This window comes from Ochotona curzoniae, unplaced genomic scaffold (assembly GCF_017591425.1).
Source record: "Ochotona curzoniae isolate NIBS_2020 unplaced genomic scaffold, NIBS_Ocur_1.0 contig_4792, whole genome shotgun sequence".
Lineage (NCBI taxonomy): Eukaryota > Metazoa > Chordata > Mammalia > Lagomorpha > Ochotonidae > Ochotona > Ochotona curzoniae.
The window spans coordinates 1-69,443 of NW_024466389.1; the positions used below are offsets into that span (position 1 = coordinate 1).

General features: G+C 45.9%; 2 protein-coding genes and 1 long non-coding RNA gene across 3 annotated transcripts; all 3 read right to left on the reverse strand.

Moving 5' to 3' along the window:
- Positions 1-4,769: 4,769 nt before the first annotated feature.
- Positions 4,770-11,801, reverse strand: LOC121161334. Its single transcript, XR_005884674.1, has 4 exons — positions 11,288-11,801; positions 8,119-8,228; positions 7,158-7,344; positions 4,770-5,257 (listed from the first exon to the last, which is right to left on the reverse strand). It is a non-coding gene; the product is annotated as an uncharacterized LOC121161334 (long non-coding RNA).
- A 743-nt stretch (positions 11,802-12,544) lies between these two features.
- LOC121161573 (rho GTPase-activating protein 20-like) lies at positions 12,545-20,183 on the reverse strand. The gene is made up of 6 exons (XM_040988051.1): positions 20,081-20,183; positions 18,579-18,740; positions 15,462-15,571; positions 14,585-14,774; positions 13,861-13,972; positions 12,545-12,900 (listed from the first exon to the last, which is right to left on the reverse strand). The coding sequence occupies exons 2-6, from the start codon at positions 18,735-18,737 to the stop codon at positions 12,545-12,547; spliced, it is 927 nt and encodes a 308-aa protein (XP_040843985.1). The 5' UTR covers positions 18,738-18,740; positions 20,081-20,183.
- Positions 20,184-20,215: 32 nt separating this feature from the next.
- Positions 20,216-44,602, reverse strand: LOC121161401. Its single transcript, XM_040987731.1, has 12 exons — positions 44,560-44,602; positions 42,207-42,535; positions 36,747-36,850; positions 35,207-35,291; positions 31,726-31,823; positions 30,912-31,101; positions 29,660-29,822; positions 26,087-26,271; positions 25,717-25,878; positions 24,009-24,118; positions 21,539-21,650; positions 20,216-20,337 (listed from the first exon to the last, which is right to left on the reverse strand). Exons 3-11 carry the CDS (start codon positions 36,848-36,850, stop codon positions 21,593-21,595), a joined length of 1,155 nt encoding a protein of 384 aa, XP_040843665.1. The 5' UTR covers positions 42,207-42,535; positions 44,560-44,602; the 3' UTR covers positions 20,216-20,337; positions 21,539-21,592.
- Positions 44,603-69,443: the final 24,841 nt, after the last annotated feature.

The following is a 69,443-nucleotide window of genomic DNA, read 5'->3' on the forward strand; positions in this document are numbered from 1 at the left end:
GGACTCTCTTTGTAGAGGTTGCACAGGAGTCCCATGACGCAAGCCCTACACATACCTTGGGGTCTGCATTGCCAGACAAAAGCAGTCTAGAGCCAGCGCATAGCACACAGCACACAGCACGCTCCCTCCCAGGAGGCAGGCAGCTTTCTGTCTTTTCCTTCTTGCTTGCCCTGTTGTTGCTTTCAAAGCAAGGCATGCTTTGTGATGACTCTGTATCAGACCAGCTGGCATTGTTGGAGCTGCTCCCTAGTTTCTCTCTGGTGATTTGTGGGACATGTTAGGGTTTTTGTTTACTTTTTTCCCCCTCTTTTTTGAGGGGACAGAGTGTGTGTGGGGGGGGGGTTAGTCTTGTTTTTTTTTTAATTCTTAACCAGCGGACAGCCCTTAAGGGAGAAGGATAGATTGATTCCACATTCCACTTCTAGACCTAGTGTAGAAGACACATTCCCCAGCTGGTGCTCTTTGGAGGAGTTCAGTAAACGCCTCACTAATAAAAGTGGCTGGAACCTGCCTTGCCCCTCCTCTGTTCTACGATGCACTGTATATGTGACTGTGACTTTCAAAGAAACTTGTTTGCCATTTCCTGATTTTTTTTTTTTGGAAGTTAATTGCTAACTTCTTTCACTGTTAAGTATTGCACATTTTGAAATATATCGAATGGATTGAGTTCATAATTTTAAAAATTCTTTCCATGTCAGTGTCTTACATGCTTAGCATTGATTTTCGACTCATGGTGTGTTAGGGTGTTCCTGGCACCCAGTGGAAGACCTGGTGTGAGGAACATGAGGGGTGGTGCTAGCAGACACATCCCTGGGGACTGATACACATCCTCTTTCAGGTTAAGAGGGTGCAGACCTGCTCCATTAAGAAGCAGAGGGTGGGACTGGGTGGGGAGACACTTAACAGCAAGGGGACCAGTCAGGAGAATCCCCTTATTTTTGTTTTGCTTAAGAGAATGGAAGAGAAGCCACTTGAGGCTCTCTAGTTTAATAAAAATCATGGAAAGAGTCTGAAGAAGACTTCCTAAGTGTTAATAGCAATTTTATCAGCTAGTTTCAGTTTCAGTCTCAAAATTTTAAAAATGTTTACATAATCTTTTCCACCTTTCTTCCCCAAATCCTAATTCTTACAGATTCATTAGTGTGGAACCAATGCTTTCTCATGTCTCAATTCTTTGTATATGCTTCTTTTCACATGCATTAAACAAACAAGACCCTTCACAAAAAAAAAAAAAAAAAAACCAAGCAAACAAACAAAAACAAAAGGAATGCTAGCACCTTCCAAGATGTTCTTCCTGTTCTCTGGCCCTGGGGAATGGGCCTGCACAGCTGCTGTCTAAGCATGGGAAAGTATAGGGTTCCATCTGTCTCACCCTTCATGGGGAAAGGTAAACCTCTTAAGAGTTATTGGAAGTGAGTCGTGTTTACTGTGTGGAATCCACAAGGAAGCATGAAAACATCTGAGAAATTGTGAAATAATGTTATGCACATAATAACAATGTGTTTATGATTATTCCTGCAGTATCCTTAGAAAACGCTGGCCTATAGAATGGAGAGTTGGGTGGGTACTTGTCACAACAATTCAGTCTCAGCTTGGATACCCACATCCCATACTAGAATATCAAGTACTACACTTCCAAAACAGTGGCTACCGTGCACCCTCAGAGGCCCCTGGGACACCGTCATCCATGCTGGAGCTGTGGACTCACTGCTCAACTTCAGAAAAGTGCAGTGTTGAGGCTGATGGATACGAAGCTCTGTGTGCTGGTCCTGCTGCCTGCAGACAGTGGTACTATCACTCGGTGACAATAATGACTGCTTAGAACATTCTGGTATGTGTCGTAGATCCTAATGAAGTTCCATCCTCCACTGATATGAGCCTGATCTTGCCCATTGTACCTCTAGACTTTGTCCAATTGATCTTTAGCAAACGTGTAGCAAGCAGTGCTTTGGATGGTGTGACACACCCTTGTTGTGGGAACTCTTTGTCCTCCATATAGGAGAGGTAGTGCCCACCTGTCGATGCCAGGGAGACCAAGACAAAGCCCACGTGACATGAAAGCCCTAAGTGTCTCTGTAGTGCTGTCAGTTCAATGAAGGCCCTTGAATGGCCCAGGTAAGAAAGGACTGCCCAGATAAGCCTCCAGTAACCCACTAGCCATAAGAAGTAAAGGGATTAGCAGAACCAGTAAGTTGTTGGGGATTTTATTTCATCAAGAAAAGACACATACAATGGAATAAATACAGATGATCAAAGGACAATTAGAAACTTGAGCTAATGCAATACTGTATTTTTGTTATCAAATACTAGACTTGTGAAATATCAATAGGTAGTCATTCAATCAATTTAGTGTGCTTAAGAATATACTGTTTGTTGTCACAAATTTTATTTGTATATATTTGTTACAATTGTCATTTACTATGTACATATGGTTTAGGATTTTGAAAGTCATCATAAGAACGTCCAGGACACTGAGAATACTTGTACCAATGTCTGGCCTTGCGTGCCTTACTGTATTTACTCTCTGAGATTTGGGGATGGTATTTCTATAATGCATACATTTAGATACATTAAAATTTACATTTTCAGAATAATTCAATGTTTTGGTTATTTCAACATGTGTTCTTTAAATACTCTTTAAACAAGAAAAATAGGCATTTTAGAAAAATATTAATAGGAAAAGTCAAATAGGTATTTCTGGAAAGTCAAATATATAGTGAACAAATCGATATTAAGAATCAAACAGGTATTTCTGAACAGTCAGATCGAAACTGATGAACAAATAGGTATTTAGGGTCAAATAGGTGTTCATGAATAATCAAATAGACACTTGAATCAACAAGGTACTGATGAATAAAGAGATCTTAAGGAAAAGTCAAGTAGATATTAATAAAAAAAGGCAAAACAGGTAGTAATGAACATTTATGTATATATGGCACCATTGATTTTTAAGCTTAGACACTTGTAATGTCGCTTTATGGTTTATAATTGTGCCATATCTTGAGTCTTGAAACAGTTCTAAATTATTTGAGAGTCATGAATTTGACTAGGTAGGTTATTTATTCAGGAAGATTATTTTGGTTTGGGAGTATCATTTGCATATTCAAAAATGTATAGATATAACACAACAATGTATGAGCTGATCGTAAATGGATTTTTAGTTGGTAAAAACAAAGTAGGATTGGACACATTAAAAGCACATTTTGTATAAAAATGTTCTTAAATTTGTCTGGGGTATATCAAATAGCACACAAAGAAAGGTATAACAAGATAATAAAGAAAGGATAAAATGGAATTAACAATTTGAGATGATAGTGGTTCAAAAATTTTAAATTTATGCAAATATTTCCAATAAGAAGTATTTTCATAAATTTTTTCAGACTTTGTGAAAAAGCTTATGAAAATACAAATTATTTTTTTAAATGCATGAATTTAATTTTTTGACCAAAAATCTCATCTGTTAAATTCCATTTTATCCTTTCCACGTTTGTCTTTTTATACCATTTTTGTAGGAGCCGTTTGATGTTCCCTTGTGCGGGAGTGACAACACTCTGAGCTCCTGTGTTGGAGGATGCTCACTGAGCACTCCACGAAGAACAGATCATGTAAGACGGGAAGCAGAAAGGTGGTCTGAATTTAAGGTGCTTCATGACCAATCCTTGTCAAGAAAATCCATTTTGTCTTGAAAAAAGGGAAAGATGTTAGTCACCCTTAGGAAAATCCGGTAAATAGTTTTAAAGAAGTTTCAATGTGAAAAGAAGTATAGGTGTGCAAAGTCATATGTAAATGTGTAGGTGTTAATACGCAATGTCTCAGTAGAATTTAGAGTTAGATGGGCCCAGTGTAGGTATGGGCTTTCCATCTTCCATATCTGGGTCTTTTAGTCAAATCCGGTAAATAGTTTTAAAGAAGTTTCAATGTGAAAAGAAGTATAGGTGTGCAAAGCCATATGTAAATGTGTAGGTGTTAATACGCAATGTCTCAGTAGAATTTAGAGTTAAATGGGCCCAGTCTAGATGTGGGCTTTCCATCTTTCATATCTGGGTCTTTTAGTCAATTAATGTGATGTCCACACGCTCAAAGTCAACAGATTGCTCCATTTTCTCTGGTGAAGGAAAAACAAAAGATTATTTTGGTATCAATGGTCTCAATTTTCCAGTCATCTTACTTACTAATTAATTACATTTTCCTAACAATTTCTCCTAAACAATTGGTAAATGTCATAAAACCATGAGAAGGCACAAATCTGAAAGAATCAATCACGTATATTTTCAGGACAGGCATGGAGTTTACATTGTGAAAAGCATTTATTACATGAAAACAAGGCCGTTTTTCTCAATGATTCTAGTTCTGTTAAAACTTTTTCCATGCACACTGAAGGCCTGCAGCCCCAAGGGTCACTGAATGGAGCAGCAGAGGGGAGTGGAGAAGGAATAAAAAAGGAATATTGGAAGCTATTTTAGGGCATATTGATTATCTGTATAGTGAAGTTCAGGGCGTGTGTGATAAGGAGAATCCAAAGTATGATTATATTGTCATTGACAAAGCTTGTGTTGCTCAAAACAGTCTTCCCCCAAATATGAAAACTGTATACAAAAAAAAAGGTCTGAAATTCAAAATATTTCCATGAAAATAAGCTGAAATAGTATTGTTGGTCCAATTACCTGGACTCCTGAAACCCATGCAGAATAGTTAGGTTAAGTTCCTGATTTTGGCACAACCCAACCCCACACAATGTTTTCAACAGTGAAGGAAGTAAGTGGGAAGTATCTCTCTCTTGAGCAATCTGTCTCTTAATAAATAATGTGTTACCTCATGCTTAAATTTCATTAATCTGTGTACTTTGTGAGGAACCCTTAAAAAGAAGGGTTCCACAAAACCTGTTGTAAAAATCGTAGGTCCTGTGTTGTACAATAGGATGCATCTTGAAGCAGTTAGAATTAGCATTTGCTTTCTGAAACCAGATGGCTCAGCTTCTCTTTTGTTTCACATCCATATGACACCATCCTGGGCCTGTGAGTGAGCTTGTGGACAAGGGCCTCAGCCTCAGTGCCCTTTGAACATGCCCTGGGCTCCAAGATAGCCCGAAGACCTGTCAGGGCACAGCAGCGTCATCAAGGGCAGTTCAATGGGTCATTATGATACCTGAGGTGTCCTGGACGTTGTCCTGATTTTCTATGTCTTCTCCCATGGGGGAACTCAGTTTGTGTCCAAAAATCCTTGTGTAGTTTTCAATTAAATATTGTACAAGTGTAACCTGTTACATGAAAGACAACAACAAAACATTTATCATTTTAAAATCATAATCTACATATAAATTGTGTAGCCCACAAAAGCATAACATTTAGAATTCCAAGAAAGATTGAAATTGACACAAAGATGTGAATTCATTTTCTGTATGGAATTTCCGTATGGAATGATGAGAAAATGTAGAAATTTGGGGCACAGACCTTTTCAAAAGACTAAAATCTTGACTTTTGCAACAAAACGGATACACAGAAATCACTGTTAGTAAAATAATCCAGATTTTTAAAAAGGCAAAAAACTCCATTTCCTCTAATCTCTGATACTTAACCTACATATACATATTTTTGCTTGTATGAGTAAACTTGACATCTTTTAATTTTTGCTTATAGCACTTTTCCATATTCCTGCTGAACAGTGATTCCTTTCTGTTTTTACTTGCTGAACTCTAATGGCACATTAAACCTTTCACTACAAAGTAATAAAAATGTTATCACAAAATTTCAAGATACAGGAAAGAAGACAAGGGAGGGAAAGATAAATTGAAGCATCTAATTTCTAACATTTTATCTGTGAACTATGCTAAATCTGTGTTTACTTCTAATCAATGCAATCACATCATCTGTGGATTAAGTTAGTTATTTTGACTTCAATGAATACACACTGATAGATCATTTTCAATGGATCTTCCTAAGTGAAGCCGCATATCCACATTATAAATTGTGAAGGATCCAGCAGAAACACACTCAGGATATTCACTTCTTAAGTAAAGTGGTGTCAGCCTGGCACGCAGGCAGGGCCTCAATGAACGCTTTCCATAAGAAAGGAGGCTGCTGGAGAGGAAATGTCTGCTTGGACTGCAGTCCCTCCTGTGTACTGCTCTGCCTAAGCCCTGCTTTGCTCAGAGCAGAGCAGAAGTCACAATTGGCCTGTTGGGATCCCATTAGCATGTTCTGGAATCTTTGCTTAATTAACCTTAACCTTGTTTTTCCAATCCCAATGCCTTTGTTCATGTCTATCACATCACGGTGCATATCTCTACCCAAGTATCACTCGAGGGAATTTCTTGTGCATGAGAAAGGCCGAGTGATGCCATGTATTCAGCACCCCACTGAGTCTTCCCCTGCTCTGAACTAGTACCCGCTGACTCCACCTGCTCTGAACTAGTACCCGCTGAGTCTTCACCTGCTCTTAACTAGTACCCACTGAGTCTTCCCCTGCTCTGAACTAGTACCCACTGAGTCTTCTCTTAACTAGTACCTGCTGAGTCTTCACCTGCTTGGAACTAGTACCCACTGAGTCCACTGCTCTTAACTAGTATCTGCTGTGTCCACCTGCTCTGAACTAGTACCCACTGAGTCCACTGCTCTTAACTAGTATCTGCTGTGTCCACCTGCTCTGAACTAGTACCCACTGAGTCTTCTCTTAACTAGTACCCACTGAGTCTTCACCTGCTCGGAACTAGTAGCCACTGAGTCGTCACCTGCTCTTAACTAGTACCTGCTGAGTCCACTCCTCTTTACTAGTACCCGCAGAGTCCACTCCTTTTAACTAGTACCCACTGAGTCTTCACTTGCTCTTTACTAGTACCCACTGAGTCTTCACTTGCTCTTTACTAGTACCCACTGAGTCTTCACTTGCTCTTTACTAGTACCCACTGAGTCCACTGCTATTAACTAGTACCAGCTGAGTCCTGCCTTAACTAGTACCCACTGAGTCTTCACCTGCTATTAACCAGTACCCGCTGAGTCTTCACCTGCTCTTAACTGGTTGGATGATGGATGGTTGTATTCCTCTCTAGCAGTACTTCAAGTGTGCAACCATAAACTGGCTAGTAAGAATTAATGCACAAGATTTAAGATTCAAAGTAGAGACAGTGCTCCCCTTGGCATAAAAATGAGACACCTCATTACCTTCCTCTGCCATTCCATTCCTCTTCCTGAGCTACCTGAAATGGGTAGCCAAAGAAGGCTTGGAGTCAGGCACAGTGCCAAATCGAATGATGTCATCTTACTTAACGGTGAGTATGCAATCTTGTGTAAACATAAGAATAAGGATTCTAAGAGATGAAAATTCAGTTTGGGAAGCTGGTCTAAAAGCCTAAACACAGAAAAAGACACTCTTAGAACAAGAATTTTACTTAGGATATTGTACTCACATACAGCATGGAGCAGAATGCTTTGTGCATCATTGAAAAATCACAATGAAAATAATGAAGTATACCACTATGTCTTTAAAATATCCCCTGCAATATTTCTTTAATCCATTAAACCATGTGTTAAATTGAGCAAATATTAATAGATAATACAAGTATATTTAAAACATCCTGCATTTCAGAATTGCCAAACTGAGAGGTTGTTGATAATAACCCAAATTACATAGAATAGTCTCCTTTAGGTTTTTACCTAGTAGCATAACAGCACTGCCTTGAGGCAAACACTGCAAGGGTTAGGGTTAGGATTAGTTATCTTAGAGGCCCACTCAAGGTATGCGGTTGTATGAAAATGTGTCATTGAATTCAATTTCTGGCCACCAATAGACTAGTGTTCAGCAGTCTTTGACAATGCTACACAAAGAACACTGGCTAATCCTCCTGGATGCACATGGAATCAGGATTTCCTCTTTTGCCAGTACCCTATATTAAGGATGTGTACACAGATAAGGCCTCCATGTTCATAATGTTAACGGCGCAGCATGAACTCAACGGCAGTAGCAAGGCCTCCCCCACATTGTAAACTCCTTGTATTTCTCTCAATGTAGTCCTTTGTCTGGGTCATGAGCTCAGTACTTAAAATGGAAAACATAGAAGCTTTTTAAAAAGAATGTTGGCTGCATTGTTGAGACTTGCCCAAGAGAATAGTTGTTAGGCATCACCTGCAAATGGTGGCAGTTCTGGCCTCGTTGTTCCCTTCATCCAAAGCATCAATGAATTCTTCATACAGGCTGGTTGTAAACAGGCTTCCAGGTATACTTTGAAGAAAATCCTTACAAAGATGGAAAAATATTGTTATTTGGCTAACCTAATGAGAAAAACTAATTGAAACACTCTATTATTTCACCATTTCTTCACAGTAAGCCAAATTCTGAGAACTTAGCTACTGCTGTCTTGATTCATAAATCAGAAGCATAGATGGATTTGATCAGATCAATGGTACTGTCATACGGTTGGGATCCGGAGTGCGCTGAGAATGAACGCGAAACCTCTTCCTATCACCTGGCACTTTTTATTTTAGTAAACTTATACAAACTGACAAGATCTGGGCGTGAATAATTCTTATTGTATTTATTCTCTGGACAAGTAATAAGCACATATGTTTTCCCTTATGTGCTTATCTGAAACATTGTTTCAGATTCTGGGAATTCAAGTCTTAGCTGCCAAGCTTTGGAATCAAAGGAACTGCCTATTCACACTCATGTGTACACTCACATAACACATGAAAACTGAATGAGTTTTTGAGTTGTGCATGCCCCTTTTGACAAAATTTTCATAATATCCTTATGATTCTTGTCTTCATATATAATTCTGTACTACTGCTAAGCAGAAGTTTCTTCCAAGTGTTATAAAAATGATATATTTAGTTATTCTCATTGGCTGCTACAGATACAATACCCATGAGAAAAAAATTTAATACTAATTGAGATATATCACAACTCTTATCATTATGTTTTGGTATATCGTGGCTGTTAAGCTTTCTGAGTAGTTTAAGGAAAATTAGCCTATATATATGACTGATGTACACCGATAATGCCAGGTATATGAGTGACGCACACTGATTATACCAGGTGTATGAGTGACAGACACTGTTACTACCAGGTGTATGAGTGATGCACACTGATTATAACAGGTATATGAGTGACACACACCGATAATACCAGGTATATGAGTGACGCACACTGATTATACCAGGTGTATGAGTGACGTACACTGATTATACCAGGTGTATGAGTGACAGACACTGTTACTACCAGGTATATGAGTGACGCACACCGATAATACCAGGTATATGAGTGACGTACACTGATACTACCAGGTGTATGAGTGACGCACACTGATTATAACAGGTATATGAGTGACACACACCGATAATACCAGGTATATGAGTGACGCACACTGATTATAACAGGTATACGAGTGACGGACACTGTTACTACCAGGTATATGAGTGACATACACCGATAATACCAGGTATATGAGTGACGGACACTGTTACTACCAGGTATATGACTGACATACACTGTTAATAACAGGCATGACTGACACACCTGATATATCAGGTGTATGACTGACATACACTGTTATTACCAAGTATATGAGTGACACACACTGTTAATACCAGGCATATGACTGACATACACTGTTAATAACAGGCATGACTGACACACCCCGATATACCAGGTGTATGACTGACACACACTGATAATACCAGGTATATGAGTGACGTACGTTGATAATACCATGAAATTCAACTCAAGTTTGAAAAAGGAAAACAAGGGTGTTTTCTTTTCTTTGTATAAGCACAAAGAGACGTCATATGTCATTGTTAATGTTATTTGTAATTGTCTCAACATAGAATTCTTATAACAGTATTTACAGCAGTAAATGTATCCAAGGAACTATTATGATTATAAACCTGTGACAGTTCACTCTAACATTTATTGAATTAGGCTTTGTCAAAGATGCAGTTAGGAGTAATGAGAATAGAGCAGTGAGCAACGTCACTGGAACAACAGCCAGGAGCCCTGAGCAGTCTGCAGAAACAGAAGAACAATAAATTCCCTTCGGGACTAGGGAGAGCAGCTTTCTCTGGTCCTTGCTTAGTTCCAACTTTCGATCCCCACCATCTCCTGCAATGACTATCGCCCCAGAGCGCACCCCCCCCCACGTGCCAAAAAAAAAAAGCAAAACAAAACAAACAAACAAAAAATTAGAATAGACAGAGACCAACAAGGAAAGCTTAGAACCATTCAGGAAATGGTTAGCAGGGACTCACACATACCTTACTAGGTAGGACACGAAAATAAGTTACTACTAACTAGAGTACTGCATACCCCTCCTAAAATTGTTCTGTGCCTCAACTGGTGACATATGCCCTGTTAAAGCTATAAGCCAGTTTGGACTAGCCTAAAATCTGCCAAGTTCAGTAAAAATTATGCTTCAATACAATAAACTGCTAAATACTAAAATGAAAATAGACACAAGACAGCTGAATAGTATCCTATAGCCATTTTAAGGTGGATAGAAGCCGGTTGTATATAAACTAAAATGGAAATGTTAATGAAGTAGTCACAGGATGTGGTTAAGAACCTGCATTTTCTAACATATCAGTCACTCAATACCATGTCAATTAACCCCATAATGTGGTAAACTGTTGTTGATGTTATGTTACGGCTTTTAATTGGTCGGAACGAGATTCTGCCAACTCTGCCTTTAGACCAGAGATAGTCTCCCCAAGAAACTGTTGAATTCATCTGGACAATAAGATGCTGGACTCTATGCATGGTACATGGTTGCAATGAAAGAAACAAGACTGGATTTGAACTGTGACACTGCAATAAGGTGGAGTAATCCACTATGGGCGGGGCGGGGGGAGGGCAAAGGGAGGGGTTGGGGGAACCTCAGAGCCTATGAAACGATGTCATAAAATGAAATGCAATAATAAAAAAAAGACCACTTGGGAAGTGAACCAGCAGACAGAAAAAAAAAAAACCCATGGGGACAAGAAATTCAGTTTCTCATCCTAATGCCATCTTCAAAACCTGTTTTTGGTTGCGACGGTGGCACCCTCTATTTGTACACTACTGTCAAGTACCAAGATGGATTAATTCAGTTCTTTCTCATTTCTACCATTTCCTCTCACAGAAATATACCTGCATATTTGTGCTTTAACTTGATAATTTCCAAGTGAGTGGCTATCTGTAGTTTGTAACATGTTTTACAGAATCAATATTTTGGCCCCCTGCAGTTCTTGAGCAATCACAATTGAAGGAGACACATCATACTGACTTCAAAACTGTACCCAGATGACAATGGAATATTTCTTACCTTTAAAACAGTTGCCACCACATAGGGGGACTCACTTGTCCAGTCCACGCGTTCTCTAGAATTCAGTTTTTCTTTCAGGGCTCTATAGGCTTGGCCATTGACACGTGTTTTGAATATGCCCTCTGTATATTGGCCCTTTGAATCAATACAGGAAAACATATCCTGTATGTAAAATAAATGAAATAAATTTGTAGCATCTCATATTATCAGGAACATAGGGCAAGCACATCCCTATTACAACAAGGGAGCTAGACTACGCAGGGTTACAGATCTGGAAGGAATAAAAGGAAAACAAGCTTGAAATGTTCATTTTGGCATCTCTGAGTACATCTTGTATCCTTTACTCATACCTATTTACATTCCATATCCACACAATAAAATATCTCTGATGCTCGATTTTATAACATGTTCCCTTCCAGGGAATTTATACTTTTAAACCCAACTTCTCTGCTCTGAGTCCTCCATGGCGTCACCTCTCATCAGTTACCACCTTTGCTCATTCATTCTGAATATCCCTGATGGTCTCCAAGTGTAGACATTTTTTTTGCTAAAACAATTTCCTCCTTGTACCCCACAAGAAGACTATATACCTTATTCCTGCACCTCTATAGTGTCAATTCTTTCTTGTAACAAATCTGAAGCCTGACTCCTTCTCCAAAGCCTTTTCTTATTATATTACCTTCTCACTGTGACAGAGGCAAGGACTATGATGATATTTACAAAGTACCTAACATGAGGAATTTTTACACATGGAGACTAAATTTCTGCATGTCAAGTGGTAAAAATGGAGAAACCATGGGAACTCCATAGATGCTACAACTGAATTCTAGTATTCTACTTTTCAGTATTAAATACCCACATATGTAGCTTTCCCTTGACAGGTTCTGTTAGAATGGAAGGATAGATATTCCATCAGATGAATTTTTATGTTGAAACACTTGAGAGAAAAGTGAGATCAGACTGAGGGGTGTTGAGTTGTGAGACAAAGTAGTCCAGCAGAGAACATGAAAGAAAATGTGAGATTCGCAGAGTTCTGCACAAGCCAAGAGGGGAAAGCGAGATGAAGTGGGCTCATTGATACTCAGACATTCAGATCCAATTAGTGTGTGAGGGGGTATGGGAGTCTTTCCTGAAATCAGCAACACAGTTTCTGTGGTTCTGTATTTCTATGCATTTTCCCTTACCACAGGGCAATAGATAAATCAGATTATTTTGCATTGAAAAGAGTGAAGAAAGTTTTTTAGCCACAGAAGGAGGTCATCCAGTGACTTTTTCATTTTTGAGACAAACATGGATAAATCTGTAGCTCAGAAATGCCAGGGTATAGAAGAGTACACTGAAACTTACTAAAATTGACTTTGGCAGCTGGCCGTTGGGACATATATCACGCAGGGGTGACCCAAACAGCGGTGCTTGTTTAGAAGTGGGCAAAGTAGGTGTTGGTGCCACCTTGTTGTGCTTGTTGCCAAAGACACGCTGAGCTAACCACTTTTTAATGGAATGTTTCTTTCGAGCAGGCTTCAGATGAGAATGTGAGGAAGAAGTGAGATGGTTAGATGTAGTGTTCAACTCATGGAATCCCATTCCCACGTTTTCTGGATGACTGCATGCTTCTGGAAATGGACAGGAAAAAATATCAATGAATCAGTCAATGTGAAGAAAGCTCTACAGACTAAAATCAGTTCAAAGTCCTGGGTGGAGTGAATGTGCTCTTCTCCCTGCCTTTCAGGAATTGGTATTGAAACCAGGAGTTGAACAGCCACGGTTTGTTGCACTGCATTAACAGGTGCTTAGTATGCCAATGTGCAGCCATCCTTATTATAACTGCAATCAGTAGGTTCATGGGTAAGTTTCCTAATCACATGCATTCATATTCCATCTCCTTCAAATCTTCCATCAAAATGAATTGAAATACCAGTTACGACTCAAAGACCTGGAGAGCTGCCATGTTGGCAGAGGGCCTGGATTAAGCCACTTCCTCGATTTCATCTAGCCCAATGTCATAAACTGCAGTCATTTTAGGTGTGACCCAGTAGCCTAGATCTCCATCCAAGTGCCTGTCTACTATTGTACTTCTTTCATGATTACTTACTTATGTATTGGAAGTGCAAAGTGAGACAGAGGAGAGAGGCAGAAAATAAGGACTACAGGCCCTCCCAGCTATTGAATCAATTTACCAATGGCTACTACAATGAGATTTAGCCAAATAAAGCAAGGCACAGGGAAATCCACCTTGATTTGATCTCCATCAGGTCTGGAAGATGCTGAAACACCTGCCTCACTTTCTGCTGGCTTACTATCCGTACTATGTCCCGGATGCTCTACTTCTGATCCAGTTCCCTGTTTATGTCCTGCAAAATTGGTGAGGGGCAACTCAACTCCTTGGGCCCCTGCACCCATCTAGGAGACATGGAATAAGATCCTGGCTCCTGGCTCTGGACCAGCCCGCTTCCAGCCATTACAGCCATTTGGGGAGTGTACTAGTGGATGGAAGAGCTTTTTATTCTTGTCTCTATAACTGTTTTTCAAATAAAAATCAAAAATAGTTTTTTAAAAGAAATCAAGCCTGGTACCTGAAGCTTCTAGATTGTGGTCCATATGTGTTACGTTATCTCTGATGGTGGGGGTGAAGTCATCTCCAAAAATCTTGAAGCAGTGATCAAGCAAAAATTGTACAAAAGCAACCTATAAAACAAAGGGTAAAAGGAAGATGATGTACTTTTACATCTAGCATCATTATAAATCCCACTGCACATGTGAAACTTGGATCTAATGAGAAAGTGAAATTCAGAGACAAAAATTCAGAGTGGTCATAATGTATGTATGTCTGTTTTTACGGCCTTGGGAAAGGGCCGAGGCTCTGTATGGCATGCTGTGCACCATTAGGTAGCTGTGAGATCTTTGATTAGCTTTACATTCCAGTTGCAGAGATGAACCTGGCATCTCTCTGATTCATTATCAGAAGAAAAAGGCCCAATCATGTGTCCATATTCCTCAGGACAACCCAGATGCCCTGGTATTGTAACTGCTGAAATCACTTGCATGAAACAACTTTGCCTTGGAAAGAATATTGTCACAAGAGACCCAGCCTGGAATCCTGCTTTGTCCAATCTTAAGTCCAAATTCATTATATCATATCATCTTCCTCTCTCTATCTGATATTTGGAGTTTTGGTGGGAATGAGGTGAATCGTTGCTTCCAATGTCCAACCTGGGGCCTCATTCACCCCTAACTTAACGTCATGATCAAGGTGGAAAAACAACCCCCTATAGAAAAAAAAATGTAACACATCATTACTTTTTTCTTCCATTCTGTTCCTTTATCTAAGATGCTGGCAATTGGTGGCTGTAGAAGACTCGGGGTAATGCACCAAGCCAAGTTAGAACTTGTCATTTCCTTCGAGGGTGAATTCTGTGAAATCTTGCACAAACAGCGAAAGAGAGATTGCAGGAGATGGACGTTTGGCTTAGGCAGCTGTTGCAAAAGCCTGTTCACAGAAAATGTTAGCTCAGTACATTTTACTCACAGATTAATGGGAACATTCTATAAACCACTGATAAAAACAATGAAAACATTGCAAGATGTATCAAAATGTCTTCAAAATTGTTTCTCTCAATCCGCTAAATTTTGTGTTAAATGAGCACATGTTATTCATATGTAAATTAACAGAGGAAAACTTGAAATACCCTTGCATTTTAGACTGTGACCATCTGGAAACCCTACTAAATGAAAACAGAAATAGACTATAAAGAGATTCTCTCATTTATAAGTCACTAGCACAAGAATGATGCTCATGGCAAGAGATGAAAGGTTATCCAATATGCAAATGACACCAGCCTGGCATGACTGCTGAGCCAATGTTTCACTGGATTCACTACATCACTAGCAATGTCACACAAACATTCAGAGCTCATTTATCTTCTAGAATCTAGCTTGAAACAAAGGATTTACCCTCTTCCAATGTCCTCTGTTAGGATGTGTACAAAGAAACAAGACCTGAGTGACAGTAACAAGGATTACCTCTCTAAACTGGCCTCTATGCCTGGCAAAATAAACACATTCGTGTGATTTAAATGGATTAAGCAATAAAATCACACCCAGCATGCTCTTTTTCTAAGACAATGGTGGTTGTATTTTCTCAACATGCTGAAGAGAATAATGATCACATTTTTACCTCAGAATCATGGCTATCTTGGCCTCCTCATTCCCTTCATCCAGAACGTCAATGAATTTCTCATATAGGTTGGCTGTGAGTACACTTCCAGGAATGTTTTGAAGTAAGTCCTTGTACAGATAAAATACACACAACACATATACACACATAAGTATTATTCCCATGGTAAGAGCATTCATCGCTCAGTCTCCTAAGAAAACAGTGCAGCAGTTTCGTACCCAGCTATTTCAGAACTGCCCATATGTGACCTACACAGACCTCAGTTAGCTTTCCACTGACTTTACCATCCAGAAGCATGGGATTGGATTTTCTCTGATGAAAATCTGCAGCATGAAAGCAGTTTGTGTGTGTGTGTGTGTGTGTGTGTGTGTGTGTGTGTGTGTGTGTGTGTGTGTGTAGCACTGACACTGAAAGTCTCCTCACATCATCTGACACTCCTTGTTTTCTGTGCAACTGAAGAAACTAGTACAAAGCGGCAAGATGGAACGATGCATCCTCCTTACTGCCGTTACTTTCTTGACATCAGAGGAAGCACACACACTGTGCCTAGTTATTTCCAGCCAGGCTGATTTAACGCTTAGAACTCATGCATGTTCTTAAATACAAAAATGAAGGCGTAGCCTTTGGCCTTGAGCTGTCTGTTCCAAGACAAAAACTCTTAAGTCTCAATCTTACTGTCTTTATAGAAAATCACCTCTTTTCATTTCATGCAAAAGTATCTTCTGTATATTATCAACTTTCCAATACTTAGGAACAAGTTCTTCTATGCAACCATTTTGGAGCCAGTACAATTCCCACAGAAAAACACACTTGTCACAATTGAGATATATCACCATTTCAGGTCCTAGACTGTCAGTGCTATCAGTAAGAATTTTGACTTGTGTCTTAATTAATTGCTCATTTATGGTTCATGAACAATGTTAGAACCATGAACTAGAGCCCATGAATGTTCACAAAGTTTTTTCCTGTCTCTGTGACAGCATGAAGAAAAGTTTTTGCATATCCCTGTTAATACGGTTTGCACAGTCTCAACCACAGAGCCCAGGAATGAATCTTCCTAACATTAACATGTTGAAGAAATACATCCAGACAACTACCATGATTATAACCCAGTGAGAGTATGCCCATGCTATTTTTTAATTAACCTGTAACTCATAAATATTACCAATTTTGACTTGCAAATGCATGGTAAACTTTAATATAGCCATCCAGATTTTTTTAAAGCATAAGGTATCAATAATTTTCAAACCAAAATTAACTCTAAAATCAATGGAGTTCTTTACCAGAATAATTCCATAACTTATTCTAGTCATGCCAGTTAAATAAGAATTATGGTAGGTGGGAATCAGGCATAGAAATTGTCCCCAAATACTTCAATGCCTCTAATTTATAATAAAATGTTTTTATTCCTTTAATATTTAAGATATACTAGCAAATACATTTAGGAGTATAAGGATGGAGCAGGGAAGAGAATGGACATAATTACATTCTCTAACAGGTGACATTTGAGACATGGAGTCTTAAAGCTCTGACGGCTCTCAGATTCTGGCAGTCTGGGGGAACATTTGGCTAATGTGGACCAAACTCACGTGTGGTTGCATCCTGTCTTCTTACTGTTTTCCTGAACCCCGTGACACTGAACCACTGATGAGGTACCATAGTGTATATAGAACATACACACCAAAGCTATATTTGCTATTCTAATTGACAATTCAACTTAAACAAACTGTGATCCTGGTATACAGATTTTCTTCAGGGTACCAAGTCATTTCAATGCAGTGATATGTTTTGATTCCGATTGAAGTATTGTTAAATTGAAATATATTAAATGATATTCATTATCAAAATAGCATTATTGCTGGTAAAATACATTTAGCAGAATTTCATTCTGAATTTTAAGCAATATTACTTTAAAGAGGGTCCCTTTTTCTGCCTTGCCTCACCACTAATCATAATGTTCAACCAAGGAAACAGAGTATATAGTTCCACAGGAATATAAACAAGTGCTAAAAAACAATCAAAATCAAATCACAAAGCACCCATTTCATTCCTATATATGTTTCCTGTATTCTACATTAACTATAACCTATTTGAGAAACATGTGATATTTATATTTGAGGGACTGGCTCTCTTCATGACTAGAACAATTCCCTAGCTATTGGACAGGATATTATCAAGGCCCAGAATGCAAAGCCTCCAGAGGACTCTTCAGTGGCTGGAGAAAGCAGACGTCAAGAGCATACATTTCTGAGGACAGCATTCTATTACTGAGGAGCATTCAGTATGGTCAATTACAAATCTTTCGGAACTGGTGCTATTTACCCATGGAATTGGAGGATAGGAAGTCCATGTGCCTCAAGCTAATGAGATCTTCAGAAACATCTATTGGTTCACAGTTATCCTTCATTTTCAAAATAGATAAATTCAATTCTTCCAATTTTCTGCCACACATTCTTGTGAGTCAATACTATCTGAAAACATGTGACTTAGCTGTTTTATTTCCAAATGTATTTATTTTTACATTAAAATCACTGAATATTTAGACTCAAAATAATTGTCGATCACACCTTCTTTTGTAGTTTGATGCGCAAGTCAAGGCAGATGATGGAAGCGATTACTATACACTCATGGTGGAAAGTGGCAGTGTGGGCGCATTCTCAAGTAAAGAAGGACTCACACATTCTGAATGTGAAGGCATGAGGATGAGCCAGATGGAACGTGTGACGGCCACTGTTGGCATTTACTGGCTCACCTGGAGCATGTGTGTGCTTGCAGCAGTATACTTCTCTAGCAATATTGATCAAATGCTGCATGAAGGTTTGTGTCAGCGAGCTTAATTAAGTTTATCTGTATGTCAAAAACATACTGGCGAATATTATTAATGCTGGCATTTTTCATACAGTGCACTGAGGTGGAAGAAGGAGAGTGAAGTATCTGAATTCTAAGAAAGCAGATGCAATCCTCTGCTACTGAACAGCCTCTGGAGTGGCTGCATTCAATGTGCAGTTTGTGTCCTCTTTCTTGTTCCTCAGAATCTGAATCCATTTGGTCTTTAACGGCTTGAGACAACCTTGGTGGAAGCGATATGCCAATACACGGTACTAGTAATTTTCCTACCTTCAAGACGGTTGCCACCAAAACAGGGCATGTGGTTTCCCAATCGACATGCTCTCCAGAGTTTAATTTTTCCTTTAGGGCTAGACAGTCCTCCCAGCTGGCACATTTGCTGAAGATTGCGTTTGTAACAGGACCCTTCTGATCAATTATGGAAAGCATATTCTATGGGTAAAATAAAAGCAATAATGTTACATGGTATCCCTTGTCCACAATCACCGAGTACAACTGTTGTGACAGATAGTTAAAATATGTGAGGCTTTGGGTCTGAAACACAATCTAAAACCTTGAAATTTTCATTTTAACATTTCTGAATACATTTTGGAACACCAGGCATCCTTTACACACTTCACTTCCACAAAATAAAACAGCTTAAACACTTGTTTCCACAACATTGCTCTCCCATGACACTGCAAGTTTAAAATCCAAATTCTCTGCCTCGACACATCCTCTGTGTACTTTCATAGCAAACACTGATCACTGCCTCCATACGTCACCTTTGCTAAGTGAATTTCCCATTCTTGTTCCCCATGGAAGGGCTACATCTCACCCCTATCCTCCAGTTGTTCTCTTTTTAAACTACTCTTAATAGCTGTCACCTTCTTCAAGCCTTCTTTGATTGCATTTCCTGCTTGCCAGTTTTCAATTTTCTACTACTTTCTTCATTTCCAATGTAAAAAAAAAAAATGTGAATAAGCTTCAGAATAAGATAACCTGAGAAAATGCCCATAGATCAGGTTATTTATTTGGTGGCTGAAGACACAATAATTACTAAGGCTTTTTGGCATTCATTTACTGAGGTGTGAGTGATGATAGATACATATTGCCTGTGAAAGAGCCATAGTTAGCACAGATGTGCCATGTATCTAAACTGATGAGTTTCTTGATATTCGCACTTGGATTCTCTACATTGAGAGATGAGCTTCCAGGGACAATGGACACTCAGCAAATGTTACCACTGGAAAATTAATAATAAATTATCACTGACACAGACCAAAATATCTAAGTTTCATTGGACAGACTGGAATACAGTATTGCTAGGATGTAATATGCCTACACTTCAGAGGGTGAATTTTAACATCATAGCACTTGAGAGATAAATAAAATTCATATATTCTGAGTTGTAAGACTGAGTGTCCAACATTAACAGGGATTGAAAACATGAAAGTTGAACAGAGAGCTCAACTTGTCAAGAAGTCAACAGGAGAAAGTAATGGCAAGGCGGCCTTACAGAGAACCAACCAAGGGGTATTCTGGTTTTTCTGAATATGTATGAGGTATTTGCTGACATCAGTAACATAGACACAATCTATTTCTTATTGTGTTCATGTCTTGACAGGGTAATGCCTTGCCCAACAAAATAAAATCCACTAACTAATATGGACAAAGCTTATAACCCAAGCCAGTGGCTCTTATTCCTGTTTGTAGACATACAAAGATGAGGAAACTTCACCTCAACAGGTGCTCTCCGAATACTGAGCTATAGAAGACCAAACTGAGCTTACCAAAAGTGGCTGTGGCAGCTTGTCATTCTCACATACATCTTGCAAAAGTGATCCAAATAGCGGTGTCTGCGGGTATGTGTGCAGAGCAGTTGCTGGTGTCAACTTGTGGTTTCTGCTTAAGACACGCGGGAATAGCCACTTTTTAAGAGAGTGCTGTTTTTGAGCTGGCCTCAGGTGAGAACCTGAGGGAGAATTGTTGGATGTGGAAGTCTGTTCACTAAACTTCATTTGCACAGTTTTTAGATTATTGCATGTTTCTGGAAAGGAAGAAAAGACCAGGAGTCAGTGGTTGTGGAGAAAGGCCTACAGATTTGTTTGAAGCATTCATGTGTTGTGAATGTTGTCTTCTAGAGCTTGGAGAGACGTGGATTCAATTCTTACTGTGAGAGTCATTCCTAGATAGTGCCAGCCACAGCCTTTTGCATTGCTTAGGAGGGATTTAGTATGCTGAGGTACAGAGTATCCTCTTGCTAACTGTATTTAGTGAGCTAATGGGTCAGATCGCTTTTCAAAAGATAAAAAAGGTATTATGTTTTAATGTCAAGATGAATTTTGTAGTCACATATATTGATGCTAAACCTATTTCAGATTGCCTAAATCATTTTTTTCTATGATAATAAACTGGAAATCAGTGGTGCTTTTAGGAGCTGGGTTACTGCTGTGTAGACAGGATAATTCAAACACGTTCTTCCCTGCCATTTGTCTAGTTCAGCTTCACAAATGACAGTCCATTTGGGATAAACAAGCAGATGAGATCAGCAGCCCAGTGTGTGCTTCTCACTGGCTTTTCTCATGATTATTTACTTATTTATGTAAAAGGCAGAGACAGAGAGAGACGGATTGAAATATTTTGCATCAACAGGTTCATTGCATTAGTGGCTGCAATATTTAGGGTGGGACCAATGCAAATCCAGAACCAGGAACTCTATCTTGACTTCCTACATGAGAGACAGGGGCTAAAGTATCTACATAATCTTCTGCCGATATATTAGCAGAAAGCTGGACTGCAACCTGATTAGCTAGGAACTGAAGCTGGAACTGAGACGTTGGTGTCACAGCAGCAGCTTAGACGCACTGTACCACGATACCAGTCCCCTCACTTACTCAAATGATTAAAAATGTAAATGAATGTTTTAAACACAATTCATATAGGCACTTTTTGAAATAAGTCCAAAAGCAATCATTCCTTAAACTTAGGTGGGAAAGGTCCCACTTCTTGTATTATACAATAATCCTTCCTTAATGCTTCTGGAATCAAGGGTATCTCTTTACATTTCTATTATCTCAATGACGTAAGTTTGAAACCTATTGCCAGGAAAGTGAAACATATGCCCTCCAGGGCCCAGGATTTCTGTCTTTGCGACAAGCCCTGGACTTCAAGGGCATGATTAAAGATCTTCTATGTTAACCGTATTTCCATCTGTTCATCATCAAATTCAGCTAAATGAGTCATGGTACCAGAAACTCCACGGTAGTTGTCCCCACGTTTTGCATTCTCTTGATTGGTTGCAGTTAGGTGGTTTCCAAAAATCCTGAAGCAGTGATCAAGCACAAATTGTACAAGAGCAACCTATAACAGAAAGGGCAAAGGGGGTGATGGATTTTAGCATTGAACATCCTTATGAATCACACTGCAGATCTGAAACTTGAATCCAACAGAAATGTAAGATTTACTAGGGAAAATTCAGTTGTCACAAAGTACAAGATTAAAATTTTCATAAGAAATAACGTCAGTATCTGGGTATCTGGATATGTTTTTAAACAATTTTAGTCAAATGCATTATCATTTGTTCCTTAATTTGGTTGTTAACATTTTCATTTAAATAGTAGTATGTTTAAAGATATTCTTATTGTCGATGAATAGCTGTAGGATATTTGGGGAGAAGACGTGCATTCTTATTTTAAAATTTGTAAAGAACTCAATAGAGACCTTAGGGAAATAAGCTTTGTGTGTAAAGTGTTGCCAACTTGGGGGTACAAAGAATATCTACATCTCTTGACATGAAAGTAGGACACTGGAGACAGAAATGTCTAAAAACCTGTGTGTTTCCATGTATCACGTCAGCCTTGATTTGGGGATTTGCTTGGGGAAAGAGTGGGGTCTTATCTGGCATTCTGTTGCTCCCGAATCTCACATGCCAATTGCTGGGATGAAGTACGCCCTGTTATCTCTCTGAACTACAATTAGCCCAGGAAGATCACAGCATGTATCCATATTGTCCAGGACAGCTTTGCTCCGTCCTTCAGCTAGCTCCTCTGGTATTATAATTATTGAAATCACTTCTATTAGAAAACCTTGTTAAATGCCCTGTGAGACTCAAGCTGAAATTTCGTTGTGTCCAAGGTCCAAATTCATTACACCTATGAGACACGTCACTCTTTCCTCTCTATGGTGTTAGATATGGTGTTAGAGTTTGTGATGGGAACTGAATGAATCATTCCTCCCAATGTCCTACCTTGAAATCTCTTCTCATTCATAATTTTGCCAAAGGATGTATAACTGCATCCTCAGAGAAAAACATAATGCATATTTGACAAAAATTTTCTCAGAACTAACATGCTAAATTTCAGGATTAAATTTTAGTATGCTACAGTGAATAAAAAGAGACACCACACCACCTTTCTCTTCCATTCTGTTCCTTTATCTGAGATGCTGGCCACTGATGGCCATAAAAGACTTGGGGTAATACACCACACCAAGTTAGAACTTGTCATCTCCTTTGAAGGTGAAGTTTGTGAAATCTTGTGTATACAGCAAAAGATGGATTGCAGGAGACAAACATTTGGTTTTGGCAGTTGTTGGAAAAGTCTGAACACAGAAAAAAGGCACACTTAAAATATGAATTATTAGCTCAGTAAATTTTACTCATACATAGGAACATTCTAATTTCTACACAGTTGATAAAATTTAGTGAAAATACCAGAGTTACCAATATATCTTCAAAATATTTTGTGTGGGGCCCTGCGGCGTGGCCTAGCGGCTAAAGTCCTCGCCTTGAAGGCACCAGGATCCCATATGGGCACCGGTTCTAATCCCAGCAGCTCCACTTCCCATCCAGCTCCCTGCTTGTGGCCTGGGAAAGCAGTTGAGGATGGCCCAAAGCTTTGGGACCCTGCACCCGTGTGGGAGACCCGAAGAAGTTCCTGGCTCCTGGCTTCGGATCGGCATAGCATCGGCCCGTTGCGCTCACTTGGGGAGTGAATCATCAGATGGAAGATCTTCCTCTCTGTCTCTCCTCCTCTCTGTATATCTAACTTTCCAATACATACATAAATCTTCTAAAAAAATAGTTTGTGTGGTTTTCTTTGAAAAATCTACAGCTGAACAAATAGTTTTCAAATCAAAATTAACAGAAACATACTTGAAGCACCCTAGCATTTCAGACTGTGACAAACTATAACCCTTACTAAGTGAAAACAGAAATTGAATAAAGTAAATTCTTTTATTTGCAAGTCACTAGCACAAGAACAAAGCAGCATGGCAACAGATCAAAGGTTACTCATCTCCTAAGTGACTAGAGCTTGATACGAATGCCTAGGAAAATGCTTCATTGACTTTAATTCCTGTCCACCTGCAGAATCCTCTGGTTCACTGACTCTCTGCAGATGTTACACAAAGATTGTGAGTTGATTTATCTTCTAGCATCTAGCAGGAAGCAATGGATTCACTTCTGTCTCAAGGTCCTACATTCAGGAGGTGTACAAAGGCGTACAAGGACAATGGTAGGAGAGAAAGGAGAACGAGAACTGAATGACAGTGGCAAGGATTTCATTTCTTGTTAACTGTTCTCCACAAGTGTGACTAACGAACACATTGACGCTGGTGGTGATCTGAGTGGCTGGAAAGACATTTCAGGCTAATATAATTTAAGGAGAATCTTGGTTGTGCTTTCGTGGCATAATGATGAGGGAAATATCATATTTTTACCTCTTAATTATGGCTATCTTGGCCTCCTCATTCCCTTCCTCCAGAACTCCAATGAAGTCTTCATACAAGTTGGCTGTAAGTATACTTCCAGGTATGTTTTGAAGCAAATCCTTTTATAGATTAAAAAAAAATGTATTATTCTCATGAAGCATGCATTGGCTGGCTACACTTCAAGAAAACTTTCCAATGAAGGAACTTAGTTATCAAGTACTTCAGAGCTAACAAACCATGAGCTACACAGAGCTTGGCTATGAGTCTACTGCTTTTAGCTTATGGAAACAGGGGTTGTATTTTTCCCTGATGAAAAGCACAGCATAAAAACTAGTTTTTGTAGCAACAACACTGGAAGTCAGTGCCATTATCTGACCTTCCCTTTCCTGTACAGTTGAGGGAATTAGTACAAAGTAACAATATCTGATGATGTCTCCTCTACCCTATTATTTCTGACTTAATTTTAGCACCCATATTTAACCTGTTTATTTTGACATTGCAGTATTACTTGTTAGTATGGATGGTTCTGAATCACACAAGACTCCCATATTCTCACACATAGACGTAAGGGCACAGCCTTGCTTGTCATCAGCTGTGTGCTCCTAGAAGGAAATTCTCACCCTAAATTCAGTCTTCTCACATTTTTAAATTTTTTTTTTTTTACTTTTAAGCAAAAATTTCCTTTCATGTGTTACCAAATTTCCTATACTTGCCTATGAGGTTTTCTTTGCAATCTTTGTTGCAACTAGTAAATGATACTCGGTACGTTGTTGGTATGGCATAACCACCACAGCAGGGACACATTCACCGTGTATATCATGCAATAGTCTGCATGTCTGGGCAAGTCCTAAACCTCTGGCTCCTCCTGTGGTTCCCTTTGGATAATGGACCAAATTCACATGAGGTAACATCTTGTTCTTTCTACTTTTTTTCTGAATCCCATGATTTTGAGATATTGGTGGAACGCATGAATGAATCAGAAACAGCCCAAGCAAAAAAAACGTTAATTCTGTACTCACTGGGCAAATAGATGATTCGTTGGGAAAAAAGTCAACGTGGTACTGACGAAACAGCGTTTCTAATCTAGCACAATTTCCTAATTGATTGACATTTTATTATCCAGGCCTAGAGTGAAGTGTTTTGAGCGGGTCCAGCCTGATGGCCTAGTAGCTAAATCCTTGCCTTGTGTGTGCCAGGATCCCATATGGATGCCAGTTCACTTCCTGGCTATTCCACTTCTCATCCAGCTCCCTGCTTTGGCCTGAGAAAGCAGTAGAGGATGGCCCAAAGCCTTGGGACCCTGCACCCAAGTGGGAGACATGGAAGAAGCTCCTGGCTCCTGGCTTCAGATCAACTCAGCTCTGGCCATTATGGTCACTTGCAATGAAAATAAATAAATCTTTAAAACAAAATGAAAGTCATAAATGGAAGCCACTGTTTGAGGTCATATATCTTTATGGAGAAGGGTATGTGTTGACATTATTTTATAAATAATACTTTTTCATACAGAGCACTGAGGTGAAAGAAGGAGACCAGAGCCTCTATAATCTAAACACCATTTTCAAATTTACGGTGCTGAATAGCCTTAAGAGCGCTTGCACTCAATAGGCACTTTGTGTCATGTTTTAAAGCATCTTAATTCTATAGGTCTATTAATGGCCTGGAGCAATTTTGGTGAAAGTGATACACAAGCATGTGGTGCCAATAATTTTCCTACCTTCAAGACGGTTGCTACCAAAATAGGGCATGTGGTTTCCCAGTTGACCTGCTCTCTAGAGTTTAACTTCTCCTTTAGGGCTTGACAGTCTTCCCAGTTGGCACACTGACTGAAGATGGTCTTTGTGGCAGGACCCTTTTGATCAATCATGAAGAGCATCTCCTGTGGGTAAAAAATAAAATAATATTACATAACACATCATCCATATCTAAGTCAGGCTACTATTCAACATGGAGTCAGAAAAAAAGATGTCACCAGAGCGGGGAGAGCTCTCAATATTTCTAAATGAGCTTATGCATGGATGAGGAACACTCACCCCATCAAGTACTCTCAGCAATGTTGAGCCGTAGACGGTCAAAGTGAGGCTTACCAGAATTGCTTGTGGCAGCTCATCATTCTCACACACGTCTTGCAAAAGAGATCCAAAAAGTGGTTTTTGCTGGGATGTGCGCAGGGCAACGGCTGATGCCATCTCATTGTGGCTTTTTCCTAATACATGCTGAAATAGCCATGTTTTAGCCGGCTGCTGCTTTTGAGTCAGTTTCATGTGAGGTTCTGATAAAGAAGTGAGATTGGTTAGATGCAGAGCTCTGTTCTTAGCACCACATTTCCCCATGTCCAGATTACTTCATGTGTCTTTAAATGGTTAGAAAGGGCTGCAAGGCTGTTCACAGCACTCGGGTGTGCTGTGTGTTCTTCCCTGTGTTCAGGAACTGGAACTAAACCTAGAGCTTGAGGGATTTAGCTTCAATTCTTACTGCAGGTACATTTTTCAGAGTTATGCATACCTTGCTGTATGGCATCAGCAGGTGATTCATTTGCTGATGTGTGAGTAACCTGGTGTTAGCTGTAGTTCGGTTCATGGGCAAGATATCTATTCAACAATAACCTGGGGTTAGGGTGCACTTCCCCGCTGGGCCACTGCTCCCTCTGGTGAGTATGAGAACTGGGACCTGAGGCCGACCAGGCCGGGCAGGGCTACAACACTCCTTGGCTTGCATGTGAGCTGGGTTAGAGGGAGAGCCAGGCTGGGCTAAATGACCACATCCAGGGGTGCAGGCATGGGCCAGGATAAGTGTGGGCTGGTTGGGCTCTGCTGCAGCATCAGCTGGGAAGTGCTAGGAATGACAGCAACTCCTGTCAAGCTAGACTGTAGAGCCACCTGGTAAGTGCAAGATCCAGGGCTGGGAGTGGGCCTAGTAGGCAAAATTGTGGGCACCACTCTGATGGACTGCAGCTCCCACCAGGGAGCATTTGAACCAGGGCTAGGGATGGACCCGACTGGACAGGCAATGGCACGCAGCAGCATGAGTGTGGGCTAGACAGGGAGAGTCAGTTGGGCTAAGCTAGGTTGAAGCACCTATTGGTGTGTAGAAAAGCCAAATGGGATGCAGGACAGATCGGACCAGTCTGCTGCACACAGCAGGATGTGCAGGAACTAGGGCGGGGCGGGCCTAGTGGGGGTTACTGGCAGTCACTATGACTGGGTTGCAATTCCCACTGATGTTCTTGAGGGCTGAGTGTGTGATGGGCAGGATGGGTTGGGCTGCAGCATCCATTGGTTTGAGTAAGAGATGCGGCTTGAGGCATAACTGACGCAGCAATGTGGGTGACAAACTGAGATGGATCCCACACTGTCTGGCACACACAGCAGTCAGGTCTGGGCTCACCTCTGGTGAGGTTTCTTTGGAGACACCCCAAAAGGAGCCGCTGAACTCAAAACTCCAACCATGGGGAGAATCGTAGGATTTGTGGTCTGACCATGGAATGAATGAATCAGAACTGAGTCTCCAAAACTGCTGAAGCCTGTGCAGTGGACAGCACGCCTACATGCACATAGGGGATATGGCAAACCACGGGGGCCTGCAGAGGACATCTAATACCATAGCAGAGGATGAAAGGCAGAAAAAGGGACAACTGTCCCAGCTAAGCATTGATAGCAAGTATCTAGGTGAATGGAGACTCTAAACTGGATTGTCAGCAAATGAACCTTGGAAGGATTTCCTCATCCTTGTATCAACAAAATCAACAGCTTTTCAGAACTATCAAAACCACTTGAGCAGTACCCTTGCAGCCGCGTTCCACATCGGGGACCCTGGGGTGACATCAAGTAGCCATCCCCTGAAAGGGTTAATTGTAAAGGTGACTACTCCTAGAAGTCTGGAATCTCCAAAGAGACACCTGCATCCTGTTATGAAAAAAAAAAAGCTCCTGTTTCCTGAGACACCAGGAAGCAGACAGGAGATAAGGAGAATCTTGGAGTTTTTAGATTTACCGGAAAGACAGCTACTTTCGAGGCATGCTGTTTTATTACTGTCTACATTGAAGTGATATGATCAGGAAACCCCAAACCTATACATGCTTTCTGTTTTGTGTCATTGTAAGCTCCTTATCATGTACTTGCTGTCATGTAGCTTTTGATTCTCTGATACTTACTATAAAAATCCCACATGTATTTCAGCCGAGGCACTTCTTGCATATGGCAAGAGGTTGCCCCCAGACTAGAAATTAAAATCATTTCACCCGTCTTGGAGTCTCACTCAAATTCACTGAACCCCAACAGTCCCCCATCCCCAGGTACTGATGCAGTTAGGAGGCTCGGTGCAGTTTTGCCCCTTCTCTCGCCACTTGCCCCAGATATAGAAAAAGGAAAAGAAAATTGGAAACCATGGTCTAATCCACTTTCCCCTATGCTACCCTAATCAGTGGTTCACATGGGCATGCATCTTTCTCAACTATGTACACCTCATCAAAAATTAAATTTAAAAAAGAAAAAAAGAGGTGTTTGTGGTTGTTTTAGTGCAAATACTCTCAGATCTCAGACTCATCTTCTAAATGAATGGAGACCTTTAAAAAAAAAGCAATGAAGCTAACATCAATGCAATGAAAGCAATGAACTTAACATCATAAAAATGTGAGAATAAAAAAAAAAACCAGGAAGGGACTCATCATCCATGTCCTGAAGTAGCCACTCCTAAAAATGGACGGTTGGCTCCTAGGACCTAATTTCTTGCCTTTGGATAATAATTTGTTTCTAGGCTCACCAGACCTTCTTTCAGCCCTATGTATGCTTTTGTTAAATAAATCTGTTTTTACAAATATTGCTCTACATCATCCCAAAACAGCATACATTCCAGTTTTCCAAGTATGTGGTATACAACTGACAGTGACATAGAATACTTGCCAAAAGTAACACGACTGGTAAATGGTGGTACAGGCTTGGGTGTGCTGCAGAATTTATAAGACTTCAAACTAAGTGCCTCATTTTCCCATGAGGTCATCCTTCCCTAACTGCCCCTGTGGGCACTGGACAACTGCTACCTCAGATGCTGCAGAGTATGAAGTGGCAGATACACAAGACAGGCAACGTTGTGAGCCTTTCAAATGTATTACAGTGGAGCACATTTAGTACATCTAATAGCAATTCATAAGCTCATGAAGAATGAAGTGAAAAGTATGCCTTTACAGTGACATAAAAGCAGTTTTCCACACTATATAGAAAATGCCTATAATAAAGAAAGGCTGTATTTAAATTTGTTAGCACTGAAACCAAATGATGTTTTAATTCTATGTCTCCATAGAAATCTGCATGGTACCCTTAGACATAGAAGGTCAAATTAAATTTACTAAAACCATGTTTTTACTTGAAGTATTATCATATGATGTCTTAGATGGAGTTACAGTTTTCATCAATCATTATGTTAAATCAAAAAATCTGTCATACATTTTCTTTGGTCCCAAGATAATGAGAAGCTCCTCTTGGTGGTTTTGTAACAGAAAGAGACATGGGCCCTGCAGCCTTGTCCTCTGTGCCCCAGGGCACTGGATAAGCAGCTCCTATGACCTCTTGGAAACTTTGTCATTGGTTCCTCACTAAAACCAGAACCGTTTCACTGAGGCCCTGGCATGTTCTCCCTGGGATCCCAGTCCAAGGAACTCTCACCCAAGCTGTTGTCAAGATGTATGGCACTCTCCTCAGAGATGTTGAAATTGAGGCTCGCTCCAAAGCTGCTGGGAAACACCTGGGGGTGCTCCGTCCGGAATACAGTGGTGTCATCTCTACGTACCCACAGGCAATTTTTCATCAGACAATGTATAACAGAAATCTGTGACACACAGGAAAACAGAGTTGCCTTTTTTTTTTTCATTTGGTATAGTTCTATACTATGTCATCAATAAATATTCAAATTATAAAGAACACAAAAATCAGAATTATGAAAAACTTCCTACTTGACTGAAAAATATTACTTGCAAGAGAAATAATTATACTTGAGAGAATATTTTGTAACTGATACCAAAATACTTCTGAACAGAAGACTCATACGCTTTGTGACCCAGTTCTATTAATACCATTTTTGTATCACTAACTCCATCAGTAAAGCTAGGATAATCTTCAGTTAATTTTCAGTTAACATACAGGAAGTTTGGAGTAAATATCTACCTTGCTCTCTAAGTTTTGCAAATAATCCACTAGATAAGACCTTGTGAAGCATCTTAGACTCTGGGTGGGAAATTTGGCAAGAAACCAGTAAGCTCAAAAAGTTTATTGGTTTAGCTGCAGTCTCTCACAACACATTTGTACTTACTCCAAGCTTTACATCTCAATGGGGAGGGCGGGCTTTGGGAAAGAGCTCTGTCTGTATTGGGGGGGGGGGCTGATTTTCATATTGCAGCAGCAGAGATGAAAGGGCAGGTAAGCGTTTCTCGGAATGAGCCACCGCTGGCGGAGAACACACTGTGTGCGGAGCTGCATGTGCTTATCCCAGCCAGGCAGGGTCAATTACAACCTCAGGAGACTCAATTACCAACAGTTCAGCAGAGAAAATCTTAGTGTGGAAACCATGTTCCCATTTCCCTCAGCTCAGGGCTGAGAGCCAGAATTGCCCCTCGGCTTGCAGGTTCCTGCTTGTGACATTCTCTACTTGTCTGTGTGGTTTAGTCAGATCAGTGAATTGTCTCCTGGACGAGAAAGGAGAAACACTGCACTGCTACTCTGCTCACAAATCTACATTCCCATCACTGTCATAGTTGAATAAATGGCCTAGACCACCCATAGATGGTTATATATATGTATTATTATATATTACATATTGAATTTTTACTCTATAAATTTGCCCATTAGAATTTATATCCCTGAATCTCACGTCCCAAAGAGTATTCTGCTCCTCAGGTTACAAAATAGAGCGTCCCACTACCTTCTGATTCTCTTCCAGTGTTGGTATCTTGAAAGTGGGTTGCTGACGGGAAAGCATGCTTGGAATAACACACAACAGTGACTTCAAAGTTGTCTTTGGATTAAATGAGAAGTGTTGAAACATCACGGGTAGGGACCTCAACAGGTACCACAAAACAGCATAGCTGATTTTTGGAAGGTGTTTTGAGAGCCTACAGACAGAAATTTCAGTCTTAAAGCAAGTCATTTGATAAGGAAGCTGTATATACAGATAAAGACAACAAGACATTTAAATACCATTATTACAACCTAATGGAAATAGGGCAATGTGTCTTAAACACACAACCTCTCAGTTTTGTTATAACTCCAACACTATATTTTAATTTTGGCAACCTTCATTGCAAGCACTTATTTATCTAATACAATTATTTTGAACAACCATGAATGCAAAAAGTCATCGAATTCAATTACCTAACCATAGATGGACCTTTTGTGTTTAACTTTCTCATTTGCAATGTTAATATGGAGCATTGGGTAATTTTATTTAGTAGCATCTCTTTATCCAGTAGGTTTCCTCAATAACCAATTGACTATTTTGAATGTGTGGTCAATGGTGAAGGACTATGTATTTGCAATTCTAGGAGAAAATAGGTAAATGACAGTGACAATCTTGCACCTATACTGAAACTGGCCTCCACCTTTACGACCACATAAAAAACCATTTCACATTGGTCATTCTTTACCAGATAAAGCTCTATCCGAGCAGATAATAGCTCTTTAAGACAATGGTTGGTTGTGCATTTCAGACATGCTTAGAGTAATTATCACATCATCACCTCTGAACTGCAGGCAATCCTTTATTCTCTTGTACATCGGCAACAGCACCAACTCCCTGATCACAGAGAGTGGTCACACATGCACCTCCTTGGGTCGTCTGCAGGAAATCCAAAGAGATTAAGACCCACATTACTTTGTGTAACAAACAATGAATTGGAGAAATTACAAACAAAGTGTAGGAGTATTCAATGTAATCCCTTTTGCCTCACAGTCATCCCAACCGTCACCTCTATGGAAGTGGGCCTGCCATTTTACACTGATTTCACTTGCAGAAATGACTTAGGGGTCTATTCTGACTGCAAATAAAAGCTGAATAATGTTGAAAATCAGCAGAATATTTTCCTCTTGTATGAAGCTGATTTTACAGGTAATCAGTAACTTAGTCCAAGCTGATGGGGTCTGGTGATAATTTGCTCTAAATCACACTATTTAAGGAGAAACAATAAGCATTTATACTTTGTATGATTACATTTTATACTTTTAGACTTTAGAAAAGTCTGAATCAAGTAGCATTCATACATACAGAGGCACACACCCTCAATAAATCTGGAAGTGGGGACTTCTGGCTTCAACTACATGTATCCACTGAGAAAAAGTTTTTGTAACATTATTTCTCATTTATTTCACTGTTTAACACAAAGGGAGAAGACTGAGGGATACACTTTCCTATCCCGAGAAGAGTCCTATGCTAACCTCTATGTTCAAAGTTTTGTGCATTGCTTTCCACTGTAACTAAAATGCCTGCTTACTTCTCAAAAGCTTAATGTGAGCTTTTTTTTTTTTTTTGAAAACTGCTATTTCTTAGGAAGACACTTGAGTCATCAAATGGAAGATGCTTGTTTGAGTTAATACAGTGTATGTTCAGAGGCATTGTCAAAATGACTTTGCTCGTGTGACTTTGCATGAAGGAATCAGGAGAGGGTGGCATGTGATCGCAGGATACAAGCTACTTAACAATGAATTCAGGAGCTACTTGCTATGTGAATTTGTTAGATGCCTTTCATATTTTCAGGGTCTTACACTTGTCAAGGATGTTATTGCTCTAGAACTGCACTCCAACATTATGTTTCCAGTTCCTTATGCTATGAATTTCACTCATGTGACATTTAAAATGCGCATGTAAGAGTGATGCCCACATACAGATGAATATTCTCTGCTGCTTTAAGTTTCTAAATATCTTTCTGATATGGGGGACAACTTTTGATGATAGCTACAATAGTTGTCCTATATAGGGAAGAATACAGTAAAATCATATTCATTTCATGTATTCATAACTAGGTGAAAACATTAATCTTAAGAATAATTTTTAAACCCAAGATGACTGGCAGGTAACTTACACATATTCCGAGTATTGATAGTGATACTTTGATAAGATCATTTACTGCATGTAGACTGATTACTACCACAACTTGAAACTGTAAAAAAAGATCAAAGTTGTTTTAATTGAATTGTAAATCATATGATCTATTCAATGTCAAGTTATTATTAATTCTAAAGGTAAAGTTTCTTTTTGACTAACAATAAACCACATAGAAGACACTGATCCTTAATTCACTTTCATTCCTTTATGTCATATAAAGCTGAAAATGTCTTCAGTCAAGTGTGTGTCTTTTAAAATAAAGCAGTTGTGGTGCTCATGGATAAGTTCTAGCAAGAAGGAGAATGACTGACAAGGCTGCGCATGCAGTGCTACAGGGTTGGTCCTCACCAACATGAGGGATGACTTAGACGGAGCTGCGTCATTCCCTGCCTCGCTGAGCTACATTTCTGCAATATGGGCTTCTTTAGTTACAGAACGTACACTCACTTTAAGTCAAATCGTAATAACTGGCCATCACAGGCACTCTCATTGTTAAACGACAACATAGAGAAAACCTTTTCCGAGTCAGGCATCACACTCAGATTTTCAGCGTGGCAATGTATGGAACAATGAGTGTAGAAATCAGGACAAAACACTTCAAAATTTAACTTGCATTTCCATAGCTGCCAGTGAAGAAGCAAGTAGTTCCCTCTGCCCTTCACATCCACAGAAAGACAACTCCACAAAAATAGGGAGAAAATTCATCAAAATCACCTGAAAGGGATGAAGAGGCTTGAGAAGGTATGTGCTGACCTAGCTGAGCTGCAAGCAGCGACTTTTCTTTTTTTAAAGATTTATTTATTTTTATTGGAAAGTCAGATATACAGAGAGGAGGAGAGACAGAGAGGAAGGAAGATCCGTCTGCTGAATCACTCCCTAAGTGGCCACAACGGCTGGAGCTGAGCTGATCTGAATCAGCAGAAGAGCCAGGAACTTCTTCCAGGTCTCCTATGTGGGTGCAGGGTCCCACGGCTTTGGCCCATTCTCTACTGCTTTCCCAGTCCACAAACAGGGTGCTGGATGGGAAGTGGAGCAGATGGAACATTAACTGGCACCCTTATGGGATCCTGTTGCTTGCAAGGAGAAAACTTTAGCTACCATGCCAGAACCACAGCAGTGTTTTCAAAAAAGATAGAGAATAAGTGTCTAAGAAGCTGTTCTGTGCCTGTCAGTTTCATAACATCAGAGTAATCTGTAAAGAGGTCTGCATGGTTTGAGAAAATAAAAGCTTAAAGAAATATGAAGAAACATAAGCAGACTTTCACATTTATAGGACTTGCATCTCAAAAATTAGGAATAAAAAGAGTTCATTAACATAAAATATTTTGGAAGGTGCAAACAGTAGGCTTTAGGGTTCATTGAAAATGCTCACCTTTTTGATGGATGTCTGAAAGTCCTTACATAGACTTTTAAAACTCTACCAATATTGTTTTACAAAATTTAAAAAGAAACTTTTAAAAATGTTCATAATCATTTTATACTTTCTTTGGTTTTTAAATCAGCAGGTTTGCATGGCATACAGAAAACAGGAGATAGAAAATTATTGTGGGGCCTGCCACAATAGCATAGTGGCTAAAGTCCTCACCTTGCATCTGCCGGGATCCCATTTGGGCGCTGGTTCTAATCCCGGCAGCCCCGCTTCCCATCCAGCTCCCTGCTTGTGGCCTGGGAAAGCAGTTGAGGATGGCCCAAAGGTTTGGGACCCTGCACCCGAGTGGGAGACCCGGAAAAGCTCCTGGCTTCTTCCTTCGGATTGGCTCAGCTCCAGCCGTTGCGGCCGCTTGGGGAGTGAACCATCAACACAAGATCTTCCTCTCTGTATATCTGCCTTTCCAATAAAAATAAATCAATCTTCAAAAAAAGGAAGAATATTGTAAGGATATATGTATTTTTTCAACATCCTCTTTCTTTTCATTTTGGACAAGTAAAAAACTTCACAGAGATTTACTTCTTTGAAAGTAAAAAGATGTTTAAAAATAAACCATGCATTAGTTAGGGAAAGTGGAAATAGCAGACAATGTTGCTTTGCCTGAACATATCTAAAAGAAAGCTTTACTGGCCAGCTTGGAAATATGATTAACCCAACCAACAACTCCAGGTAGAACTGGAAGTTCACTTACTGATGCGTGGTTGTTGATGTCTACAGCAAAGACATGAAGGAGAATGTTTCTGGCATGATCCTCCTCTTGGGATATGTCGATGTTCCTAATCAAATTCAACAGCACGAAGCAGATCATGTAATTAATAACTCATTTCATATTAACCTATGCAGCTGATATTTTCAAATCTTATCATATAGATGGACTCATCAAGATTAAAGTATGAGTTGGAAACATTGCAAGAAATGAAGACACGGGCTAGAAACATGGCCCACATGATGAGCAGTTTGAGCAGCAGACACACTCTATAAAATACTCCTACATGGGTTGCAGGCCCTGGCCCCTCTCAGGTTATGAGCGGAGCAGTTTCCTTGGCACTCAGTAGAGTGACTTCCATATACGAAAACTGGAGAGTACTGTGACTTCCAGCTGATAGTCTAGAAAGGAGAAAAAGATGAAAATGTCATCTAGAGCTTCCTTAATGATAAACAAAACATGCATGGAGATTAGGGGACTTTATTTTAGAATGACTTCACTCTTCAAGGCCATTTTAGAGCTTGTTACTGAAATACAGTATGCATACCAGAGAAATGCACATAAAAGAACAGAAAAGCAAACATCTGTCCCCTGAGCACACTCATAACCAGTCTTCAGATGAAGAGCAGAGCATGACCAGCACAGAGGAGTCCTCAGCACTCAGGTGGGAGCCAGCAGGAGGCTGGTCAGCAGCTAGGAGCGAATGGTCTCATAACATATTTATTCTTACAAGGGCAATTGTTGGAAAGCGTTTTCAGAAATTTACATTTTAATCACAACATAAAAATGAAAAATGTATATAATGGCAAAACACCATTGGTGAAAGTTTTATTATTCCTGAATAACCACATCTTCTTATTCCTGAGTAACTACAACCAGAGAACAGGAGAAAAAATGAACTGCATGAAATGCCCACACTACATTACAACTATCAGCGCACGTATAAACACACCAGAAGGCAGTGGCTCAAGTACTGCCTTCCTCATTTGTGGTCTCTGGAAGGATTCCATCTGTGCAGCAATATCACAGTGATGGGAAGTGCGTCGTACATTAAAGAGAAGCTGGTGTAGAAAGTCAGCACTGAATCATGACCTTGGGATGCAAGCTATGAGATCCTGGGAAAGTCATTTAGCTGCTGGAAGCCTCACTCTCCACAAGTTGAAAAAGGTGTTAATTTACAGAGGACTTTTATAGCTTCCTGTTCTATTCAAATGTAACAAGTAGCAGGATTCTAACTAAATTACCCTAAAGATTACTTACACGTGGATGAATATGTTGGCCCAGAGACAAGAATACCATTTGTGAATAAGAGCCACAATGTTTATTTTTTCATACAGATTCAGAATTAAGACATGTTCAATGAGTTCTTGTTAGAGTCAAAATGTCAGTCATCGCCTTGTTACATGACTAGGGCCAATGTTTTCCTTTCAAAGTAGTCTGGGAGAAACCTTCTCTCTGTCCTAGACACTGCAAGTGACTATGCCCTTCCACAGCTTATCCACGTACAGACTGGATTAGTACTTACTGGAAGGTGGCCATACATTTCATTGCAGGCCCGCCCAAGAAGAGCAACGTCTTGTCAGAGGTGTTAATCCTTTCCTCCAGTCTGTCCACTATGTAGTTGATCATCTGCAGGTAGTTGGGTGACATTACACGCTTAATATTAAAGTTGTTCTTATTTTCAGAAAGTCAAGCAATAATCAGTGTTAGTTTGTTTCTGAAATATTACAGGAGAAGCTATGCTCCCGTGAAGACTTCTTGTTCTATCTGCTACAGGGTCAAACACAGGACGTTCACATCCATTCCCCATCGGTGCACAGCACAGAGGACCATAAGATTGGACTCTTCAAAGTGTGTCCTGAGCACAGCCAGCCTAAGGAGGTTCTACCTGCTCCAGGGGCAAACACAGGACGTTCACATCTATTCCCCAAGAGTACACAGCACAGAGGACCATAAGCGTGTCCTGAGCACAGCCAAACTAAGGAGGGTCCTGAACAAATGTAATAAAAGGGAGCCGATAGTGATACAGTCTTTCTGAATGCTGAATATGTGTCATAGACCACAATCTAAATGCTACTTTTTGAGAGAACCATTCATTTATTTATTGCCTATATTGTACATATTTCTTTATTTAGGAAGCTGAGTAAATATCAGAAAACACACAATTAATACATAGTGTTTCCGAGACAGATCGAGACAGACTGGGAAGGCTGGTATTATGTGCAGTGGGCAAGACTCCGCCAGCACCCCACATGGGCACCAGTTTGAGTCATGGATACTCCGCCTTTTATTCAGCTCCTTGCTCATGCACCTGAGAAAAAAGCACTTTTACTCCTGCTCCCACAGAGCAGCCCTGGAAGACACTTCTGGCTTTTGGCCTTGGACCAGCCCACCGCCAGCCATTGCAATCATTTGTGCAATGAACTGCCAGAGAAAGATTCTTCCTGTTGCTCCTTCTCTATAGGTCTGCCTTTCAAATAAATAAACCTTTTAATAAAAATAGAGGCAGACTAAACAAATACAACCTTGGATTACATGGATTTAAATATGTTGAGCAATATTTTTTGTAAGCATTTCTAAGATATAGGTTTCTTTAAATGTCCCTTAAGATTTGCTCCAGAAAAAATTTCTAGACTGAATTCAGGAAACTAAGGTTGAAGCGCTTTTTCTCTCCTCTCTGGTTGTTACCTGAGGGGTGATACCTGTTCCTAGAAGATGGCTGTGTTCTGTGCCAGTTCCCTTGACTTATGCAAATGACATTTACGTGACAGTGTTGGGCCCATTTAGGATCATCTTTCTTTGTTAGGGTTGGAAAGCTGATATGTCTTCACAGTGTATTCTGTTTTCTAGCTGATTCACAGATGGCAGGGGTTTGGGTGTGGGATGTAGGGTATTCACTTGAGGGGAGTTCTTTCTACCACTGACGTCCAACACACTTAGGAAGAGAAGCAGTCACTAGTGCTACAATGGTTGCCCTAACTTCCCAGGCGAACCTACAGCAAGCCCAAGATGCATACAGCTTGACAGTTTGGGAAAGTATTTCAGGGAAGGTTGATGGCATGGGGGCCCACTGCATGTGAGTGCACACAGACACAGGCTGATAAAACAAATCCTCTGCAAACACATTCTACTGTTCCTGAGAAAGTAAGGCTGACACAGAACACAGCCCAAAGCACAAAGGCCAGGACCAGTTGCCCAGAGGGTAGACCCAAGAGCCACAAAAGACTGTGGTTGAAACAACCTTCAGCAGCATATAAATCAGCTTACACACACAATGCACGTCGAATTATCACTGAGAGAATTATGAATGCCCATGTGAATGTCAATGTTGGCATTTATAATAAAATACATAATATAAACAAAAATTCATGTGTATTTCTGAGATTATCACAAAACAAAGTGTACCCTGCAAAAGCATTCTTAAACTGTAAAGTTCTCCACAAATATTTGCTGCCATTTCATTGAAATGAACAGTGTCAGACATGTCATTTAAGAAAAGTGTCTGACTCACTTAGGAAAAGTCATATTGTATTTTCCCAATATCTTAAACTAATTTACTTGTAAATAAGTAATTACAGGTTGGTTTTGTTAGTATGAAAATGAATGTAATGCAAAGTTACGGTAAAGTAAGTCCCATCTTGTCATTCAAATTTATCAAAAAAAGGGCTAAAGAACATAAAATACTGGGTACATTAAAATGTGTACAAAGACCAGACCATTCTTTCTATAATTTGGTTGTACTTCCACCATATTCCAAGAGGTCTCTGTGACTACACTAGGAAAACACAAATATAATGAAGAAAATATTAAACTCTTTTGAATAGGGCAGGGATTTTCAGAGACACAGAAACATATTTTTCCCAGAGCACAGGCAGCATGTCTTCTGAGAACATAGTCTGTTGTCTTGTCTTGGCAGCACTAATTCTGAACAACACCAGTAGCTTTTTGTGAAACCAATAAAGTCATGGATTAGTTCCTATGTTTTAGGGGAGGCAAGTCAGAACACCTTCTGGGGGTGCTGATCTATTGGGATGATCTCAAACCACACATGAAGAGATTACCTCGTGTAGCGCAGACCTGAGTGACCTTCTAAAGCTTGAGCTGCTTTCTGGTTGATAAGAACAGCTTTTTTTCGTTAATCCTCGACACAGAAAACGACACAGCCTGTGCACCTGGTGAGATTTGAAGCCAAATCAGGCAGCACCAGGAACTCCACCGTAGCCAAGGCAACTTGCTGTTATGATGCAAGGTTCCAAGGCTCATGCCATAACTGACAGTCTGCCATATTGACTTCTTACATTTAAGTCCCTTTTAATTTTTAAAAATGGGTAATTATCAAATCACATGTGATCTGGGAAACCCCCAAGGACTTTGTCTTTAATTCAGTTTTACAATTGACCCAAACTGGAATACAATTTTATATCCATATATTTCAACTCACTCTCTATTTCTCTGGGAAATACTTCGGGCTGGGTAAATTCATAAAGGAATGAGGCCTCTTTTACTTTCACAGTCTAACATTAGGGAATATTGCTGATCTAGCCTTTTCCTGGCTTGCAGATCGCCACCTTCTGTGCCTTCACACGGCAGTGAAGGAAAATGCTATGAGGGCTTCAACGGGGACATTTTGTGGGGACACAAAAGTGGTCATCTACTTTTGTTTATTATCGTCAACATTGACCTTTGTCCCCTGAGTACCAAACAGAAGAAATAGCATAAAGTGATGCTCTGCCAGAAACAGTTTTTCCCTCAAGTTTCTCTGTGAATGATCAAAGGTTCATATATTAGCTGGTGTGAAATCTCTTTTATTTACCATGTATATCACATAGGGAAAAACAGTTGTTTTCTAGAAATATTTCTAAGTCTTGGTTTGTAAAATAAAGGAAACACCAAAGAGGATTCTGCCATAATTGCAAATAAATAAATAAATAAATAAATAAATAATAAAGTAGCATCACAGAAAAGACAGTATGGAGACGGGCTTGGCATAACCATTTAAATCACCATCTTTGCCAACAGCATTTCAAATCAGTGTGCTGTTGCTGGGTGTGAGCGAGATCACGCCAGATATGTCTAAGGTTTATTAAGGAGTCTTTATTAACCAAGTTGGTGATAACAGGGCCCACTAGAAATAGCAAGTCTCAAGTCCACATGGCAATCCAATCAATCGTAACCCCAAGAGGAACAAATGGTCATTACCCTCAAGTCCATTCATCACGCTGAAGACCCATGTCCCAGCTTCCCCAACAATGTAAGTTATCCTAAGAGACATGCAACGAATAACCTGGATGTACTTCACTGCTATTTTCATTGTCCCACCCAAACAGTAAACAGAGGATGAGGAATGCAGACATGCATGGGCCATACCTGTCCTCACAGGTACTGGGGAGGCCAAGAGTCAGAGTGCCAGACCAACAGAAGCACAAGACCAAGATGGTGAGCACCTTCCTATCGTGGGCCTTTATAGCGCTTGTGAGGGGAGTGGTTACACAACAATGCAATACCACCCCTCTCAGGTGACAGGTGAGAGTCACAGGTGGGCGAGAGGGAACACCTAGGTGGTAGGGGAATGACTCCCAAGCTCGTGACCCTGAACTAGCTGCCTATTTTACCACAGTGTCAGTTCTAGTCCTGGCTGTTCCATTTCCAATCCAGCTCCCTGCTAACATATGTGAGGAGGCAATGAGGACTGATCCAGATCCTTGGGCCTTCTCCCATGTGGGAAACCAGGATGGAGTTCCTGGTTCCTGCCTTCCACCTGGCCCAGCTCTGCTTATTGAAGCCATCTGAGAAGTGAATCAGAAATTGAAAGATCCCATTCTTATTTATGTTTTTATCTATTTATTTACATGTTTATTTTAGTTCCATAGGCTTTGGGTTTTCCTTTCCCCTCCTCCCCAAATCCCCTTCCCATTCTCTCTTTGATGCTCCCTCTCTCTTTCAAATTGGAAAGACACACATGATGGTTACTGCAGTTACAGGAAGTGGGTGGACACCACAGTGACCTCAGCCAGAGATCTGGCACATCCCGAAGGCAGCCAAGGCCACATATGGGCCAGTGATGGACAATTCCTTGCCCTACCAGGGCCCAAGGAGGGCCAATGCCAGCACGCACGTCAGAAGGGGTATGAAACCTTGTCTCCACTACCCAGCTTGTCTTTCCCACTTGCGGTCCTCTTCTCCCGTTTGTTCCTCTGCCGCAAGGGGTAAGGCCCAGCAACAGATTTCTCATAATAAAGGTCTGTTTGTACTTGGCTGGTTCTTCTTTCTTGGGTAGTTGGCAAAGCTAACAACAAACACGTATGCACACATAACGTGGCCCATGGCACAGTGATTTGTTATTACCATTAATTGTTTCTGTAGCAGGTATGAAATCTTTGCTTTTGAAAATACCAAATGTGGGGAGGGTGGGAAATTGGGTGGGCCTTCTCCCTTAATACCCCCCTTTAAACATGAAGGAAACAATTTGGAAAAAATAATAGTCTTACCCACTTTCCTGTAAAAAAAAAAAAGAAGAAGAAGAAGAAGAAAAGAAAATACCAAATGGTTGGTTACACCTGGTGTGACAGCCTAGTGCTTAAAGTTCTCACCTTGCATGTGCTGGAATCCCATATGGGCACCGGCTCAGTTTGTATCCTGGAGGCCCCACTTACCATCCAGCTCCCTGCATGTGGCCTTAGAACCCTGCATCTGTGCAGGAGACCCAGAAGAGGCTTCTGGCTCCTGGTTCCTGGCTTGGGACCAGGCTGAAGCCAGGAGCCAGAGGACTCCCAGATGGCACTTGGGGCATTCTTCCTGGGTGTATTAACAGGAAGGTTAATTGTAAGCTAAGTCCAACACTCGCAACCCCAGGCACCCTCACAGCAAGTAGAGCCCTATGCTCCCTGATGACCCACGCCTGGGACACTCAGAAAACAGCCCTGGGCTGGCAGAACCATGTCAGGTATCTAGGAAGAAGCTCTTCTTGTTTCATAGGAGCACTTACCAGGCCATGGGGGCAGGTGGAGAGTCTCGGGCAGGAAGGTTCACCCTGGCAGCCATCCTCCAAGGGTACTGAGGTCTACAGTGGCAGCCATGGCTTTCTCCAGCTGTAGCAGCAGCTCTTGAGGCTATGGTGAGAATGCATCAGTGTCCACTCTCTGGAACTCAGGGTGTGCAATGACACAGACCGGCACCTCTGCAAAGTGGCTGATGTCAAACGCAGCCTTCCGGTAGCCCAGCCTGGTGCTCCTTCTGCCCGCTGCCCCAGAACAAGGAGCCTCCTTTCAGTGATGACCTTGAGGAAATGGTAAAACTCTTCACCTTCATGATGACCTGAACCAGAACGAAAGGCCAGTCAGTCATGTGGTCACCGTTAAAGACAGCACAGGATCCCACCAAAGGCCCAGTGAGCAGAGGCACCGAGAGGTGAGATAGCAATCCATGAGGTTCAAGTCACACAGCCTGCGAGCCTCCCGAGACAGGCAGCTGGCCTTGGATTAACCCTCACACATGGCTGATGACTGCCTGCCTCTTGGGCTTTACAGGCTCATCCTCCCCACAGTGGTGGGCTATTGACACGGATCCTTCTCATACCCTGAGTCAAGTCCCTGCAAGCTTCAGCCACAAACCCCTTCCTGTGCTCCCAGTTCAGCCCAGCAACCCTTGGCCATGAACCCCCTTCCATGCTCCTAGTTCAGGCCCAGAAAGCCTCAGCCCAGGCCCCTGGGTTCCCTGGTAGTGGTGGTGCCAGGTTGGTATCAAATCCCTCCATGTGCTGATCTTCAGCTGCATGGCACAGAGCTCCTGTTGTAGAAAGTGCCACATGAAAGCCAGGTTGCAGCCATTGACTCAGTTGTGCTTGGTGGAGATGGTGACATCCTGGAAGGGCCAGGCAGTGATCCACAAGTCTGCTATAGGTGCACCAGGTGCCAGCCCAGCTGGGGAGAGAGGTATGGGCCACATCAGTACACTCCCAGAAGCTAAGATCATCTCAGTCCATAGCTACCCAGATGAGCCCAGGGCAGGAGCAGGGCCCAGGGATGGGGTGGTGGTACCACTCATTGCCTCTGGTACCCTGCCCCCTGTCCTGGTTCTTCAGGGAGCCACTAGGAGCTGTAACAGGGACTACAGTCAGCAAGAGCAAAGAGTGCAGGGTGGGGTGGGAGGGATAGGGCAGGGTTAGGGATAGAGCAGGGTGCCGCTGCCTCACCAGGCTGTGCATCTGATGGTGCCACCTGCTGGACACAAACACCATCAGTCCAGACTGCTGGGTCATCTTGGCGGGGGAGGGGGACCACAGTGCTGATGCATGGGGTGCAAGTGAGCATCCCAGAGCATGGAGGAGGGGAGGTCACATCGTAGGGCAGGACACTGTGGCCGTCCCACAGAGACTCAGCTTGTTAGACCCATTATACAGACCATCTGTGGGTGTTATTCACTCTATGGACATCACATCCATGTTACGGCCAGGACACAGACCAGCTGTGGGTGCTATTATATTGTATGTAAGTCACATCGATCTACCATACCAAAAACTGAACGTTTTCAACAATGATTGTGCTCTCAACAGCACAATTCATTTCTTTTTCAGATCTATTCTATTTTATTTGAAAGGCAGAGTTATAGAAAGAACTAGACAGAGATCTTCTACCTGCTGGCTCACCCCCTGAATGGCCAAACTGAAGCAAGCTGAGGCAATCTGAAGCCAGGAGCCAAATGGCCAGTTGCTTTCTGCACGTGGTTCTCCCACATGGGTTTAGGAGACCAAGGCTTGAGTCATCCCGTACTGCTTCCCCAGGCACTTGAGCAGGGAGCCGGATCAAAACCAGAGCCTGGGGAACAAACCAGCACCTACATGGATGCCAAGGCTGCAGGCAGTGGTCTAGTCGACTATAACCACAGTGCCTCACCCACCGTCAATTCAGTGTGAGGAAGAATGGAAGTATTTAGTTTTAAAAGACATATGGATCTGAATGGCTGAGCAAGAGCAAAAATACTGCAGCAGCTGGTTACAACTGTTGGGGCTGGGCCAGGCCAAAGCTCAAGGGGTCTCCAGTCCTGGTGCAGGCAAAGGCTCTAGGACCACCTTACGCTGCCTTCGGGGGCCACAACAGGAAGCCCCAGGGACACCAACAGGGACACGGCCTCCTGGGTGACTACAACAGCAAGGCCGCTCCCCGGGGCGGGGTCCGGGTGGGAAGGATCCCAGTCAGGCCAGCCACCTCTGGCTTTCCTCCCTGAGCAGCGGCGGAGCTGGGCTAGCTGCCTGAGGAGGCCCCGCTGCATGGCAGACCGGCTCCCGCTTCCGCGCGATCTAAGACCCGTGGCAACGGGACTCCCTGCCGTGAATAACAGACCTCAAACACCCAATGTCTCCACTGTGTCTCCGGCAACCACTTCCCCAACACGCGATCCCGGAAGAATGTTACAAACCTCCCGTGACGGAGCGGAAGTCGGCCTGCAGGCCTCCGCCCACCAGGCTCCAGTCCTCCAGCCGTGTTCCCGCCTCCCGCCTTCCGGCCGCCAGCCCGCTCCTGGGCGCCGAGGTTCCGGGCTGGCATGGCTGCGCCGCAGGCCGCGCCGCAGGCCGCGCCGGTGGAGCTGGGCTTTGCGGAGGAGGCGCCCGCGTGGCGGCTGCGAATCGAGCAGTTCCCCAGCAAGGCGGGCGGGCGGGCGGGCGGCCGGCGTGGCTGGGCGCGGCGGGGCTGCCGGGCCGGGGCCTTGGCCTGCGCGCTCTGCGGCCGCCCGCTCGCCTTCCTGCTGCAGGTGTACGCGCCGCTTCCGGACCGCGACGACGCCTTCCACCGCGCCCTCTTCCTCTTCTGCTGCCGGCAGCCGCCGTGCTGTGCCGGCCTGCGAGGTGCGTCCTCCCCGCCCCAGACCCCGACTTGTGGGTTAGGGTCGTGTGGGTGCCCCTGGCTCTGTGAACTTTGCGATTTGACAGCCGTCAGGCTTGTTGCTGACTTGGTTAGCCCAAGAGCCCACTCAGTCACACGTGCCAGATACAATTCAGCTTCTGGATTTTACATTTCATTTATTCAAAGGCAAAGAGGAAGAGAACGAATCTCCTGCGCTGCTTATCGCCCCAAATGTCCGGACCAGCTGAGGGCTAAGCCGGAGCCAGTACAGGGCCCTACAATGTCCCCTAGTGCTGGTCCCCACATGGTAGGGACTAGAGCTGGTCTCTCCACAAAGTCCCCACAAGGACCCATGGAGCTAGAGGCATCACCTCCTGCCTTGCTGGTACCTTAGCAGGGAGCTGGTTGGAACAGGGCTGGAGTTCCTAGACAACATCTGACATGGGGGTGACCTAACCCCCACCTTCTAGATGTTAAAAACCGCATTTTTGTTTAAAATCTCCCTCCTAAAAAAAAGCTCCCCAAAAGAAAAAGTTTTGTTTTCTCTTTTTAAAATAATGGTCTCTAATGTGAAATAGAGAATAAATATTTGAAGCATTGTTTTGTCTTATCTGAAATTTTTACAAAATTTAGTTTTCAGAAATCAGTTACCTAGGAAAATTACCCTAACCCTTACCCTTACCCATAGCCTAACCCATAGCCTAACCTAACCCGTACCCTAATCCTAACCCATACCCGAAACACTAACCCTAACCCGTACCCTAACCCCTAACCCTAAGCCTAACAACCCTACCCCTAACTCTAAATCCTAACCCTATCCCTACCCCCTCACCCATGACCCCTGACCTCTGACCCCTCACCCCTGGCCCTGAGCCTAACTCCTCACCCCTGACCGCTTCACCACTTAGCCTCCTAACCATAAGCACAAACCCCAACCTTAAACCCCTGACTGCTTCACCACCTAACCCCCTGACCACAAGCACTAACCCCAACTCTAACCACAAGCACTAATTCCAAAAACAAAATTTAACTGATAAAGTATAGAGCTAAATCCTAACCCCTAAAGAACAAACACCAGTTCACAATGCGAGAACCCACTTACCTTCTCACCTGCTCGGATCTTCAGACATTTGCACCAGCGAGTCAGTCAAGGTGGGACTCAACTTCCGGAGTTCCTTGCTTGCACGTTGACTTCATATGGATGTGGCAACGCCCTAGACGTACCCAGCACAAACACACAAAAAACCCATAAACCCTCACACCACCTTGTACCCACATCAGGCCTGAGCCACCCCCAATTACACAGGACAGAGGCCTCGAGCAATGCCATGATATTGTGGGGTTTACACAACACCTGTCATGCTCATGTAGTTCTACCTACAGGATTTTCACATGGTCTGTAAAAATCAAGCAACACTGAAGACAGAGCCCTGCACACAAACAGTTATGACAGTCTGGCCACAGCATGGTGTCAGAAACAGGAACCTGGCATGCAGGTTCAGCCTGAGGCCTGAGTCAATCACAAAACACATGAAAACAAACTAAGTGGACCAGTGCCAGAAAAGTCAGATTAGCGCGCCCTCTCGTGGCCCACAAAACTCACTGCAGGACAAAAAATTACACGAAGCCCTTAGCTCAGCCCATCCGGAAGCTGCTCCGCTTCCTAAACAACCCCCAGGGCCTGCATCTCAAGGTGCTCTGCGAGGCATGCAGGTGATGGTAAGGTTCCCCAGGACCTTATTGCAAAAGTTCAATGCAAGTGAGCTGGAGTGGAAGTCCAGCTCCCAGAGGGCCCTGGGCACGCTGACTCCAGCTCCAAATCAAGGAAAGCACCCCAGCCCCCAGAGGCATTCTCTCTCAAGGACACTCTTTTTAGAAGTTGCACAGGAGTCCCATGATGGAAGCCTTACACACGCCCTCGGGGTCTGCATTTGCACGAAAAAGCAGTCTAGAGCCACAGCACAGCACACAGCACAGAGCTCCCAGGAGGCCAGCAGCTTTCTGTCTCTTCATGTCTGCCTGCCAGTCTCCCTCTGTCCTATTTGCTTTGAAGCACAGAGCAACAAGACAGGGAGAGAGAGAGCATCTGCTGGCTCACTTCCCCGAAGATCACCACCAGAGCCAGCTGTGGCTGGGCCAGGACAAGCCTGGGAGCCAGAAGCTTTCTCCAGATCTCCCACAGGGCACAGGGCCCTGGCCAGCCTCCACTGCTCCCCCAAGAGTATCAGCAGAGAGATGGACTGCAGGGGAAGCAGCCAGGATTTGAAGCAGCAACCAAACAGCCCATCTGTCTGGCAGGCTGAGGCTTGACCCACTGGGACAACACCCTGCACCACTCCACACCACCCGACTCCACCCCCTGCTGGTTTCTTCGGCAGGCCAGTGAAGGTACCTTCCCCCCTGGCTTGCACAGCTCAGGCTGTTCCATGGTATGATAGCGGCGGGCACAAATGAGGGATCCTCGCATGTTGCTATTGTACCTATCCTGGGGAGACGGAACTCTGTGGAAAACAGATGTCAGCCATTGGGTGTCTTGTGACAGGTGGCACATCAGCGGCCGATGGTCCACGGCTGGCCTGCAGGAGAGAGAGTCTTGAATCCAGGATGATCCCTGGAGGAGGGTGAAGCGTTCCCTGGTGAACCAGAGGGCAATGGCATATGGCTGGAGGCTGTGGGACCAAATTCCAGCCTCAAATGCAGACGAAGGAGATGCCTGATCCCCCAAGTGTTTCCTAGGAGGCTCTGAAGAAGGGAAAGGGGTCCTCATGAGCCCATGCCCGGAGATGGCATGGGAGGCTGTCGCTGTCCCGCTGTATGCATTCGTGCACGGAGCCTGGAGTAACATGCTTGGACTCCTGGCTGATCGTGAATAGTTTATTAACAGCACCAGATTTTAAAGGAAGGTTGTCAGGCAGGTCTCCACAGAGGAGGGGCTTGAGCCATTTACATCTCAACAGCAAGGTACTGTTCCCCAAAACACAGCTAGTTCCTCTAGCAGGTTCTTTCTCTAATCCTGTGAACCAGGATGTAGCCTGCTCATTCATCTGCTTCTCAATTGCTCGTGGCTCCTTCAGGGGAGATTCAACTGGCTACATCTCCCACAATAGCAAAGATTCTGAATGTCCTACAAATCCCACTTCTGTGTTTTGTAAAATTAGGCCTGAAAGATGTAGCTAGGGAGAACATGCCCTTGGAAGAGCTGAAAATGGGGAGAAGCAATGCTATATGTTATACAAAAATAACTTCACCAGGGACCACATACCCCAACTGCCTATTATCTCATCTAACTCCTCCACATCCTTTTTTCCCCCAGAGAATGGACCTGGCTGCCTGTCAGGGATGATTGGCCCGTGGTCTCTCTGGCTACTTCAAGCCGAGAGAGGGGTGGAGAGAGGGGGCCAGAGCAGCCAGGTATTCTCCAGAGAATACATCTAGGGGTCCTTCGTAGAAGATAGAAAAATAACAAATATAATTTCTCCTGAGGTAACATGTTTTTGAGTTTAACCTAAATGAGAGTGGCACAGGAACAGTGAAAACTTGAACGTTAACATCCATTATATGTAACAGCTGAGTATAAACTTAACATCAAAGTTTCTTTAAAAAAAAAAAAGATTTATTTATTTTTATTGCAAAGTCAAATATACAGAGAGGAGGATCTTCCATCCAATGATTCACTCCCCAAGTGAGCGCAACGGCCAGTGCTGTGCTGATACGAAGCCAGAATCCAGGAACTTCTTTCAGGTCTCCCATGCGGGTGCAGGGTCCCAAAGCATTGGGCCATCCTTGACTGCTTTCTCAAGCCACATTAAGGGAGCTGGATGGGAAGTGGAGCTGCTGGATTAGAACCGGTGCCCATATGGGATCCCAGGGCGTTCAAGGCGAGGACTTTAGCTGCTAGGCCACGCCGCCAGGCCCTTAACAGCAAAGTTCCTATGCAGTTACATCTTGCTTAGCATTAACAGTTTTAAATTGATTAAAGTTTTTCAGGGAGATTCTTAACCCAAAATTTAAACTTTGCAATTTATAGTATTCAAGCATGATTTTACAGAACTGCTACAGGGTGTGAGCAAGATCACACCAGACATGTCTAAGGTTAATTAACAAGTCTTTATTAACCAAGCTTGGTGATAATAGAACATACTAGAAATAGCAAATCACAAGTCCATATGGCAATCCAACCAATCATAATCCAACCAAACATAATACAAAGGGGAACAAATGGTCATTACCCTGAAGTCCATCCATTAAGCTGAAGATCTATGTCCCAGCTTCCCCAACAATGCAAGTTATCCTAAGAGACATGCAAAGAGTAACCTGGACACACTCACAAAGCTGCAGACATTCACCTTTCCCTGGCTTCTCTGCCCACATTCCATCACTGCTAGGTCTCACCCCTCCTGGAACTCCTGACAGCACACAAACCAGAAATAACATTATTCTATCTATCCATTGTCCCATCTAAGCAGGACACAGGGACCATGCTCAGGGCATTACCTATCCTGGGTCAGCCAAACACCTGACCAGAAAGAGAGTAAGCCCCAGCTTCACGGGCCTTTCAGAAGGGGCTTGTGATGGGAGTGGTTACACAACAATGCAATACCGTCCCCTCTCAGTTGATAGGTGAGTCACAGGTGGTTTGTCTGTCTGAACTAACTTTATGGCTCCCGAACAACCCTGACGGTGGTGTAAGACAGGACTGGGAGCCAAAGCTGGAACTAGGTAAGGACCAGAGAAAGCTCCTCTCCTGAGTCCAGAAGGAAATTTACAATCCTTTTATCTCTGAGAACCAGTCAGGGCTCCTGGCTGTGGTTCCAATGTCACTAGACCCTATGATGAGGGTTCTGGGCTGCTACCATCCCCTGTGGGAAATCCAATAGGAAATGACTGACCTCAGAGTTCTCGGCCTCCGAGGGCCTTCACATTCCCAGGATATGGTTCTCCGTGTCCACAATCCTTGACAAAGTATCCACTGCTTGTGTGGCGAAAGCACTTGGGATGCCTCCGGGGGTCTCCGGGGGTCTCCGGGACTAGGATACAGACCCCTCTTATCCTCCTGCTCCGCCCTGGGATCCCCTCCTGCTCTGTACACACAACCTCCTTTCAAGAGGGTGTCAGGGTCGCTCTTGGATTCCACTGCATGTTTCTATAGGTTTTCTACTGTCTGAGGCAGTTAAGAATCTGTTCTCTATAAATCACCTATTACAATCTTAATAAATGATATTTAAAGTCTTCCTCAAACATTCTAAGAAGGTGGAAAATTTCTCTGTACTCCTGACCTGTAGTGAAACAAAAAGAACATTAAAAAACGAATCTGATTTTGCAGTTCTTAGAGGCAGCTGCACTGGGGATTCCGTTGTATTGAATGGAGTTGCTGCAATTCCAGGGCCTGATGAGCCATAGGGAAACCCACAGTGTTGAGGATCCATCAGGAAATTCTAGAGACAAGAATATAACCTTTTCCACGGGTTATTAGTGTTCTAGAATATCAATCATTTCATTGTTTTATTTACACAGGAATTTATCAGAGAATATAGAAGTATTAATCAGCAGGAGTATTAATCTCTCTTTGAGGAAAAATTTAAAAGGCAAATTTTACAAGTTAAGTATTAGAAATATTACAGATAAAGTGTGTCTGGAGGACATCCCTCCTTTTTATTTATTAATTATTATTTGTATAAACAATAGGCTTTTTAAGGTGTGGCGTGTACATCCAACAAGTCTGAGCCACCAGGTTGCTTACTCTCAGAAAAAATCAATGGAAAATATCAAATAACAGTTTCAGAAAACATTACCCAAAAGTCCAGTGTCTGCTGCGAATTTGGAAACAAGAGCACAGGTTAACAATTAAAACTAAATTGTATTAACAATTTTAAACAATTTTTACAAAAGACAAATGTTAAGATACACATGTGCACGTGCACACGGCACACACGCACTTTTGGGGACTTAAAAAAATGATTGTTTTCAACCAAGCTTAGTCGTAGTAGTGTTCACCAGAAACCAGTAAGTGAAAAGCCAGCAAGCCAAAAGTCTCGAACCGAGACACTGAGAGAAAAACATTGATGCCCACATGAAATCCCTGCATCAAGCTGCAAATGCCGGTTTCAGTCTTCCCAGTGACATAATCACCCTAAGAATGTGTAGTGAACCACCAGGTCACAGCTGGAGAGCTAAATCATTAAGCATGCAAACTAGAGTTTAAACCCTCACAACTCCGTGGATGTATACAATGTATTAACACAGCTTGGCATTTGGCAATAATGTTAACATACTCCAAGCAGTCAACTGTCTCCACAAAGTGGGAGATAGACCCCTGGCATTCCTGAGGCCTCATAAGAACACCAAGGGAACCCCAGATTCGAAACCTTTGAATTCTTGGATGCTTATTTAAGGATAGCTAAAAATATCTGAAACAAGATTTCTTGTTGTTGAAGTTAGCATAACACATTATAGCTTACAATCGGTTTTTGATGTGAGATCATCACTCGAATATCTTTAAAACAAATACAAAACCTTAACCAATTAAAGGCAGCGAGAGATTTGATAACCAGTCAAAAACACAAGGATTATTTTAATATATAGAAACACTTTGTAGACAATGAATATCACGTTAAACTTACACCTTGAAATAATCTAATAATGTGTTAGAGTTCAATTCTATACCAAATTATTTACGATAAAATTCCACATTTTTGAAAATGTCCCAAAAAAACCCTCAAGATTTATAAAAGCCTAGTACCTTCTTTGAATCCCAAGTTCCCAAAAGTTGCCATGGATATGCAGATAAAGTCAGCTAGCTAAACATTTATCACAACAGAAGACCCTCCAAGGTAGAACTCACAAGCCCAGAGAACAAGTTCTGCCAAATTATTCTTTTTTCCTTGACTTTTTCTTTTTCTCATTTTATAAAGATATTTAAAATGTGGGTGTCCAGGCAGCAGAATCAAAACCTCGAGAGAGAAAAATGGTCATTACTTTGAAATCTACCTGTTGAACTAAAGGCCTGTATTCCAGTGACAACCTGGGTACATTAACATACAAAACAGCAAACATTCACCTTATAATGTATAATGCCATCACCCAAATACTCCTTAAACCAAGAACATCACTTTGTTAATTTTAAACAATGTGGACAGAGAACATAAGATTAACTTAATATAAAAATTGCATTTAAAAATTAGCATTGGGCCCAGCGGCGTGGCCTAGTGGCTAAAGTCCTCACCTTGAACGCACCAGGATCCCATATGGGCGCTGGTTCTAATCCCGGCAGCCCCGCTTCCCATCCAGCTCCCTGCTTGTGGCCCGGGAAAGCAGTCGAGGATGGCCCAAAGCTTTGGGACCCTGCACCCACGTGGGAGACTGGGAAGAGGCTCCTGGCTTCGGATCGGCATAGCATCGGCTGTTGCACTCACTTGGGGAGTGAATCATCGGACAGAAGACCTTCCTCTCTGTCTCTCCTGTCTGTATATCCGCCATTCCAATAAAAATAAAATAAATCCTTATAAAATAATAATAATATTGATTATATCCTTAATATCACTGCCTTTTATCTGAGATTGATGACCCAGAAATAGCTACAATAATAGACCTTTTCTGTAAGTTATGCTGTGACTTAATAATGGATATAGTATGTATGTTGGAGCTTTTGAACAGAGGTGACTCCATCTTCCTAAGCTACTGGTGAAATGGGGCTCCTCTCTCCTATCCTCCTGTCAGACTCCCCTGTGTGCAAGGCTCCCTTATCATCCTTGTCAAGAAGCTCCAACGTGCGTAAGCCCTCTCCTCTCACTCCTGTTACAAAGCCCTAATGTATGGAAGCATGTCATAAAAAACAGGTTATGGTAAAGATGATAAAAGAAGAAGAAAAATGTGTCTTGATAAATATGTAAAAAAACATGTTTCTCAAAACTAAGAGAAAGCAAGTGTGGCTGATAGATAACATGTAATAACCGATCAGAATGACCCCCTGAATTGTATAAAAACCCATGCTTTGGTCCCAGTCACTGAAGCCAGCAGGCTCCCACTAGACCGGAGCCAAAGCCCTTGGGCTTCCATCCAAAACTTGCAGGCTCCCACGAGGCCGGAGCTAAAGCCCAGCAGACTTCCAGGAGCCCGAAGTCAAGGGCGTTCTCGGTGGCTTCCCCCGTCCTGTTCGGTGTGTGCTCGCTTGAATAAACGCTTGATTGCAAGCATCCACTCTCTCGACTCGTGGCGTTTGTTCGGTGTTGGCGACAAACGCCTAACCCCTAATCCCTAACCCCAAACCCCCAACCTGGTTTACCCTGTCTTTCCTTCTCTGTCTTGATCATAGTCACCAGCAGGGGGCAGTGGTACCTTGCGGACACTCATCCTGCAGAAGCAGAGTGGCTGCTCAGGGGAGCTTCGCTCCCAGCTGTGCACAACGGGCAGCATGGTTATCTGCGAGAAGGCCACGGACCTGGGGTGACTCCTGGCCAGCGCACTGGCCACCTCTGGAGAACCAGAAGCCCAGAGGCAGTACTCTGAGGGTCCTGTGCAGGCTCAGACCAATAGTCCTCCACTCTAGTGTCCCTCCCTGCAGATGGTAGGGTGGCAAGTCACCTGGCATTCCCGGGTGGAGGAATGGCCCACGTATGGCTCACCCCTCAGAAAGGCCCAAGAACGCTGCCAGAGGCTTGGGTGCAGCCCTGTAAGCTACGGGTCCCTGCTTCAGCTCACCCTGCCTCCCCAGAGTCCCAGGCGGCCACCTGGGGTCTCCCTCACACCACGGTCTCCTCAAGGAGTTTTCTGAGGAAGAGAACTTGACAGACCTGACGCCCACGCAGAGTCCACCCCTGCATCCCAGCAGAGACGCGTGACACACGGCTCCCACGGCTGCAGAGTGGCAGATATGGGACTTTGAGTGCTATGGTAGAGCCGGTAAGCCTTGTTGTGGTGCAGGTTGGGGTCCCCACTGCTCCCCTTCCCATTCAGCTCCCTGCTAATGCTCCTGTGAACCCAGTGGAGGAAAGAGTGCTTACGTCCCTGCACCCACATGGGAGACAGGGAAGAAGCTCCTGGCTCCCAGCTCTGAATGGGCTGAGCTATGCACATAAGCTGTGTGTGCCCCACCAGCTCCAGTCAGGCTGTCCCCCCACCCCAGGACTGCAGCCCTGGTGTCCCAGCTCCCCTGCTCTCACTCCCTGCTCTCACCTGGGGCCTTACCCTCCCATCTCTGTCCTTCACTCAGCGACCTGGGGACCTTTGCCCTATCCAGTCTCACCTTCCCACCCCTAGACTCCTGCCTTGATCTGAGGCCAGGGCCTCTCCCCAACCCCGGGCTCACTCCTCCAAGTTTTAGCTTTGTCCCAGTGTGAGGGATGCCACCCATGACTTTTTACAGATAGGCCAGGTGGTCACAAGAAAGGGGAGGGACATGTCCTGCAGGGAGAGCCCGTGTTCCCCAGGGGGAGAGCCAACTCCACTAGGGAGGGCCCAGTCCTTCCCTGGGGCTCCAGAGGTTGAAGAGTATCAGGGGGCAGGTCAGGGTCTCAGACCCCTTGCCAGCCAGACCCCAGCAGAACAGATGGCCCTGACTGGGTGTTGGACCATCCCCTCCACTCAGCTGGTTGCCCTTTGGTGGACATACCCAGATGCCCCGGGCAGTGCCCTCTGGCAGACTCAGCAACATTCCAGGGGTCCTAGATCAGTGGGTGCTGGAACTGTTCACAACGGACAGAGCCCCATTGGGAAGGTGTCCTCCCCAACCCCTTGCTCCATGCAGATGCTCGGGGACAGCCTCACTGGTGCTGCGGAGGGCTCCTGGGCTCGGTGGGTGTCTGTCTGGGCTCAGAGCTCTCCTGGCAGCGAGTCAGTCACCATCCTCTGTGGAAAGCCCATTCTGTGAGTCCCTGGCACCTGAAGCCACCTGTTCTCTCAACATATTCTTGACTTTTTTCTGGGATCAGAATATCACTCCTGTGCGGGGGTTCAAGGTGGGTTCTTTTTTAAGATTTTGTTTTACCTATTTGAAAGACAGAGTTACCAAGAGAGGAGAGACAGAGAGATCGTCCACCTGCTGGTTCATTCCACAAATGTCCGCAACAGATGGAGCTCTGCCGATTTGAAGCCAGAAGCTTGAATTCCAGCTGAGTTCCAAGGATTCAGTGTCCCCTGCTGCTTTCACAGGCCATCAGCAGGGAGCTGAATGGGAAGTGGAGCAGCTGGACACGAACCTGCAGCCACATGAGATGCCAGCAGCTTTGTCCATTGTACCACAATTCTGGTCACCTCATGGAGGCCCCTGGTCAGCCTCCCAGGCCCTGGAGAGCCAAGTAGGGTGGGCACCAATGTCTCGCTGAATTTCATCATTGGGATCCAGTCCTACTTCAGGCACATTTGGGGCTGAGGTCTCCTCCGGGGACACAGGCACAGCCCCCCAGGGGATCTACGTCCTTATCACATACCCCACACTCACTATGCTCCTGAGGGCACCTCGCCCCCCCCCCCAGTAGGATCTGTCTGGGAGCCCACCCTGCCCAATACTGAGGCAACAGCTCCTGCTGGGTGCCTGCCCTGTGCCCCCTGCAGAGTTCTGGGCCACCCCAGGACTCACCAGGAACTGGAAGCTCCCCTCTGGCCATGGCTCAGCCTAGCCCATTTACCAACGACAGACTTGAGCACGGGCCAGATGTTGCCACTCCCCTGTGTTGCCCACAGGGGTGGTCCAGGACGTTTTCTCCTCCACCACTCTCAGCTAGAATGCAGGGTCCCTGTCTGGCCAGGGGCTGGCCACATGACCTGGAGCAGGTCTGAGGCAGCAGGCACAACAAGAGGGAATGCTGGCAACAAGCTGGCTTCTTAAAAGGCACACATTAGGCTGAACACAAGGGCAGGGCCCCTGGTGCCCAGGCTGGCACATCTGGCAGTTCCTGGGATGGGAAGTTTCCAGAGCATGGGAGACAGTGAGTCCTCGAGGAGTGACTTTTTAAGGCGTGTTTATTTATCTGAAAGATGGAATTACAGAGACCAAGGCTTCACCTGCTGGTTCACTCCTTGAATAGGAGCTAGATTCAGGGCTGGGCTGGGCAAGATTACAGCCAGGAGCCTGAAACTCCACCCTAGCTCCCCACACAGCACAAGGACCCAAGCATTTGGGCCATCCCCTGCTGCTTTCCCAGTTCAAGCAGGGAGCTGCATAGGAAGTAGAGCAGCGGGGTCTTGGGATTTGAACTGGTTCCTACACAGGATGCTGGGAGTCACAAATGGCAGATTAACCCACTGTGCCAAAATGCCAACCCCCTAGATTTGACACACAGCGAGCTTGTGTGATCCAAAGGAAAGCAGGATCTACAACAGGTACGCACATGTGTGTGCACATATCCATATCTGTATGTATCTGTGTCCATGCACATGTATGTATGTTCATACTGCTGTGTGTGCCATGTCCGTGTGTGCAGGCAGGTGCCTTGCTTGCGTGTGTCCACGTGTTTGCCCATGCCTGTGTCCGTGTGTAGCTGTGTCCGTGTGTGCAGGCAGGTGCCAATGCTTGCATTGTCCCTGTCTATGTGCACACGCTTGTGTGTGCTGCCTTGCTCTGGGACAGGCTGTGGGACTGTAAAAAGCAGCTGCCAGCAGGAGGAGGCAGATGGTGGCTGGGAGAAGGCACAGAGGGGCAGGAGCGGAGTCCAGCTCTTGCCTGGCTGGGTCATGTCTGGAAGAGGAGAGATTTCATGAACACAACAGTGCCGGCTTTGGGGAGGGAGGCCGGGTGTGCCCAGCTGCAGAGATGCTGGTGGTGGGGAGGGCCTGGGGGCTGAGAGGTGCTGATCCGAGGACCAGGACCGCAGCCCTCCTGCCTGCAGCTTCTTCCCCCAGCGTCTGCCGCAGGGTCAGCGCCTCAGCTGTGGGCAAACCCGGGCTCCCCAGCTCATCGACAACGTCCGCCCGGGCAGGCCGGGGAGGAAAGGGTTAGGCGCGGGCGGGAGGGGGCGCCGCCGGCAGCCGCTGCCATTGGCCCGGGCGCAGGACCCGGGGGCAGCCGCGGGCGGGCGGCCGCCCAGACTTCCCGGACGCGCCTGGCGCCTCCGCTGCCGCCGGCGGCCTCCGGGGACGCGCTGCCCGGCTGCCTGGGGACAGCGCCGAGCGCCAGCGCCCCCTCCCACCGCCCGCGCGGCGGGGGACGGCGGGGCGTCTGTCCCGTGCTCGTCAACCGCAGGGACAGCGGCTGTCAGCGCCAGGGAAGGGATGGGGACAGCGCCCAGGCAGCCTGCGGGGTGGGGGAGGTGGTAGGGTCTCTCGTGCAGGGAGCTGGTGGGGGAGGCCCTGAGTCTAGAGCAGCATCCTGGGCTCTGATGGCCTAGGAGCCCGTGTCCTCCAGCGTCTTCCAGGCGGTCCTGCCACTGCTGCATTCACATCGGGAAGCTGGCGAGCAGCCAGACTGGACCTGGGGGCAGCTGTGCAAGGCTCGCTTCCTGCAGGTGTGGCCTTGGACACAGGGTGAGGACAGCAGGTGTGGCTGTGGACATGGGGGTGCACACATGATGGGGGAGAAATCCGATGGTAGCAAATGGGCAGGCGAGTGTTCCTGGTGAAGCAGTGGGCATGTTCAGAGACACCACTCTACCTCCTGTCCCAGCCCCCACGTGTGACGCCCCTGGACTCCCCGCTCCCTCACCCAGCTGAAGCTTGGAAGATGCGCCCCATCTCCCTGCCTTCCAGGGACCAAGCCAGCCCCGTGCAAGGACTCTTCCCTGCTCACCACCTCCTGGCTCCACCCTCTCTTTTGTGCTAAGATCTATTTGGGGGGCTGACATTGTGACGTAGCAGGTTAACTTGCCAACTGTGGTACCACAAGAACCGGCATCACATATGAACTCCAGTTCAAGTCCCAATTTCGGTCCAGCTCCCTGCTAAGGTATCTGGGAGGGCAGCAGAGGATGGCCCACATGCTGGCCCCCGCACCCATGTGGGAGACCTGGGTGGAGCGCCCAGCTCCTGACGCTTTGAGGAGTGAATCAGCAGATGGAAGAATGATCTCGCTCCTGCCCACCCTTACTGTACCTCCCTTTCAAGTTTATAAATCTATATTTGAAATACAGGGTAAAAAAAAAAAAAATGAAAGAACGAGATCTCTCATCTGTGGGTTCACTCCCCCACATGACCAAAAACACCGGGACCGGGCCAAGCTGAGTAGAGGGTCCCAAGCACTCAAACCATCTTCCACCTTCCCAGCCGGATCAGAAGCACAGTACTGAGGACTCTGACCTGGGCCAGTTTAACTGGCTGTGTGGGGCCCCACCACCTCCTCCTCCCACCCCCCAAAACACAGTGTCTCCTCCCAGCCCCCTTCCCCATGGGCTGGAGTCGGCAGGGCACTCACCTGCCCCACTCCCTCATCCATCAGCCTGGACTGTGCTTCGTGATAAAATTACTCATCCTTGGCCAGTGATAAATTAAGTTGGCCTGGGGACTGCCATGCAGAATGGGGGCTGTAGGCTCCCCACTCTGGGGGACACATGGACAGCCTGGCCAAGTTCTGGGCCTCACCGAACTCCATGGTGGGCATTCCTGGGAGCTGAGCCAAGTGGAATTCCCAGTCTGGGCAGCCAGGGTAGGGGTGAGACAGGTCACAGAGGGAAGAGGCTCTGTGGCAGTTCTGGAGGAAGGGGCCCGGGGAATTGGTGTGAGCCCCAGGTGAAGGGCAGGTGGCTGGGGGCCCAGCCCAGTACCTGAGGGGAGCAGAGTCTTGGGGTACAGAGAAGGGGTGACTTGTGATTCTATGAGGGTCGGGGGCAGATGGCAGGGAGCCCAGTGAGCAGTACAGATTCCGAGGTGCAGAAAAGAGCTGACTGGGACCCTGTGTCTGCAGGTGCAAGACAAAGCAGCCTCAGGAGGTTCCAGATGCGGGGAAAGCCCTGCCCCGCCCACCTGAGGTCAGTCCTAGGGCACAGTGGCCACACTGGGTTCAGCCCACCTGTCCCTGAGCAGTGCAAAGCTGACAGCTGACAGGTGCGGTGCTGAGCCAAGTCTGCATTCACTGGGTCAAAGTGCTCCAGCAGGACAGGTCTCACACCCACTGTGCCACCTGCCAGTTTACCTATGTGAGGGCACGGACTAGAAGGGCCACCTGGGCTTGCGAGTCCACCCTAGGGAGAAGGAGGGTGTGAACTACTCGTCTTGTCTTCCTGGGCTCCAACACTGCCTGGCATGCGGGAGGCTCACTCATGGCCGAGCTGAGCCAGGGAAGTGTGAGAACCGTGTTCACCCTGCCTGATATGAGTGAGGTGGAAAATGAGAGGCACACGCAGCTGTGAGCAAAGCCAAGGAGACAGAGCAGGGGTCTACTGTGGGTGCAGGGGAAAGCCCATGGCAAGGGTGGCTCAGGGTGTGCCTGGGCACAGACCTGGGAAGAAAGCCACTTTTAGGAATGACCCTGCACTGCCAAACACAAGAAGTCAAGCCCAATGTCATAACAAGAGCCAGGAGGCTGTGCCTTCTCCCCTCCTTCTGGCCGCCCTGCTCTGGGCCCTGTACCCACTCATCTTCACAGTGGAGCTAAGGCCTGGGTCTGCCCAGGGGCCCTTTGTTCATCTGAAGCCAAGCATAGATAGCTCGCCTGTCTCTAGTGTAAGCAGTGCCCTCTCCTCAGAGTGTCTGGGGGCACCTCAGGGAACATGTCAGGCCCAGGAAGGTGTGCCCAGGGTTGGGTGCAGAGGGATCCCCAAGGGAGGGACTGCAGTAGGAATCTGGCAAGCTGGAGGTCAGAGCCCGTGTGATCACGTGCTGGGGGGTGGCACCCGAGAGGGCAAGGGGAATTTGGCCAGGGCCATGCCAAGTGCTCAGGCCACTTCCCAGGCCTGAGAGCCTCAGCCCACCCAGTATCCCTCATGCAGCCTCTGTCCTCCCAGAAGGACAAAACCAAGAGACTTTGTGGTATCGACGGCATGTGATGTTTATGAAACACGCGATCAAAAGTCACCAGATGTGCAAGGCAGCAGAATGGGGCCCGAGGGGCTGGCGCCCTGGCACAGCAGGTAAGGGTTAGGGTTAGCCACTGCCTGTAGTACTGGTGTCGCGCCCACGTTTCTTATCGTCTGGCGATAAGAGGCAGACGCGAGTGGAGTCTTCTGCGGTAATCTTTATTGCTCGCACCAAGATGAGGAGGGAAAGGCACCGACCCCGGCAGGCTGTCTGCTCTTATGTGCTGACTGGCCCCGCCTCTGCCGATGATAGGTCGGCGTCATGATTACGCAGGGTCCTGGGCGACTGGATTTGTCAGTCCCAGTGTTCATGCGCCGGCCACGCCTCAGCTCACTGCGCATGCGCTAGGCGCCTGCGCAGTACCACGAAAGCTACGTCACCAGGAACCAAGGTGTGGCTTTTCCGGCCGGCGCCATTTTGGGTACGGCATGTGGCCAGTACATGCAGATGCAGCTGGCAACATACTGGCATCCCATATGAGCTCTGGTTCAACCCCCGGCTGCTCGCCTTACTGTTCAGTTCCTTGCTAACACACCTGGAAAAGCCTCAGATGATGGTCCGTCTACGTGGGACCCTGCAGACACGTGGGAGATCCTGAAGGAGTGAACCAGTGGATGAAAGAGTCTTTCTCTTGCTCTAACTCTACCTTTCAAATATATACATGCATATAAGAAAAAACATTAGTCCATGGATGCTGACCAAGAAATGACACAGAGAAAAGAGCAAGTGTATGAGGACATGATGACTGGGAGCCAGGAGGAACATGTGTTTAGGGTCATTCTGTGAGGTGAGGACACGAGTATTGAGGGACATTCTGGGCTCCCAGACCTGGCACACAGAAAGCCACAGCACAGCTGCTGGGACATGGCACACAGGACTCGCCAAAGAGACAAAATTGTGTTTCCTGTAATCCTCACTCTCGTTTCACAGAGATGCCACCCAGGAAGTGGTGAGTACAGCTCAGCTCCCACAATCATGTTAAGGTGGGTGGAGAAACCCCAGAAAGCAAAGGCTGAGACAGGGAGACCCCTCTCTGATTCAGGTCCAGTGACTCCAGCCAGGGGCAGGGAGGGGTTTGGTGTCAACGTATTGGCTCCCTTTTCCTCAAGCCCTCCGTTCAGGCGCCAAAACCCCCTCCCTGGTTTCCCAGTCTGACCTGGGCCTCAGCTGCCCCAGTTTGGCTGACACTCAGGGGACCCTGCTCAAAGGCTCCTCCTTATAATTCTGTGATTGCCTGGATTACCTAGGAGCGCTCTGGGCCTGTGCCTTCCAGTCCAGTCTCCACCTCTTCAGTCCCAGGGGAGCAGGCAGAAAGCTGGCGGCTGTCCTGGCCCAGGCTTCAGCACAGGGTCTCTGACAGCAGCCCTACCTTGGAGGTGTTTGCCAGATGCCGACCTGCTGGGCCTAGAGTCAGGACCTGCAGTGGAGACCGGAAGAAGCTACAGGTACAGGCGTTCTGCAGTCTGCCCACAGTGGCACTGCCATGAGGGCACAGCCTCACCCAACAACAGCCTCCTTCCAATCGGGCTTGGGGAACGGGAATGCTGCTGCATTGGTATGCTCATCGACCGGGAGTTGTGGCCAGGAGTGACCAAGTGGCTTCATGTGCATCTAGGGTCTGAGTCTTGGATGACAAGCACTGAAGCCGCAGAGCACCCAAGTTTCGTAGTTGGCCTTGGGGCCGACTGCAGCCAGCAACCCTGGGTCGGTCCCTGGGAGTCACACCCTGAAGGGACAGGGAACCTCAGCTTGAGTCTCTGACCAGCAACAGCCGCAAGCCAAGCTAAGGCAGGTGGCAGAGTCTCAGCCAGCTCCTGCCGGGTCCTGGCAGCATGAGCGATGGCGGGCCAAGCGATAAGAAACTAATAATTTATGGTTCCAGCTCCACAGTCGGCGCCGAGGGAAGGCTGAGCCACAGCCTCTCCACTGCCGCGGCCGCAATCCTTTATTGCACAAATTATTAACGACCAGAGAATGAATGACTCTGTAATCAGATCAGGGCTGCCAGCACTTTTCATTTCGTTTATTTGTATAAATCCTGAAGTCAGGGGCTACCCTGAGCTCAGAGTGCCAGTTTCATAGTGGCAGGGTGCCCAAGGGCCCCGAGAGAGCAGACCATCCCCTGGATCACAGGATGACAAGGACAGGGGACTGGGGGGGGCAGGGGAAGTCTAGGCTGGAAACTATTGGGGGGATGTACCCACAGCAGACCCATCCACTGATGGGTCCCTGGACCAGGGCCTGGGGTGAGGCGGGGGAGGAGGCGGGGGAGGTTGGCTCCAGAGCAGAGTCGGCTTGGAGCACATTCTCTCTGCTAATTGGCCCCTCACAGCCCAGGCCCAGCCTCAGTCCCAGCAGCCCCCTGCCCCCCTGCACACCCGGCTCCTCCAGTGCCCTCCACTCCCTCCCAGCTCCCCCCAGCTCCCCTAGTGCTCCTGACTCCCTGTCACCTGCCCCCTCCAAGCTCCCCTGGCTCCTCCAGTGCCCCCCACTCCCTCCCAGCTCCTCCTTTGAGCTGTGATGCTTTCTGTGGTGGTGTCATGGGGTGAGCCTGCCTGTGGTCCCCCTGTGAGGCACTTTTAATCTCATTAACCTCTTGCTGTGCTACAAAGCATAAATCCAGACTTGGAGATCTTATGTCCATCATAAATTGGGCTGGCAGACTTCCGATCAACGAGATAAAGCTGTCTCCTGTGAGATGGGTGTTTCATTAGTCTTGGCCTCTGTGCTCCAGCATAGTAGGAGGTGGGGGGCTCTGTGCCCCCAAAATCCTCCTGGGCCTGTCATTGCAGGCCAGACCCTGTTCCTGGCTGCCTCCATGCCACACACCCAAGAAGAACAGGCTCGGTACCCAGGGGTGAGGGTGCACTAGCCAGCACCTGAGTTTAAGTGTGCTCTCCTTCCAGGCTGGGTGGTGGACGTAGTTGGACATGCCTGGAGCTTGGGTAGCCAGAGAGCTACAGGAAGGGCGTGCAGAGAGAAAGGGGCCCAGGTATCAGGTTACAGCAGACGCCCCCAAACCCCAGGTCCAGAGGCACTTAGCCCTGGGCATGGGCTCCTGTCACTTCCAGAACTGGGGTGATCCCTGCCTCCACTCTCCACAGGTTGTCTTTCTTCAGAAATTCTGCCCGCTGGGAGCAGGTACTGGCCTGGTAGCTGCGATGTCCAAGTCCCACGTCATGCGCTTGTGTTCAGTTCTTAGCTCCTGATGTCGCCTTCCTGCTAATGAGGACCCTGTGAGGCAGCCTCTGGCCCAGGAGATGGTGTCATGTGGGAGACCCGCAGAATTCCTGGCCCCAGCTACTACGGGCCTTGCCTGGGACAGCAGTGAGAGGAAGACCTGTCTCCATGTTTGTCTTTCTGCTCCTAGTGTTTTTATTCCAAAAGGCATTCACCTGCAGGCCACACTGCCTGCTCCTGATGCCAGTATATCTAGCCCACCTCTGTCAGGACGACCCCCTGAGGCATTCCACCTGGTGCTCCTGGGCTGAGAGCCCTCACAGGAGTCGGGGAAGGCGTCCAGAGACACTCCTGAGTCTCAAGTAGGTGGTGGCAGGATCCAAGTCCCTGAGAGTTACAGCAGTGCAGCACTGGGCCCCTGGCATCTTCAGAAGGAACAAAAAATACATTGAGGTCAATTTTCCTTAACATCAGAGGGAAAGGGGTGTCACAGTAATGAATCTGGAGGGGACTGAATGTTTCTTTTTACCAACTTAGCAGTGAACCAGGATTTAAATTGCCGCTGAGTCAGAAATGCACAGGAGTCATACGGGGCCCCAAAATAGTAATTTTGGGGGCTTCCAGGTGGGTTCCCCACTTAGCTGGGTGGGCTCTGAGACCAGACCAGGGGTAGGTGTGGGGTCTGGGGTCAGTAGCCCCTGCAGAGCAGGCTGGTCAGGTAGGAGCCTCACAGGAAAGCTGGGAGACAAACCTTGGGGAGGAGCTTGGGTATGGTCCTGTTTTGGTGACCAAGAGGCCAATGCTGAGTTATGTGAAGTGACTATACATGGCTGTGGTTGCGAGTGTCTGCGTTGAGCCTGCTGTATCTACAAAGGAAGCAAAAAAGTGCCTGCCACGCACACTTCCATCCCATCATCCTCCACTCATTCTCACTTTCAATGTATTCATCAGCTTTCTGTCACTACTGGGAGGCGAATTTTTTTAATTTACTTTTTATTTGAAAGGCAGCTAGAGAGAGAGAGAACCATCTGCTGGTTCACTTCCCAAATAACCACAATGTGAAACGGCTAGAGCTGGGTCATGCTGAAGCCGGGGGCGGGCAGGAGCCTCTTCTGGGTCTCCCACATGGGTGCAGGGACCCAAGCACTTGGTCCATTCGCTACTGCTTTCTCAGGCCACAAACAGGGAGCTGAATCACAAGTGGGACAGTTGGGACTAGAACCAGCATCCATATGGGTTGCCGGCACTCCAGATGGCAGCTTTAACCACAATGCCTCGGCATCAGCCCCCTTTCAAAAAAATGTACGCAAGTTCACAATTGGGGGCAGGCTCCAGTGAGGCCTCCTGGACTGTGACACATCCTGATGCAGTTTCTCTCCTTGTGAAGCCACCAGGAGTCATTCATGGGCTCCACTCCCAACAGCCTCACCTGAATATGCCATGTTGGAGGAACTCATCTTCTGGGTACCATTACCATAATACTTTGGGGACCCAAATCCAGCATGAGCTCAGAGGAACAAATATCCAAATCATAGCATCAGTTCACCCATCCATCATCAATCCACCATCCATCACCCATCACCCATCACCCAACCATCATCCACCTGCCCATCATCTCTCTATCCACCATCCATCCACCATCTCTATCCATCCATCATCCATCACTTCTCCATCACCCATCACCTGTCCATCATCTCTAGCCATCCATCTTTAATTCATCATCCATCTCTCTATTCATCATCCACCCACTCAGCCATGATCCACCCACCTGTCTATTATCTCTTTATTCTATCCATCCACATATCCACCCATCACCCACCCATTTTCCACCACCCATCCATCACCTATACAAACATCCATTCATCCACCATCTATCCATCCATCTACTCAGTAACCTAGCCCTTATTATCCATTCATCCATCATCCATCCACCTGTCCATCATCTCTCTATCCATCCAGCAGCTACCCACCCACCTATTCATCCAGCCACTCTGTTTCAGAGTAGGTCAAGCAAGGACAGATGAAGCAATGAGAGACTGATCAGAAAGGAGGGTCTTGGGCCATGAACGCAGTAAAGCACCAGGCAAGCACCAAGCACTAAGCAAAACCTCAATGTGTTGCTGTGTGCCTCACATCATTGCCACGTGCACCTTGATGCCGTGTGGCCAACACTGTGCACCCTTGCACATGGCCACACACAGTGAGATCCGCACCTAGATGGCTTGTAACCAGCTTGTAACCAGACCAGCTTGTGTCTGGCTGCTGGGATTGAGCTACCTGGAGCTGGTCCCCTTCCCAGCACATGTGCATCAGCTGCTTTTGCACATCCAGGAGACATAACCCAGGAGGGTCAGCAGGCAGCTCTGGCTCCACAATTCCTTCCCGGGCCCAGGCTCTGTCCTCTAGGATCCAGAGGACAAGAACTAGAGACCAGAGTTTTCTGCAGGAGGAACGCAGACACACACATCAGGAGGCCTCAGGCACACACCACCCCTTGGGGCCCACGAGGATGGCCCCGAAAGAGACTTAGCCACTCTTGAGCTGCAAGCAGGGTCTTCTCACACAACCCTGCACCTCCACTCTCAGCTGGGCACCACCGGGGGCTTCCTCCAAGATTGCAAGCTTTCTGTCTCTCTTCCCCTTCTTCTGTCTTTATCTCCCCTCTCTCCCTCTTCTCTCTCCCCCTCTTCTCTCTTCTCTTTTGCCGCCACCCTTGCTTCTCTCCCCTCTCCCTCCCTCTGTGTCCCCCTTCCCTAGTATATCTGTGGTTGAGCTTGTAAGAAGCTGGTGTCAAGGACCCAGCATGGTGACCTAGCAGCTAAATCTTCAGTTTGTAACCACCAGAATTCCATGTGGGCACCAGTTCATGTCCTGGCAGCTCCACTTCCCCTCCTGCTCCCTATCTATGACCTGGAGAGGCGGTGGAGGATGGCCCAAACCCTTGGGACTCTGCATCTGCATGGGAGATCCAGAGGAATCTCCTGGCTCCTGGCTTCAGATTGGCTCAGCTCCAGCCATTGTGGCTGCTTCAGGGAGTGAACCAGTGGATGGAGGACCTTCCTCTCTGTCTTTCCTTCTTTCTGTAGATCTGCCTTTCCAATTAAAAAAAATTAAATAAATCTTTATATATACATATATTAAAAGAAGTTGCTCAAAGAGAAAGATGTGGAGCCCTGTTTGTTGGAGCATGTGGTAGGCACCCAGGGGAACAGGCCCATGTGAGGTAGCTGCTGAGCAAGTCTCAGAGCCCCCTCTGGGCTATGAGTTCGGGCCCTCAGGCTGTACTGGGCAGGGTAGGATGGGGGGTCTAGTGCCAGCTGTGCCCGGTCGGAAGGCACAGGTGAGCAATCAGGAGCATGCACACTTGCTTGTGTGAAGTCCATTCAACCCCAGCACATCTGAGGAGCTCATTTTGGCCCCTGACCCCATCCTTCCTCAACAGCCCTCTGTCCCTTTGGCTTCAAGGTTTGCTGGGGGCCTGATCCCACCTGGATACCCCTTTTCTCTGAACGTCCACCTGGCACAAGCCCGCCTGAGCTTGCTCTGTAGCCTGACCCCCAAAGGCAGCTTGGCCCAGTGCCTTGCTCTGATTCTGAGAGCTGGTAGGTCTCTCCAGGCTGAGGCGGGAATGCCCACAGAGTGGACAGCACGGCATGGACTTCCTGTCCCCTAGGAACTCATGTATGGCCATGGCCAAGGAAGAAGGAGGGTGGGCACTGGGAGCCACCTCCCCTTCCTCGTGCTGGATTCCAATAGTACTGCTTGTGCTGCTCGTGGGGGGTGCTCGGGACTGAGCCCCAGGGCTAGCTTTGGACCCTGCTCTGAGGCCAGATCACACTCCTCCTATACAGGCTGCAGGAATATGTGTCACTGTGGGTGTGTCATTGTTGGTGTGTCGCTAGTTGTTACTGTGGGTGTAACAATGTGAGTGTGTCATTGTGGGTGTTGCTGTGGCTATATCACTGTGGGTACGTCAACCTGGGTGTGATGGGCGTGACATTGTGGGTTATTGCTGTAGGTGTAACATTGTGGAGGTTTCACTATGGCTATATCACTGTGGGTGTGTTGTGGCTGTATCACTGTGGGTGTGACATTGTGGGTGTGTTGCTGTGGGAGTGTCACACAGTGGGTATGTCACTGTTGGTGTGACACTGGGTGTGGTACTGGGTGTGTTGCTGTGGGTGTGACATTGTTGGTATGTCACTGTGGGTGTGTCACACAATAGGTATGTCACTGTGGGTGTGATACTCTGGGTGTGATTGGTGTGTTGCTGTGGCTGTATCACTGTGGGTGTGTTGTGGCTGTATCACCACTGTGGGTGTGACGTTGTTGGTGTGTCACTGTGGGTGTGTGATTGGTGTGTTGCTGTGGGTGTTACACTCTGGGTGTGTTGTGGCTGTATCACCACTGTGGGTGTGACATTGTTGGTGTGTCACTGTGGGTGTGTGATTGGTGTGTTGCTGTGGGTGTGACATAGTGGATGTGTGTTGGAGGTACAGGTCAAGGGCATCACAAACAATCTATGGTCTACGCACTGGAAGCCCCATGCCTGTGTGCATCAAAGACCACTTGCTTGTCCACTCCTGGTTCCAGCCCGTTAAAGCAGAGGTTAGGGTGAGTGGACCACCAGGCTCCCGACAGAGATGAGGGGGTGGCCTTCAGGCAGCCTTGAGCTCACAGGCCTCCCTAGCAGTACACCCCCAGAGGTCCCGTCCACTAGGCAGAAATGTGTGAGGGACCAGCTGATTTCCAGCTGACCCCTGACTGCTAGGCTAGCACTTCCAAGCCCAGCAGTGTGAGGCCTGGCCCTCGTACTCAACAGATGGACACCAGGTTCCCCTGCAGCCCTTCCGGCTTGGGCACAGGTCCTGCATGAGGTTGCATGGACCTGTGTGGGTGTTCCAGTGTGTGCCAGCACCAGGCACCTGCCGTTCTGCAGGAAGCTCCCTGTGTGGGGGCCTGGGCCTGTACACACGTGTACACACACACACACACACACACACACACACACACACACACACGTGTCCTGGGGGCGGGGCACATCCATGCCAGCACACAGGTGTGCTGTCCCAGTCGCTCACACCCACAGCAGCTCAGGTAGCCACGCGGGATCCTGACGCCACACCTGTGGTCTCCTCTGCCCCTTTCTGCAGCCCCCACTGACTGATGGGAGAGGGGCTCGGAACAGGTCAAGGCTGGAGCAGCTCGGCCAGGGGCAGCGGCTCCCCCAGGACGTCTCGGGTCACTGTCTGCAGGCCGGCCCGCCGCCCGCGGTTATTTATGACCCTCCTCCCCCTCCCGGCGGCGGCTCCGGCGGCCAAGGGCTCCGAGCAGGGGGACCGCGAGCAGCGACCGCCGCAAGACCGGCAGGCGGGGCGGGGCCTGCGCCGCAGAGGAGGGCCGGCCCCGGTGTCCAGGGCCCGGCTTCCAGTCCCTGGAACCGCGGACAGAGTGGCTCAGGGGTGCGGGGGGCGGTCACGACCCGGCGGATCAGCCCCCAGCCTCTGCTGGGGAGTAGCGTGTGGTGGGAGAGGTAACCCTGCAGGTAGAGGGCAGTGGTCCCCGGGCCGTGCCACTGTGCACAGGAGGGCTGCCCGAGGGCGGTGGTCCCCGGGCCGTGCACCCAGGGTGGCTGTCCACACGGAGGGCTGCCCGAGGGCGGTGGTCCCCGGGCCGTGCACCCAGGGTGGCTGTCCACACGGAGGGCTGCCCGTGGGCAGTGGTCCCCGGGCCGTGCACCCAGGGTGGCTGTCCACACGGAGGGCTGCCCGAAGGCGGTGGTCCCCGGGCCGTGCACCCAGGGTGGCTGTCCACACGGAGGGCTGCCCGAGGGCGGTGGTCCCCGGGCCGTGCCGCTGTGCACAGGAGGGCTGCCCGAGGGCGGTGGTCCCCGGGCCATGGACACATGGTGGCTGTCCACACGGAGGGCTGCCCGAGGGCGGTGGTCCCCGGGCCGTGCACCCAGGGTGGCTGTGCACAGGAGGGCTGCCCGAGGGCGGTGGTCCCCGGGCCGTGGACACATGGTGGACACTCACGGGTGGCCTCCTGGCAGTGGTTGGCAAGGCGTGCGGCCACTGCTGGGGTCACATCTGCGGGGCCCGTCCGCAGCGGCCGCCCTGGCCTCTGAGACGCGCCCCACGACGCTGGCCACCAGGGCCCGGCCGCGCGCTCGGCCGTCTCGCGCCCCCCGCCGGCGCCCGCGCCCGCCCGCAGCGCCGGGGCCGTTTAAATGGGCCAAGTTGTGGCGGCGGCGGCGGCGGCGG

What these genes read in the sequence shown, in the direction of transcription:
- LOC121161573 (XM_040988051.1), bottom strand. Translation starts at nt 18,737, where the DNA reads ATGCTTTCCATAATTGATCAGAAGGGTCCTGTTACAAACGCAATCTTC. An exon ending in GAACAGAATGGAAGAAAAAA is followed by an intron (nt 13,973 to 14,584) that starts GTAATGATGTGT and finishes TTTGTTTTATAG; the next exon opens with GTTGCTTTTGTACAATTTTT. An exon ending in CCACAATCTAGAAGCTTCAG is followed by an intron (nt 12,901 to 13,860) that starts GTACCAGGCTTG and finishes GTCCATTTCCAG; the next exon opens with AAGCATGCAGTCATCCAGAA.
- LOC121161401 (XM_040987731.1), bottom strand. Translation starts at nt 36,850, where the DNA reads ATGATCAACTACATAGTGGACAGACTGGAGGAAAGGATTAACACCTCT. An exon ending in CACTGGAAGAGAATCAGAAG is followed by an intron (nt 29,823 to 30,911) that starts GTAGTGGGACGC and finishes TGTGTGTCACAG; the next exon opens with ATTTCTGTTATACATTGTCT. An exon ending in TGGTAGCAACCGTCTTGAAG is followed by an intron (nt 24,119 to 25,716) that starts GTAGGAAAATTA and finishes AATCTATAAAAG; the next exon opens with GATTTGCTTCAAAACATACC.